Source organism: Papio anubis, unplaced genomic scaffold (genome assembly GCF_008728515.1).
Source record: "Papio anubis isolate 15944 unplaced genomic scaffold, Panubis1.0 scaffold145, whole genome shotgun sequence".
In the NCBI taxonomy this organism is placed as follows: Eukaryota; Metazoa; Chordata; class Mammalia; order Primates; family Cercopithecidae; genus Papio; species Papio anubis.
The window spans coordinates 47,076-112,655 of NW_022161414.1; the positions used below are offsets into that span (position 1 = coordinate 47,076).

Below are 65,580 nucleotides of genomic sequence, written 5' to 3' on the forward strand. Positions count from 1 at the left end.
ACGGTCTGGGGTCCTTTTCACCGTGGCCGCAAGGGGGCTCGTTCTAATCCTTGATCTACATCCGATCACCTTTGCTGTCTTCTGTACCAAGTCAGTCACAAATGCTGGCCCATTGTCCGAGCCAATTTGTAAGGGCAGTCCAAATCTAGGGATGAGATCTCCACATCTGGGCATCTCGCTGAAGTCTACTTGGAGATCTTCAAAGGGGGCTGCTCTATAAGCCTGTATGCCGGGCAGGATGGTTGGACCTTGCCTAGCATTGTGCTGCTGGGAGGTGACACACTGCTGCGCCACTGTTTTGGCAAGGGTTGACAGACATGAGATGTAGAAGTACCAGCCTAACAACTTTTCAAGTGACTCTTGGCCTTGGTGGGTGGTCTCATGCACAGCCAGTACGACTGCCGCTCCTAGTAGTCATGGCACAGCTATTCTTCCAGCTGATAACTGGATCCATCCTTCTTCTATTACCTGCCCTCCCTCTGGTTGATGAAATGCCAGGGTGAAAAGGATAGCCAGTTGGACTAAAGCACAAGTGCCACTCTAGTTATTAGGCAGAGTGTCCAGTAAAAGGTCCACCACAATACCATCACACATCCGCTCAGGGATGAACAAGAGCTGATTTATTGGTAAGCTCTTGAAAATTCTTAAGCTCACTGCATCCCTTCAGGTCTCCAAAGAACGCTGTTTCCTCCCTGACATGAGAGACACGAAGTGAACTTAGTGTTGGGAGACGGAAGCTGGATAGCCCTTGGGGGCTGACCCACAGGGTGTCGAACTTCAGGATATAGCAGAGAGAGAGCCTGGCATGACTTATTACTCCAGGCTGTAGAATCCTGGAAAAGAGCTACCATGCAGTCCACGCCTGGTCGACTGGAGGACCACCTTAGTGGAAAGGGGACAGTCTGGACCTCTGGCCTGCCATGTGCACAAGCATAACAATTGTTTTTGTTTAATCTGCAGATCAAATATTTGATTTATTCCAACCAGGCATTTGCATCTTGGTATCCTGTCTTAATTGTTGAGGTTTGTTTTAAGTCTATAACTTCTATGATCCTCTAGTAAAATGAATGTATGCTTTTAGGAAATTACAAAAACCGGTTGGGGCAGTCCATCCTTGCTCTTTAGTGGTTCACAGAACGTTGGACCAACTACAGCATAAAAACTCTATATCAGGGGAAAGACTCCTGGTTGATACTGGGGTCTTTATCAAAATCTCCTCAGATTAAATGGTCCTAATGTACTAATGCCTAGTCTGAGGAGAGTCAGGAGGGACAGAGGTACTCTTCTGAAGTAGAGAGCAGTCTTTGACTTGGCAAGTCCCCACAGGGTGTAACAAGGCAAGCATTAAATGCAATAGTTTGAGGTGAAATTGACTTGGTTATGTTAATAACTAGATGGTTAGCAATAGAGCGAGGAAAGAAGAAAGTGTAATAGATGAAACAGTTAAATTTTTCTTAGCTGTAGTTTGGTAGGGTTTTCCCCTGTGACTATGGCCCACGACTCTGGAGGGGGTGGGGCTTTCTTGACTCCAGTGTGATGAGTCCATCCCTTTTTCACTATACAAACAGGAGTCTTGGTCGTTAGCAGCACAAGGTAGAGTCCTTCCCAGGCTGGCTCGAGTTTTCCTTCTTTCCACCCTTTGATGAGAACCTGATTTTCAGGCTGGTGCTGGTTTATGGGAAATTCTAGGGGTGGTACATGTGCTAAAAGACTTTTAGTTTTGAGGGAAAGGAAAGTGGAAGATAAACCAAGTACGTAAATTTTAAGAAATTGACCTTTTGTTTTAAATGTGGGGACATCAGCAGTGGACTTTATAGTCCTTGGTGCCTTCTTACAGAGAAATTTCCTTTAGCAACTATTTTATTAGTTTTTAGACCAAAGAAAGCCAAACACCATTTTATATTTGACAATACTTTCTGTATGATTTTTATACCAGATAAGCTAAATTTCACCTTTATATTAGTGTGTTATTAATGTTAAACTTAGTTTTAATAAAACTTTGTAGACATGTTTATTCAATTTTTAATGTCTGACCATAAGGTAAGATTTTTATAGACTCTTTTTAACCTTTTATAATTTTTGTTAAAGAGTAGGTTAGTGCTTTTAGAAAAACCTATTGTGTTTTTACTTTAACGTCCGGTTCACAGAAAAACTGGATGATACCCCTTTAACTTTTGCTAATACGTTTACACACAGAATTTCCTTTATAATTAATGTTTCAAAACTTGTTTAAACCTTCAAAACAAATTTTTTTAAATCTTTCAATGTAGGCAAAAATTCACATTCTTATGCCTCCTTATAATCCTTTTACCAGAGGTATATTTTACTTTCCTTACACACCTTGCACATAAACTGTTTTTTCAATACTTTTACATTCAGGAGGCCTAATTACTTTTAAATTATGCAACATTTCTTGCATACTTTTTTTTATAACTTTTTTTTACTACTTTCACAGACAATTCTTTGACATGTTTCAACTTTCTGATTTATTATAAACATTTCTTTCTTTAAACAACCAGTTAATATATTTCAGGACAAGAATTTACCGTATAACATTCTTTTTACATAAATTCTGCTCTCCTTTTTTTCGAAGATGATAACCATTCTTTTCCAAAGTGAACTTCCTTTATGTCTGTGGACTAGACTGTCTAAGGCCACAAGATTAGAAGTTACTATAATACATGTTACACTGTTAACTTTTAGCAAACTTTACTTTTGTTGAAAACCTTGTAAGTTTGGGATTTCCATTATCCTTTGCTATTAATAAGACTTTGTTTACTCCAAATTAACTTAGAATTGGTATAGATAGCTTTTTTTTCCCCCTTCAATTACCCTGGAGGAACCATCTATCATCCTGTCCTGAAGGAAGTTCCTCCTAGGTCTGGTCGGACCTTTGTATGGTAATTAAGATTTAGATCCCCTGTTAGGAAACCTGCTGGGTTAAGGAAATTTTCAGTGATTAATGTTAAATCATTTTTTTTTTAACAGGATGGCCCTATACTTTAAGATTTTTAAATTAGTAAGCTACCTTTTTGCCTTTTTTTTCACCCTTAGGATACTTCTGAACTGGTGAGGTGTGCTCACAATGAGGTTTCCTCTAAAAGTTATTTTTCTACTTTCTTTGGTTAGCAAAGCAGTTGCTGCTACAGATTGAATGCATTTGGGACATCCATGGGTTACTGGGTTAAGGATTTTTGATAGGAAGGCTATGGGTTATCAGTGGCCTCTGTGCTTTCCTTACAAGGGCATATGCCTTTATTTACATTGACAACAAAGTGGTATTGGAGTGTTATAGGGTTATGGAGAATACCTTTAATTATCAATTATAGGTTTTAAATTTACCTTGGCTTTTAAAGGAATAGGGTAACTGTTTTTTTCTTAACTATTTGTATCTCTCTTTGTCTCTTTGACTTTCTCTCTCTCTCTCTGACTTTCCTTTTGCCCCTGTCTCTTCCTCTTTCTCTGCCTCTCTCTCTCTCTCTCTCCTTGACTCCCTCTTTATCTCTCTGTATCTTCCTCTCTCTCTTTGCCACTTTTCCTCTCTGTCTCTTTCCTCTCTCTCACTCTGCTGGTCTTTCCTTGCCTCTGCCAGCCTGTTATGCTGCTGTTCTCCCACCTCAACCACTGTGGGAGGTTGGGGGCCATCTAAAACCAGCTGTAATCAAGTATCTACGTATGGGAACTGGTCTGGGTGCCCTGGCTTACAGGTTACCTTGTGCTATACCTTTGAAACAAGGGACCTGTCCAGGCTTCCTTCTGATGGTCAACCCACTTGTAATGCTGGCCAGTCTATTTCATACAAAGTTCTAAGTTTTCCTGGTGTCACAGTAACACTGTAATCTCCCTTAAATCCTTGCTCGAAATTTTTCAACATAGTTCCTAGTGGGGTGGGCTTACTTTGTGCCTGACCCAGGCTTCCTCGAGACAAAACACCATGTTCATACCACATGCACACCACAAAATAAAGAAAGGATAAAAAGGACACACACACACTTTTACAGTTTATACCAAACCAGATCAAAACCAAAATCAGAGTATCAAGAAATCCAAGCCAGGTCAAAACCAAAACCAAAGTATAAAGCAATCCAAGTCAAGTCAAAAACAAAAACCAAAGTGCCAGTACAGGCACACTGTGGGTGATCAGGCCATGCTTCCACTCAAATGGAGTGGGCAAGTTCCAAAGACCAGTCTTACCAAGTTTCAGACATCTGGACTCCAAGTATCAGTTCCTTCCCAGGGTTCAGCCACTGTGTTGATCCTCCGTGGGGGCCTGCCACACGCTGCTCTGGCAAGGCATCCCACTGGGGCAATTGCCTACCTGGGAGCGCTCTTTGGATCCGTGTTGCTCAGGCTTGTCTGAGTACCCCACAGGGATGCTCCACAAGGTTGGGCTAAGTCGCCTAAGGGGCTGCCTCAACTGTCCACCAATCACCTTGCTTCCCAGTCAGGGAACCAAGGAATGAAGTAGGACGAGCCGCAGACAAGACTCTCAGACACTGGGTTAAAGAATGAAGGAGGTTTACTTGGCTGGGAGTGTCAGCAGACTTGCGTCTCAAAAACCAAGCTTCCTGAGTGAGCAATTCCTGTCCCATGTAATGGCTTATAACTCTAAGGGAGTCTGCGTGAGAGGGTTGTGATTGATTGAGCAAGCTGTGGGTATGTGACTGAGGGCTGCATGCACCAGCAATTAGAACAGAACAGAACAGGACAGGGATTTTCACAATGCTTTTCCATGCAATGTCTGGAATCTATAGATAACACAAGCAGTTAGGTTGGGGTTGATTTTTAACTACCAGGCCCAGGGCATGCGTTGGGCTATGTGCCTGTGGATTTCATTTCTGCCTTTTAGTTTTTACTTCTTCTTTCTTTGGAGGCAGAAATTGGGCATAAGACAAAATGAGGGGTGGTCTCCACCCTTAGAGAAACAAGAACAACTCAAACTCATGCGGTGGTGCATGCCTGTAGTCCCAGTTACTTGGGAGGCTGAGGCAGGAGGACTGTTTGAGCCCAGGAACTCGAGGCTGCAGTGAGCTATGATTTTGCCACTGTATTCCCACCTGGGTGACAGAACGAGATCCCATCTCAGAAAGAGAGAGAGAGAGAGAGAGAGAGAGAGAGAGACAGACAGACAGACAGACAGAGAGGTACTGGCATAGATATAAATGTATAGGTCAATGGAATAGAATTAAGACTCCAAAAAATAAACCCATGCATCTACAGTCAATTGATTTTTGACAAGAATGCCAAAACCATTCAATGAGGAAAAAATAGTCTCTTCAAAATATGGTGTTGAAACAACTGAATAATCACATGCAAAAGAATGAATTTGGCTCTTTACCTTACACTGTATACAAAAATTAACTCCAAATGGATCAAAGACCTAGTGTAAGGGCTAAAACCATAAAATCCTTAGAAGAAAACATAGAGGTACATTTTCATAACTTTGGATTTGGCAATGGTTTCTTAGACATGACACAAAGAAACACAGGCAACAAAAGAAAAATAAATAAATTGGACGTCATCAAAATTTTAAATTGTTATACTCCAAAAGACTCTATTAAGAAAGTAAAAAGACAACCCATAAAATGGGAGGAAATATTTGCAATTTGTATATCTGATAAGTTACTAGTATCCGGAATACATAAAGAATTTCTACAACTCAACAACAAAAAACAAACAACTCAATTTTTATTTATTTATTTATTTATTTATTTTTATTTTATATATTTTTTTGAGACAGAGTTTCACTCTTGTTGCCCAGGTTGGAGTGCAATGGAGGCGATCTCAGCTCACTGCATCCTCCACCTCCCAGGTTCAAGCAATTCGCCTGCCTCAGCCTCCCAAGTAGCTGGGATTACAGGTATGCACCACCATGCACAGCTAATTTTTGTATTTTTTAGTAGAGATGGGATTTCGTCATGTTGGCCATGCTGGTCTCAAACTCCTGACCTCAGGTGATCCACCCACCTCAGCCTCCCAAAGTGCTGGGATTACAGGTGTGAGCCACCGTGCCCGGTTTTCAATTTTTAAATGGGCAAAGGACTTGAATAGACATTTCTCCCAAGAAGATATACAAATGTACAATTAGCACATGAAAAGATGCTCTACATCATTAGCCATTAGGAAAATGCAAGCCAAAACCACAATGAGATACATCTCACACTCACTAGAATGGCTGTAATCAAAATGGGAAAATAACAAGTGTTAGTGAGGATGTGGAAAAACTGAAACCCTTATACATTGCTGAGAGGAATGTCAAAGATGCAACCATTTTAGAAAAACAGTTTGGCATTTCCTCAAATAAACATGGAACTACCATATAACCCAGCAAATCCACTGCTGGGTATATATATCCAAAATACAAAATTTGTACATGAGTGTTCACAGCAGCACTATTCACAATAGCCAAAAGGTGGAAACAACCCAAATGTACATCCATTGATGAAAGGATAAACAAAATGTGGAGTATATATACAATGGAATACTATTTAGCCACAAAAAGAAATGAAATTTTGATGTATGCTACAACATGGATGAACCTTGAAGGCATGATGCTTAGTAAAATAATCCAGACATAAAAGTACAAATATTGTGTGATACCACTTATATGAGGTATCTAGAAGAGGAAAATTCACAAGACAGAAACTAGATTAGAAATTACTGGGGCTAAGGGGAGACAGGATAGAGAGTTACTGCTTGATGTTTATAGAGCTTTTGTTTAAAATAATGAAAAAGTTTTTGGAAATAGATAGTGGTGATGATCACAAAACATTGTGAATGTAATTAATGCCATGAAACTGTACATTTCAAAATGGTTACAATGGCTAACATTATATTGATTTTACTATAGTTTTAAAAAGTTAATAATTTCATATATCAAAACCCATTGAATTGTACACTTTAAATGGATGAATTGTCTGTGTAAATGGGTGAACTATATCTCAATAAGGCCGTTTTTTAAAAAAGGAATGACATATTGATGAATTTACTACAACATGGATGAACCTTGAAAACATTATGCTAAGTGAAATAAGCAAATCACAAAAGAGCACATATTATATTATTTCATTTATATGAAATATCCAGAATAGGCAATTCTATAGAGACAGAACATATATTAATGGTTTCCTGGGGCTGGGAGGAATTGGGGAGGGGGTAAGGAAAGTCACTGCTAACAGGTGATAAAAATATTCTAAAAGTGATTTTGGCAATAGTTGCACAATTCTGTGAATATGCTAAAAACCATATAAGTGTACACTTTAAATGAATGAATTGTATGATATGTGAATTATTATTTCACTAAAGCTGTTTTGTTTTTGTTTTTGTTTTTGTTTTTCAGATGGAGTCACGCTCTGTCGCCTAGGCTGGAGTGCAGTAGCATGGTGTCGGCTCACTGCAAGCTCTGCCTCCACTATGCACTACTAAAGTCCTGCACCACTAAAATCCTCCTCTTAGATGATAAAAACAATCTGTGATCATCTTTGCACTTGTACTTTTGCTGCAAATGGACAGGGTGCCCCCAAGGTCTGCCAATCCCTGAGGGGCCCAGCCCAGCAGAGGAAAATGGGCCTGTCTCAAGCACATACATACATATTTACCTCCCCTTTTCCCACCTCCCAAGCTTCCAGTTGTCTTAATTGGCCTCCAAAAGAGAAACATTTCATTGAAGGGCCCTAATTAATCCCTAGGAATCTGGGTCCCCACATTCTCCTCTCACCCCACCCCAACTCCCCAGTTATTTGTTCCAGACAAAAAAAAAACTTTGTAGACTCCCCAAGGAAAGAGAAGTCTTAGGAGAGGGCCACATGTACGGTCTGTGCTGGGTGTTGTAATGAGGCCCCAGGAGGCCCTTCCTCACCAGGGGCCCAGCACTTGAAAGTGAATGCTGAGTGCTCTTCCCTCACACCTGCAGGAGAGTTCCAGCAGCATGCCCACAGCCACCTTTACCCCACATTACAGGCATTTCTGCTCTCACCTAGCTCCTCACAGACGTCTCTGTTCATACAGCTCTGTATGTCCTGCAGTTCTGGAGGCATGGTCTGGGTCACTGCCATGACAGAGTGTCCCTGCTGGAGACGGTTCTGCCCTCACAAGGGCCACCTCACCCACCCTGCTTATCTTTCAAGGACCAGGGCAATCGCTCCTCTTTGAAGTCTTAGCCAAGTGCCAGACAAGCTGCCTCACCCTCTCTGGGGGCATCCATGGTTTGTGGCTCCTGGCAGAGTTCTTAGCACTGCAGGCTCTGGAGCAGAACTGGCAGTGTATGTATTATACTCCCTGGCCAGATCGCAGATCCATAAGCATGGGGAAGCCAGATCTGAGGCAGAGACCTCAATGTCAGTTCTGCTGTAGTGCTGTCTTTACTCCGAAGTGGAATGTTCTGTGGTGTGCTCATAGCTGTTATTTTAAAATGGGGTCTATACTCAAATAAAATTGTGAGCCAAGACATGAAAGTTTCGTTACTACTTGTTAGTATACATTGTGAATCTCTAAGAAGGTGACGGTTCTTATGTAACAGTTCCTAGACTTTTTTTGACTATGGGATCTTTTTTATTCCTGAACATCTTACAGGATCAGTATTCTACGGAATCATTCTGGGAAACTCTGACCTAGATTACAACTCATATGTACCCAGACCAATTGGGGGAAAATTTAGAGCTTCGCCTCATACCGTACACCAGAACAAACCCAAGATGAGTTAAATAATTAAATGTAAAAATGAAACTATGAAAACTAAATGAGGAAAAGAATGAAAGGAAAATGTAAGCAGGGCCTTTGGATTCCCAAGCCTGGCACTGAGCCTTGCCACTGTGCTCGATAATTATTCATGGAATAAACACAGGGTTTATGATGTCACTGATGGACATGCTATGTAGATAACATTCATTTTTGCTTTTTTTTTTTTTTTTTGAGGTGGAGTTTCACTCTTGTTGCCCAGGCTGGAGTACAATGGCACAATCTCGGCTCACTGCAAGCTCCGCCTCCCGGGTTCAAGTGATTCTCTTGCCTTGGCCTCCCAAGTAGCTGGGATTACAGGCATGTGCCACCACACCCAGCTAATTTTTTTGTGTGTTTTTAGTAAAGACAGGGTTTCTCCATGTTGGTCAGGCTGGTCTCGAACTCCTGACCTCAGGTGATCTGCCCGCCTTGGCCTCCCAAAGTGCTGGGATTACAGGCGTGAGCCACCGCACCTGGCCAATTTTGCTTTTTAAATAGGCTGCTTTAGCTTAGATGAACAAGTTTCCATTTTGGCCAAATTCCTCCTATGAAATTGCATCTAAGAAACTAATAACCTCGTACTTGGAAAAGCTCCCTAATGGTGCGACTTAATGTGGCCACCAATTGTGCCTGCTCTTTACTACAGAGGCATGAAATAGCCTTTCATTCAAAGCAGTGATTTCAGACCTGAGTCCATGGTTCTGATGGTTGGCTGGGAGGTGGAGAGGGACCGACTCACACAGGCTCTTCCTCAGGCAGAAGCCAGTCTTTCTGACCAAGAAGTCATCCTCTTAAAAGGTCCTGTGGGCCTGGGCCTCAGAAACAACCCATGAGGTCACATGTATCCTAAGCTCCTAACTGGCCACCCTCACCTGTGGGTACCCAGGAGCCTGAATACCTCACGTCCTGTATCTGCAGTTGGCCACGAATTCCTGCCAATTCTACCTCTACAACATCCTTGCCTTCCTCTCTACCCACATCACTGCAATGATTTAGCCTCATCTACTCCCTGCTTAAGGGTCTCTATCTCCCATCTCCTGGCCTGTGAGGTATGAGAGGTCAAAGACCAAGTGTCCCTGATACCCAGCAGAGGAGCTCATGTTTCTGAATGGGTGGGTGGCTGAACCTGGCAGGGGCAATTCCTCATCAGAGACGGAAATCAGGTTGGGAACTTCAGCAAAGGCAAGCTCAAGAGAAGGAAGGAAGTTGAGCCTCTTCCTAGTGAACTGGTGCCTATACAATGCCATGAAGCTGTCAATGGCTAACATTTATAACTCTAATACTGATCTCATCAGGATGGAGACTCCCCAGCCCCAAGCCTGCATGAGCAATAACTTTCTGGGAAGAAATGCCAGCCAGTTATATATATCACCTTCTCCACGGGCAGAGGCCAGCAACCAGATGTACTACTAGGATGAAGGAGAGTCAATCTCTCTCTCTGGGCCCACAGAAGCCGAGATCAGCACTGGTTATTTTCTGAGTCCTTGGCGCATGGAAGCCTGGCAAAAGGGAAGGCTTTGGTGAGATATGGATGGATGTGGGTAGGTAGGTGGGTAGATGGGAAGGTGGATGAGTGATGAATAGCTAAAGAGGTGAATGGGGTGGCCTCAAGGTTGGGCCCAGAGCACTTCCCTATAGGAAAGCCTGCTTTCTAGCACTCTCCTAGCCACCACCCTAATCCCTCAGGTCAACTGTAGGCCATACCTTAACTCCTCTTCTCTCATCCCATCTGCTATTCACTTTGGGCTGGACTCAACTGTCAGGAGATCTCTCAAGTCCATCCTCCTGACCTCTTCCCACATTGAACTTCATTATCCTTCTCTGGCATCATGGCCCCAGCATCCTTCCTGACAACCTGTCTTCTGTGGCGCCCTCCAACCTACCTTCCTTTTTACATACCAGAGATCTTCCTAGAACACATGTGACCGTGACATTCTGTACTTGAAAACCTTCATTGCATCCTCATTTCTTGTGGGACAAAGTCTGGGCTCCTTGGTCTGGCATTCAAGGCCCTGTCTCTCCTGGCTTCAAACTACTTATCTGCAGGTGTTTACATGGCCCAAGCCACCATTATCCTATACCACAGCCAAAGAGAGGATTTATGCAAATCCCCTCATGGCAGATGGATAGTAAAAAAGCCCACTTTTCCTGGTGAATGAATTAGAAATGGTGTCCATTGAGGGCAGAGGCAGTCCGCAGACAGACAGACAGACACACACACACACACACACACACATGCACACAGAGAGGGCTTCCTGGGTGAGCAAGGGCTAAATGGTGGCCTTTGTGCACAACTGTTGCTGCCTCCCAGACGAAGCATGCACTATCCTGTAGGGAGGGACAAGGAAGCCTTCCCTTGCCTGTGGCCCTCTCCCTGGACTCTGAGCTCGTGCAGGGAAGGCTTCTATTCCTCTATCACAAGCCCTTCTCAGCACTTACTCCTCTCTGTCTCTTTGCAAATCCCCCACGCCCCACACTCCATGCCATAGAGTGGGAACATAGTGCCGGGAGGGCTCCCAGCTAAGACCTGGGGCCTTGGTTTCTGGTCTCAGGCCCAGCCCTAAGATGCTGGGGGAACTAGGCAATCCTACCCCTACCCTGGGTCTCAGTCTTCCCTTCTGCAATCTCTGAGGATTGGATTCAGTGGACCAAAAGCTCTGATAAGGGACCCTGTGCCCTGGGAAGGGGCCAGAAACCACAACATCTGATAATTGATTAGGCCTGGAGAAATGCCCTCCTGGAGGTGGGCTGTCTCTCTCATCTTCTGCATCACCTGATGCTGGGCCCAGAAGCACACCCTGCAGATAACCCTAGCCTCTCCTGAGAAGTCTCCTTCGCCTGGGCCAAATGTCTCCCAAAGAGTGGTGCTGTTCTAGGAGAAAGTGAGTCCCTGTCACTGGCGTGCCCGAAACATACTAGATAGGTACTTGGCAGGATGTTGTAGAGGTCCTCACAGCTCTGACTGTAAATGCTCACAAATGCTCGCCCTGGCTACCTTGATTCCCCACTTTCCCTATCCCACCTCAGGAAGGCTGGACATGTGGCCAGGAGGTAAAGTACAGAGACCTGGAAGCCCTAATGGGACAGAACCAGCAGGGGGTGAGGTGAGGATGGGAATGAGACTGGCAGAAACCTCTTTCCCTGCCCTGAGTCTCCTGCTGAGTATCTCACCTCCACCACTGAAGGGAGGGCTGATGGCCCCTTCTGTCCCAGCACATGGAGCATTCTCTCTATGGCTACCCTACTCCAGCCCTGTGTCCCCCACCCCATGGAGCAGGCACAAGGCAGAGCTCCAGCCCTGCTGTACACTGACTTGCTGTGTGACCACTGCTTCTCCCTGGGCCTCAGTTTCTCCATCTATACAATGTGGGGTTTTAGGAGGTCAAGGTCACCTCTGGGGCCCCTTTGGCTCAGACATTCTCTGGTTGTCAGCAGAAGGAGGGAGAACAGGCAGCATTCACACCTGATGCTCTGGGGACTCCATGGAGCAGGACCCCTATGGGGCGTGAAACTCCAGAAGCTTCTGGAAAGGCAGAACAGGAGTTTAGGCACAACACTGACCCCACCTACTGCTGTGTTCAGGGCCACAGGGCCTCCTCCTGGCCAGCTTGGGGAAGCCTCATCCTAGAGTCTGAGCTGGAGAGAGGGTGGTGAAGAGGCCAGGCTGAATGGTACAGATAGCTGGGGCACAGGAGGAGTGGGAGAAGAGACAAGATAGAGCCAGATCATGCAGGACCTTCCATGTGACACTCAGGAGCTCGGCTGACAGCTGTGTGGGGAGCACAGGAAGGACTTGATGCAGGCGAGGGGCATGGTCAGGCACATGCTTTCTGAGTCACTCTGACTGGAGTATGGAGGGGGTGGATGGAGGCTGGGAGGCCAGAGGCTACTGCACTGGTCAGGAAGAGAGAAAGGAGTACTGAGGTGAGACAGTGATCATAATTAGAACGGAATGGGGGCGAGGGAGGAATGGATTTAGGGAATACTTAAAGGGAGAAAGGAAAGGATAGAACTTGGCATTTGACTTGCTCTGGGCTTGGGGACCCTAATTACTTCATAGATCACCTATGTAAATTTTACAGATGGGGAAACTGGGACCTGGAGATGATCAAGAACTTGCCAAAGATCACAGAGCTAGATAGTGGTGAAACTGGTCCAGAACCCAGGCTTCCTGGCTGCCAGCCCCAGACACTTTCCCATAATAACACAAATACTAGAGGTAGGACTATGCAGGTTTCCCAGCCTTGAATGCCAAGCCTGGGAATTTGGACCATTTCTGTGACCAATTAGGAGTCATTGCAGGTTCTTAATATTTGGCAGCATTTCTTGTTTGTCTTCCCCCAACCAGAAGGTTTCCAGTTGCTAAAATGCACAAACTGGCTGCTCCTAGGCCAACCCAACCCCTTCAGTCTTTATGGAGAAGAGGGAGGCATCCTTTCCCCTTTACAAAGAGAAAGCACAAAGCCCTTAGAGGTAAAGAAACTCACCTAAAGCCACACAGCAAGTTAGCAGCCCAGATTTTCCCAACTCCCAGAATGGTTTTCCTCAACCCTGATAATGAAATCAAGAAGGCTAAAATTACTGGCCTAGAGAGGGGAGGGTCTGGTTCAAGGTAATCACAAGTGGGTAGCAGAGCAGGACCTAGAACCTGAGTCAGACCCCAGGGGCCAGTGCAATAGCCAGCTAGCTGTCCCCACTCCCCACCATCGCCTCCCTTCTGTGGCTGCAGTCCTGTGAGAAAGTCTGTATCCTGACTCTCTGCCTCCACAGTCATTGTGCCCTCATCTGTCTTGTCAGGGGCCAATGCTGGGACATCTCCAGGCTGCCTTCAATTATGAGCCAATAAATATGAGATGCACTGTGCAATGAGCGGCTGCTCGGGCCACCAGCTCCACCTCCACCCCCGCCAGCTTCTGTACCAGGCAAGATTGGATTTTGTGTCATTCATTTTTTATCTCTAGTCCCTGTCAGATGGGGAGATACATGACGTGGGCAGTGGATAATTTTATCCTTCCCCCATGTAGCAGATGCAGCACTGAGGTGGAGCGTGGGATGTCCTCAGGTTGCCTGCTGCCCTCACATGAGGAGGTCCCTCACCCCCAACCCACTAACCCTGCACTCCTGTTCTCCACTGGGGCAAAATGGCATGTGTAGAGGAGAATCCTAGGCAGGAAGATGAGAGACCTGGGTTCAAGCCTCAACCCTGTTGCTGACCCCTTTTGCAACCTTGAGCAAGTGTCTGAAAATATTTGATGAGGCCTTCTTTATATCAAGCCCTGTGCAGGATGGCAGGGGGCCACAAAGAAGAATCAAACCCGATCCCTGACCTCAAGGAGCTAGCAGTTGACTCAAACAGACATCCCAAGGAGGGGTGGCATTCATTGGCACTGGGTGTGACGAATGAGAATTTGCCAGGTAGGATGTGAGGGAGGGGAGGGACAGAATACATTCGGGCTTAGGCAGAGGGAACTCCTTGAATAAAGCATGGCAGAAGGGAGTGCGTGACCAATGTGTGCTCAGAGACCTGCAAGTATGGCTGGGGCATAGGGTAGATGGAATGGGGGGAGAAATCCATTTTAAGCAGGTGAGTGTCATGATCAGATTTGACACTTTAGAAAAATTTTTTCTAAATTCACTTTAGAAAAATTTTTCTGACTACTATGTGAAAAGCAGATTTGGCAGTTAACAGAGAGTGAAGACAGAGAGCCCAGTGAGGAAGCTGATGTGATGGTTCAGGAGAGGGAAGACCATATCCTAGATAAAGCAATAACAGTGGAGCCAGAAATCATCATCATCATTATTATAATGAATACTATCATTAAGTGTTGCTAGGGACAGGCAGTCTTAAGTATGCACATCATTGTTTCTAATTCTCACAATAACTCTTCAAAGTAGATTATTATCCCCATTTTGTAGATAAGGAAATTAAGACTTGAATGTATTAAGAGAGTTGCCCTTAATATACAATCACACAGCCGATAAGTGATAGAGGCAGGATTTCAACCCAGGTCTGTCTAACCCTAAAGCCTATACCTGTCCAACCAGGTCTTTCTACTGTGTTCTACTTCCTAGAAAGGAAGGTACAGTTTCTAGAGAGCCTAAAGGGGCATAGACTCTACCATGGTTTGGATATTTGTCCTCTCCAAAACTTATGTTGAAATTTGATCCCCAGTGTTGAAGGCAGAGCCTAATGGGGGGCATTTGGGTCACGGGGGTGGACCCCTCATGAATAGATGAATGCCCTCCCTTAGGGGTGAGTTCTCAGTCTATTGGTTCTCATGAGAGCTGGCTGTTAAGAAGAGCTTGGCACCTCCCCCCTCCCTCTTGAGAGCTTCCCCTCTCTCCATATGATCTCTATACACACCAACTCCCCTTCACCTTCACCCATGCGTGTAAACAGCCTGAGGCCCTCACCAGATGCAGAAGATGAATGCTGAGCTTTCCAGCCATCCAGAATTGGGAACCAAATAAACCTTTTTTCTTTATAACTTATCCAGCCTTATATGTTCCTTTATAGCAACACAAAATGGACAAAGGCAGACTCCATCTGATTTTTGTCAATCTTTGGAAATGGAAAGCAAAAGACAGAGAGTGTTTAAAAATTATGTGCAAGCTTCTGGGCAGGAAGACTGAGTGGACAGAGAGAGAGAGAGAGCACAAAAGGAGGAGCAGGCTTGGGAGAAACAGGTGAGTTTGGTTTTGGCCAGTTGAACAGGAGGGCAATTGAATATTTGGGTGTGGAGCCAGGACCTGTCTGGAAATAGAGATTTGGGAATTGCTGACAAATGAGTACTCACAGTGTGTGAGTGGTTTAGGTCATTAAAGGGAGTGTGTATGGTGAATGGAAGATAAAGTGTGGGATCTTGGAGAATTCCAGACCTTAGAGGATGAGCTTAAGAGGGCAGATGAGAAAGTAGAGTGACACAATATGAAATTGCTTCAGGAAGGTCAAGGAGTAAATGGTCCCTGATGCTGCCCAGCAGTCAGTAAGGTGAAAGCTAAAAACTTGACCTGGGTTTAGAGACCAGCAAGCAACAGTGGGGCAGAAAAGCTCCATGCAGCAGTCACTGGAAACCTTGGCAAGGTAGTCTTCATGGACACAGTGTTAACAAACAGTTGGAGGGACCTATACATACTCTACCTGTGGCCCTGAATTATCTCTGGGCTCTGGGCATGGGGAGAGTTTTGACCAGCGTTACTGGGACACTAGTAACTCCTATCCAACCTCTCCCAGAAATCCTTAGCCAAGTGAGGGAAGTACCAGTATTAGGAAGGGAAACAGGAGAGATGGGGGTATGACAACTGAGAAACCACCAAGAAGGTAAAAAGGAGATTTATTTCAATACTGTTTACAAATAATTTTAGCTACCAATAAAGAACTCACAGTCCACCATGGCCAAAATGTTAAATGGGTGAAGAAGAATAAAAACTGTGTGGACGAAGCGAAACAGAACAGTGCAGGTATTGGTCTGTTGCCTTTAAGGACACTTTAGCTGTTGTCTTTATACTTGAATGATACCTTGGCATAACATTAGAGGGCATTTGAGCAGAAAAGCAAAACTCCAGCTGCATAGAGAAGGCTCAACTGAGGTGTCATCACCAATTGAGTTATACCAAAGTATTCAGTATTTATCTTTGCTCATCTTTTAATCTTGATAAAAAATTTGTTTCAGAACTACTAGAGCTGTGACATGTCTTACAATTTACAAAGCTGATTTCAAGTTTGATTGACAGTATTTTTAGGCTATTGAAGGGAGTATTTTTTTCCTTCGGAAATGTGGCGGCACAATCTTCCTAAGCTTAGGGCAGTTTAGGTAGAGGGGGCGGGGGAGTGGATGCTGGTGTGAAGAGGGGTAAGGAAGAATAGCTAGCAAGTAGAGAAACTCAAGAAATTGGGCTATGACAGAGAGGAAGGAAAGAATAGTGACTGCAGAGTAACATGGGTTTGAGGACACTTTTGAGATGGGAAAGTTATAAACACATTGAATGCTAAGGAGCCAGGGGAGAGAGGTAGCTTAAAGAGGTGAGGGAGGGATTGATGGAAGCAGTTCCTAGAGGAAGTAGGCAGAAAATGGGCTCCCAGGCCTTGAACTGGAGTGAGGCTTTGAATCCTGGCTCCACCAGGACCATGTGAGTTTGGTCCTTCCTTAAGCTAAGGCAGAGATTTGCAAAACAGCGATCCTGATAGTGTCTATCCTATAGAGTTGTTATAAAGATTGAATAAGTTGATACAGATAAAGTGCCCAGAACAGCACCTAACACATGTTAAGTTCTTAACAAAAATTGTCTGTTAGTGGTAATAAAAATCAGCTGTTAGCTAATTCATTTTGTAAGGCCAGAAAAAAAGGGGAAAATATTGGTGTGGCCTGTGGAAACTCCATTTGGAAAGGAGAAATGATGATAGAGTTCACACCAACAGCTTTGCTCTTGAACGAAGGATTTGGAGTTAGAACTGGGTTCATATCACTTCACCATGCTCAATCTCAATTTTCTCATCTGGAAAAACTCCATCTCAAGGGAAGATTGCAAAGAGTTCTTAACATAAATGGGTAAAGCACTGAGCATGGGGACAGGTACTTAGAGGTGCTCAGTGAATGATAGCTACTTATAAAGCTCTCCTACTCCCTTCCCAGTGACACAGACCTTGGCAGGGAGTCTGCTGATGGGGAGAGCAGAGCTGAGGTTGGGAGATTTAAGTGCAAAGTTTTTTGAAGAGCAGGGTGCTGTAGAGGATTGGGGCAGGAGGATCACCCTACCCCAAGTCCAGGCTGGCCAGGGAAGGAAGGGAGGCCAAGAAAATCTGCAGGAATAAGAGGGATCCAAGGCTGGAGGCCTCTGCAAAGGTGAGGGAAAGGGGAGGGGTCGGGAGAAGGGTCTATGGTGGGAGAGGAAGATTTCTGAGTTTCATTCAATCAGAGTTTTCTGAGTCCTATAGTATGCCAGGCACTGTTGTAGCACTTTATATACATGAGGTAATCCAACTTCAACCCCTCCCTGCTGCCCATCCAGGGCCTGTCACTCCCACAAATCTATGAGGGCTTTGCAGACCATAAACCAGTCTACAAATCTCTGGCAAGGTTGGGCAGGAAGAATCAGAGGGCCAATCAGACTCCCTCTATCATGCATGTGAATTGAGCAGGATGGGGAGAAACTGCTAGTTTCTACAAAGGAGCCCAGAGGAACAAACTGTGGAGTTGAGTTGTAGCCATGAGCAGTCACATGTAAGAAAAAGTTGTGCTAGAACAGAGATTTTGAGGAAGCAGAAGCTGTGAGACAGACAGGAGAGAGGGAAAGAATACACCTATGAGTAGTGGAAGGTGAGCAGATAGCAACAGAGACCCATTGACAAAGAAATGGAGGAGAAGCTAGCCCCCAAGTGACCTGTGTTCCTTCCAATGTGCAGGTTCCAGTTCCGGTCCCCAAAGTTGGCTCCTTCCCCAACCCACTTGGTTGGGCTCAAGTGGTTTGCTGTTCTTTGCAATGGAATAAATCCAAATAAAGCCTATTCCCATTTTGCAGATGAGAAAACTAAGGCTGAGAGGGAAAATGACTTCTTCTTGGGATCCACCCCTGTCCCCCATCTCCCAGTCCCTTTTAGGTTCCTACTTGGGACTTGACATTCACGCAGGAAGTCCCCACAGTGGCTAAGGATCAGGTTTTAGGGCTTGATGAGAAAGCAGGGAAGGGATTCACAGGACCCAGGCAGGAAGGACGAGGGCCAGACCTGAGCAGAGGGGGTAAGAATGAAAGTTGTCTCTGAGTGGATCCTAGATCTAAATAGGACCCAATAATCTCCTTGGAGCCTCATGACTTCCTAGTAAAGTCAACGCCATCATCTCCATTGTACAGCTGGGAAAACTGAGGTTTGAAGAGGCTAAGTCACCTTCCTTAGGTCACATAGCCAATAAGAGACAAAGCTGAGGCTTCCCCTCTGGTCTCAGACTCCAAGTGCAGGCCCTTCCTGCTGCTGTAGCTGCCCATCTTTTCTGGAAAATCAGCTTCACTCAGAGAAGAGCTCTCAGCCTGCCTGGCTGTAGAATGGTTGTGGCCTTGGCCCAGTCCAGTTGCCTCCCTCCCTGGATCTTAGCTGAGTGGGGAGGGGGTCCACTAGATGTCTGAGGTCTGCCTGCCTGCTCTTCTAGTGGGTTCCAGTCTCTCTACAGCTGGGCACCATCCAGGCTACTCCCTATCCTACCTCCTTTCTCTAATAATTAATCTCCAGCCAACAGTCCTAGCTGCAGTGCTTTCATCATCCAATTACCAGAGTTGCGGGCACAATAAATCTTGGTCACACAAATGCAGGCAAATCTGCAGCTATTTTCATGGCCATTACAGTGCATAGGACATTGGGACTCAGGTCATTTGCCTTTCTGACATGGAATCCTGCCCCCACCTCCTATATTCCCCAACTTCTTTCATTTTTCAGTGGCAGCTGCCTCCCTCCCCTATCATTTCCCAAGCACCTGCTCCTCCCTTCCCCTCTTGGGCTGTAGGCCAAAGATCAGAAGACTGTGTGACCTCGGCCAAGTCAATTCTCTGACCTTCAATTTCTTCACCTATAAGACAGGAATCATGATTGACCTTATTATGGTTTTGTGAAAAGTAAATAACCCAAGTGCAGTATACATCTCACTGGCGGCAGGTACGGCCTACTTCAGTGGTCTTTGCTATTTTTTTTAATAGCTATGTATATAATTTAATGTATATTAGGAAAGATATATAAAACCAATGGTTTCATGAATATTATTCCTTAGGAGACCATGAATTAGGTATTTTCATAAAATATGCTAAAGAAAATTATTAAGAATCCATGGATTTAGCAAAAATCATGGAGGAGTCATATGAATGAGAGAAACTTGAGAAACGTTAACATAATGGCTGTGTGCTGCTTGCCTTCATCAATATTTGCTCTGTTCTCCACCTTCCCTCAGTTTCCGCAGAGGGGTATGTGGCACCCTACAGAAGGAGGGGACTCATTCTGTTCTGAGAGGCTAACTTGCTCTAGTACATGGCCCTTCATTCATGTGAGAACCACCTCCCTCCCCCTGGGGCCTGTCCCATGCAGGCCCTGTGCTGGGTGCTGGGAACACACAGCTCAAACAGCAGCCCTGTGTTCAGGGAACTCCCAGGAACTCTTCTCCGAATCTGGCAAGGGAGCTGTCATTACCTTTACTTGACAGGATGTAGAGCAGGACTTTCCTTGAGTTCTGGATTTGTGGAATTGCAGTGAAGGCCCAAAGCTGAGGACAAGAGGCTCTAAGACCACACTCTGTAAAGAGAGATATGAAGGAGCGTACACGTGCACACACACTCAAAGAGAGGACATAGGAGGGAAGAGGGGAGAAGTCGGGGTGGCCTTGTGAACAGTGTGGTGTTTATGCTGAGAGTCACTGCCATGATGGGGAATGGAGAGTGTGCCCAAGCCCTGCACAGAAGCTGGGCGTGCCTGCCAGAAAGGGAGCCTCACCTGGCATCTGGGCAGAAAGCTTGCTGCACCGAGAACTCACAGGCCCACCATGGGGCTGCCACTGAGCAGCACAGAGGTAAAGGAGTATCCAGTGGCAGGAAACCTGCTGAGAGGGTCTGGTCCATCCAGCAAAGCCTTAAGGGAACATGGTGAGTTCTGCAGGAAGACTGCACAGGACTCTCTCCCAGTGTTTCCTGGCTGTAGGCAGGCATGGAAGATGACAGGAGTTTCCATGGCTCCATGCAAAGAAGCACACAGATTAAAATAGGGGAAGGATTCACAGGGCTGTTCAGATGGCCTCAGACCAGGTAAGCCTGACCCCACCTAAACAAGAGGCTGAACCGTGGGCCTCTGATGGAGTCCAAGGAAAACTCAGCTGCCCATCTCTGAGTGGGGCTTGGCAACAGCAGGCACAGAGGAGAAAATGAACATTGTGCCAGGAAAGTCATGCCCACCAACTCCCAGCTAACAACAGGTCGGCAGAGTCCATCAGCCTTGGAACCAGAAGCAGATCCCATGCTCACATGCACACACACATAGAACTTCTTCACTTGTAAAGCCACCATCCCTCTCGGGCATCAATTTCCCCCTAGGGACAAAAGAGTTTCAAAACTGACAAAAGAGTTTCCAGGCAGAGACTGCTGTTCTGCCACCAACCACAGGCATTACTGCTTAAAATTCCAGGGTGCCTGTGGCCTGCAGGAAGTTGGGGGAGATTGCCACCTGGTGGTCAATTTTGGCAATGCCATGGAGCTTGTAGCAGAGCCTGGGACTAGGAGTCCTCAGGCTCGCCTGGCCTGACTATCTGTATGACCTTGAGCAAGTCACTTCCACTCTTGGAGACTGTTTTCTCAACTAAAATGGGGAATAATGATGCCAGCCTTGCAGAACCATAGTGAAGATTAAACCCACTGCACTACTGTGCCTGTCTTGAGCAGGGCCTCAGTAAAGGTTTGATTCACCTGGGTCTTGTTCCCACGGGATATAAGCAAGGGTCATGACGCTCCAGGAGACAGAGGGGGAGGTGAGCCACGCTCATGGAGATCCCCAGCTCCCCAGGTTTCTTTCACTGCCTGCCACCCAGGACCGTCTTTCTGTGTGTATGGAATTGTTCTTAACCTAAACCTGGACAGCTCTTTGGATTCCAGAAGTTCAGAACTGTGAAATGCTGATTCTAGAGTCTGGATCAGGAGAGCTCATTCCAGGCCTAGTTCTTTCACCAACTTGCTGTATAGCTTTAGTCAAGTCACCTGGTTAATATTTAAGCTTTTGTTTTCTCTTTGTACAAAGCAGGTAATGATTCCTGCCCTGCCTTTCAGCTCTGTATTGTGCTATAACTCACTTTTTTACCCTCAACTCTTGAAGGAAAGTCTGTTACATGCACATGCTTGTGCCTGGTGCTTTGGGGAATGAGGCAGCAAGGGCAGCATCAGAGTCTGGAGCAAAACAACTCAGTCACAGTCACAAGAATGCAATAGCAGCAGGAATTAAGAGTGAGAGGTGATCAGAATATAAGCTCCCAGGAATTCTCAGGATCTTGGGAAAGACTACGCTTTGCACAGAATATAGGATGATGACTTGCAAAATCTTTTTCTTTTTTTTTTTTTCTTGAGACAGAGTCTCACCGTGTCACCCAGGCTGGAGTGCAGTGGCGAGATCTCAGTTCACTGCAACCTCCGCCCTCCGAGTTCAAGCAATTCTCCTGCCTCAGCCTCCCAAGTAGCTGGGATTACAGGTACCCACCACCACGCCTGGATAATTTTTTGTATTTTTAGTAGAGAGGGGGTTTCACCATCTTAGCCAGGCTGGTCTTTAACTCCCGACCTTGTGATCCACCCACCTCAGCCTCTCAAAGTGCTGGGATTACAGGCGTGAGCCACTGCACCCGGACAGTGACTTGCAACATCTTAAGAAACTGAGGGAAATTGTGATCCCAGAAGGGTGGAGGAGCAGACAATCTGAGGACTTCCATGTTACCCAGATCTCTGACTCACTAGAGGGACTATTCTGGGACTTGCGGGACTGTTTGCTGGGAGCCTCACTCCCACATGGGAAGGACTGACTACAATATTATTATCCATACCTATCCACCTGAAGTTGTTCCCGAGCCTTGGACAGAGCTGTGTGGGGCCCATGGTCTCCTCTGACTACTCCTTACAGATACCTCAGATTTTAGACTTTTGTCTTGCTAGCCCCAGGCAGTCTTACAGATAACATGTCCTAATTTCTGAAAACAAATTCAGACCTAATCTCGTTTGGTAAAAGAGACCAAAATGATGAGTTCTCAACTCCGTACCCAGTTCAGGTGACCCTCTCAGGCTTGGGGACAAAGCTACTTGCCACTCGCCACTTACCCACAACTGCCCACCCTGTCATTTTCACTTATATACACACTCATTTAACAAATTCTGTGAGGCCCATACTCTGTGCCAGGCCCTAGGCTGGGCACTGGGAACATAGAAAGGATCAGATGTGGTCCGTGTCCTTGAGGAGCTCACAGTCTAGAAAAGGAGCCATATATAGCAACAGAACATTCCACACAGAATGGGCAGTGCAACGTTAGAGAGGGCACAGTGGAAGGCCAGAAGTGGGCCTACCTGATCTGTGGTCAGGGCAGGCTCCCCAGTGAATGGCATATTTAAGCTAGATCCTGAGAGGAAAAGGAGGAATTCTATCAAAGAAGGAGAAAGAGCATTTCAGACAAAGCAAGGTGTACACAGAGGCATAAATACTGTGACCTGTTCAGGAACATTGGGCTGTGTATGGAGGACTGTTGTGGGAGATGAGGTAGAGAGATCAGGCCCGGAACACCAAGATAAAGGCTTCATCCTCCTGGTGAAGGAGCCATTACGTGGGAGAATGGATTGGAGGGTGGCAGGGAGCTGAAGGAGCAGTGAGGACCTGCTTGAGCAGTCTTGACTAGATATGGCAGGCCCATAGCCTTCACTGCCTCCAGTCCCCCTAAGTGGGTCACTGTGGTTCCCTCAGACACAGGAGAGACCCCTTATGGCCCCAATCCCACTGACAGACTCTGCCTCCCAGGCCCACTGGCCCTGCCCAGACATGAGAGTGGTGTATTAGTCTGTTTTCATGCTACTGATGAAGACATACCCAAGACTGGGCAATTTACAAAAGAAAGAGGTTTAATCGACTTACAGTACCACATGGCTGGGGAAGCCTCACAATAATGGTGGAAGGCAAGGAGGAGCAAGTCACATCTTACATGGATAGCAGCAAGCAAAGAGAGGGCTTGTGAAGGGGAACTCTGCCTTATAAAGCCATCAGACCTCATGAGACATTCACTATCACGAGAACAGCATGGGAAAGACCTGCCCCTGTGATTCAATTACCTCCCACTGGGTCCCTCCCACAATATGTAGGGATTTAAGATGAGATTTGGGTGGGGGCACAGCCAAACCATATCATTCTGCTCCTGGCCCCTCCCAAACCTCAGGTCCTCATGTTTCAAAACCAATCGTACCTTCCCAACAGTCCCCCAAAGTCTTAACTCATTCCAGCATTAACTCAAAAGTCCACAGTCTAAAGTCTCATTCAAGACAAGGCAAGTCCTTTCCACCTATGAGCCTGTAAAATCAAAAGCAGGTTAGTTAATTCCTAGATACAGTGGGAGTACAGCCATTCCAAATGGGAGAAACTGGCCAAAACAAAGGGGTTACAGGGCCCATGCAAGTCCAAAATCCAGCAGGGAAGTCAAATCTTAATGCTCCAAAATAATCTCCTTTGACTCCCTGTCTCACATACAGGTCATGCTGATGCAAGAGGTGGGTTCCTATGTTCTTGGGCAGTTCTGCCCCTGTGGCTTTACAGGGTACAGCCTCCCTCCTGGCTGCTTTCATGAGCTGACATTGAGTGTCTGCAGCTTTTCCAGATGTACAGTGCAAGCTGTCAGTGGATTTACAATTCTGGGGTCTGGAGGACAGTGGCCCTCTTCTCATGGCTCCACTAGGCAGTGCCCCAGTAGGGATTCTGTGTGGGGGCTCCAACCCCACATTTCCCTTCTGCATTGCCCTAGCGGAGGTTCTCCATGAGAGCCCTGCCCTTGCAGCAAACTTCTGCCTGGACATCCAGGTGTTTTCGTACATCCTCTGAAATCTGGGCAGAGATTCCCAAATTCCACTTCTTGACTTCTGTGCACTGGCAGGCTCAACACCATGTGGGGCAGGAACCATCACGTACGCATTGTGCACACATTATGGGCTAATATGATTACTGTAGGAAAAAATAATAATGAGGGCAGCTCCCATGTTTTGAACACTGTGGAAACTGCCAAGGCTTGATGTTTGCACTCTCCAAAGCCATGGCCCGAGCTCTACATTGGCCCCTTTCAGTCACAGCTGGAGCAGCTGGGACGCAGGACACCAAATCCCTAGGCTGCACACAGCACGGGGACCCTGGGCCCAGCCCATGAAACCATTTTTCCCTTTATGCCTCCAGGCCGTGATGGGAGGGGCTGCCATGCAAACCTCTGACATGCCCTGGAGACATTTTCCCCATTGTCTTGGGGATCAACATCAGGCTCCTCTTTACTTATGCAAATTTCTAGAGCCACCTTGAATTTCTCCTCAGAAAATGGGATTTTCTTTTTTATCGAATTGTCAGGCTGCAAATTTTCTGAACTTTTGTGCTCCACTTCCCTCATAAAATTGAATGCCTTTAACAGCACCCAAGTCACCTCTTGAATGCTTCACTGCTTAGAAATTTCTTCTGCCAGATACCTTAAATCATCTCTCTCAAGTTCAAAGTTCTGCAAATCTCTAGGGCAGGGGCAAAATACCACCAGTCTCTTTGTTAAAACATAACAAGAGTCACCTTGGCTCTAGTTACCAACAAGTTCCTCATCTCCATCTGAGACCACCTTAGCCTGGGTTTCATTGTCCATATAATTATCAGCATTTTTGTCAAAGCCATTCAACAAGTCTCTAGGGAGTTTCAAACTTTTCCACATTTTCCTCTCTTCTTCTGAGCCCTCCAAACTGTTCCAACCTCTGCCTGTTACCAAGTTCCAAAGTAGTTTCCACATTTTTGGGTATCTTTTCAGCAATGCGTCACTCTACTGGTACCAATTTACTGTATTAGTCAGGGTTCTCTAGAGGGACAGAACTAATAGAACAGACATACAAAGGGGAGTTTATTAAGTCACATGATCACAAGGTCCATAGTAGGCCATCTGCAAGTTGGGGAGCAAGGAAAGCCAGTCTGAGTCCCAAAACTGAAGAACTTGGAGTCTGATGTTTGAGGGCAGGAAGCATTCAGCAAGGGAGAAAGATGTAGGCTGGGAGACTAGGCCAGTCTAGTCTTTTCCCATTTTTCTGCCTGCTTTATAGTCTAGCTACGCTGGCAGCTGATTTGATGGTGCCCACCCAGATTAAGGGTGGGTCTGCCTTTCCCAGCCCACTGACTCAAATGTTAATCTCCTTTGGCAACACCCTCACAGACACACCCAGGATCAATACTTTGCATCTTTCAATCCAATCAAGTTGAGTCCGTTTTAACCATCACAAGTGGGAAAAAGGCAGGGAGGGGAACAAGCTCACTTTATCTCCATCTCAAGCCCATTACACAAATGCATTCTAGATCCTCTCAATAAGCTAAGAGGTGAGAGTTGTTGTGCCCACTTTACCGAGGAAGAAAAGTAGGCTCAGAATTTAGTGAATTGCCCAAGGTCTCACTCAGCTAGTTAAAAAAGGCAGTGGGTGGGTAGGGAGAGGAAGGAAGGAGGGAGGGAAGGGAGGGCTTAAAAAAAGTGCTAAAACTTGAGTTAGAATGAAGACTTGTCACTTCTGCTCAAAGCTCCTCTTCACTGCAAGCATAACCTTAATTTTTCTCTCTTCTCTAAGACAGAAATGACATTCTCCTAAATGTCATTTAAGTGTTTTCCTCCCTACCTCCCAGTCTTGTCACAGAAAATAGATTTTACTAATTCCTATCCCAAGATCAGAGGCCCCACTATCTAGTACAGAGGTCTTTTTCAAGAGTGGTCTAGAGTGCTCTAGGCAGAGCAGGCATATCCTAGAGGCATCCCCGCATAGCCCTGAGAGAGGAGAACTCAGCCTGGCTCACAGGCCCAGGTCAACCTCTTTCAGACAGTACAAGGAGAGCCAGCCTTTGGCCCCAGTATCCCCAAAGAAGCCAGGCAAGGACTCCTCAGCCCAGCATCCTCAGGCAGCCATGATCAGCCCTACCTCAGACACCCTAAACCAGGATTTCCCAAGGTCTACCCTGTGCTAATTAGAAAAGGTGCCCCTTCTGACAGTTGCAGCCTTATAATTGCAAGGGCTGGGAGCTCAACTCTTGGCTGGATTTCAGGCCTCATTTGCCTCTTGGTCAGATACCTCTGTGTGGGGCACCAACAGTAGCAGCCCTGCTCAAACACATCCACCTATCTGAGCCCCTGAATCTGGAACCTATCTGTCCCTAGCTGGTGGGATCAGCCTCAGCACCTTAGCAAGTATAAGTGTGTCTGCAGCCCCATCAAATTCAGGAAGTCTGACAACGATCTGCCCCAACTCTGGGCCTAGTACAAGACCTATGCCCTCTCATTTGGAATGCCTGAAGCACTGGAATACTCACTGGCATTGGAAGCAGACATGGAAGCCTACCCTCCCAAGAGCTGTAAGGACATTGTAGCTTTCCTCTAAGTGAGCATCTTCATATGAGGGGTGGAGATTCTTGACTCTGGCCTCAAGATTTATCTTTCCTGTTAGGTCTTCCCTCACTGATTTCTACTGCCACCACCATGCTGGCCTTTGGGAGCCTCACTCTCCACTTTCAGGGCTCTAGGTCGGATGCGTTTACCCAACTATTCCTTACAGCCATTGACACAGCAGATGCCAGGCTAGAGTGTTCAGACCAGGCTTTAGAAAAGGTTTCTGAGCAGCAACAAAGAACATACTATGAACCTGGATAATTGGACTGGCAAAGTAGATCTTTCTCACCTCCAGTCTGGGATTCTCTCAATGGCACCTTCCTGAATCCATGGCTCACTTTAACTCGGGCTGCTGGGGATCATCCTTAGGGTCACTTCAATGCCATAAAGTCTCAAATGAAAGGAGTGTGTCAAGAAAGGCAAGAGTGTCCTATCCTGCCCAGGACCTACCTTCGAGTTTCCAATTTTGAAAGATCTCTGCTTCTCCAAGTGATTAAAAATAGAATGGCCATTAATTCTTTTTTTTTTTTTTTTTTTTTTTGAGGCGGAGTCTTCACTCTGTCGCCCAGGCTGGAGTGCAGTGGCACCATCTCGGCTCACTGCAAGCTCCGTCTCCCGGGTTCGCGCCATTCTCCTGCCTCAGCCTCCCGAGTAGCTGGGACTACAGGCGCCCGCCACCGCGCCCGGCTAATTTTTTGTATTTTAGTAGAGACGGGGTTTCACCGTGTTAGCCAGGATGGTCTCGATCTCCTGACCTCGTGATCCGCCCACCTCGGCCTCCCAAAGTGCAGGGATTACAGGCGTGAGCCACTGCGCCCGGCCAGAATGGCCATTAATTCTTTCAACAAATACTTAAGTCCCACTATGCTATGGGATGGAATAATATGGTAAACAAACAAACTTGGCACCCCCCCTCAAAACCCATACCTGCCCATAGGACTTGGCGTTGACCCAAAATACATGGCCTATAAGCATAATTCAACTTCAAAACAGAAACCTGAGCTTCCGAACCAGGCACATAGAGTAGCAGGAAAGGCACTGCAGCTTCTTGACAATTTTCCAATGCCTTGACCCCAAAGAAACCTGAATCTGGGGTCGCTGAGGGGAGGGAGCTAAGGAGAGAGGTATCAAGAAACACAGGAGGACCTCTGTCTTTGGCCACAGTGTGGCCACCAAAGGCAGAACATGAGAGTCCAGATCAGACAAAGGGTCAGGTTATTGTCTGGATGATGGGTACAATGAAGCCCCACACTTTTCACCCTTGAATCTCATATTTGACCCATAAACCCATGGAGTTCAGCAATCTCTAGCTTGGCAACTGTCCAGACATAGCTTATGCTCTGAGGTCTGACCCTTCTTCTCCCCTTTGCAAGGATAAAAAGCCCCTTCCACACAGCTGAGTCCTTGGCAGCGCAAGTAACTCGAGGTCTGTTTGTCCACAGCCTATCCAGTCCTCGGGTGAGCCCAGAGTCTTACAAACATGCTGTATGGGTGGTGAAGCATCCTGTGCCCACTTGTCCAGATCCGTGCTCATGCTATGTTACCTTTATTGGAAAGACTATCAGTAGGAATTCCAGGTAATTACGATGTCATGAGAAAGCTAAATTTCTGACCAGGAAGGATACAGCTGACTAACAGACTAGAGACACAAGTTGGACACCTGTTTGGGAAGTGAAGCTTGATTCCATAGGAACAATAGTAGTGACAGTCTGTATTCCTCCTACCTCATGAGGCTGGCAAGAGTGTGAGTAGGAGGCAGGTAAGTCAATAGATGAAAAGAAACTACCATAACATAATTCTACTCCAAGAGTGGTCTGTGCACCTGCAGCATCGGCATTATTTGGGAACTTGTTACAAATGCTAATGTTCAGATCCCATCCCAGATTTACTGAATTAAATTCTTGTGGAGGGGGAGGCTTGAGGGGCAGTGAGGCCAGGAAGCTTTTTTTTTTTTTTTTTTTTTTAAACTTCTACAGGTGATTCATATGCACACATAAATTTGAAGGTATTGCTAACACGTCTTAGTTCAGGCTACTATAACAAAAACACATTATACTAGGCAATTTTTAAACAGACACTTATTGCTCAGAGTTCTGGAGGCTGAAAAGTATAAGATTAAGCTACCAGCAGATTTGGTGCCCAGTGATGGCTTGCTTTCGGTCTCACAGATGGCACCTTGTTGCTGTATCCTCACATGACTAAAGGGCAAAGGGGCTAACAAGCCCCCTTGGGTCTTTTATAAGGTCACCAATCCCATTGATGAGGACTCTGCCCTCGTGACCTCATCACCTCCCAAAGACCCCACCTCTTAAGACCATCATCTTGGGTGTTAGGTTTCAACATATGAATTTGCGGAGGACACATATATCCAGACCATCACATACACATTGTGCACACATTATGGGCTAGTATGATTACTATAAGAAAAAATAATAATCAGGGCAGCTCCCATGTTTTGAACACCTTCTATGTGCCAAAGGTTTAAACTTTTATCTAAAAAAGTTTTATCTATCTCCAAGTTGTGACTCAGAGATAAAAGGTATTTTTATTATTCTTTTTTTCTTTTTTAGAGGCAGGGTCTCACTCTGTTGCCCAGGCTGGAATGCAATGGCACAATCACAGCTCACAGCAGCCTCAACCTCCTGGGCTCTGGTGATCCTCCCACCTCAGCCTCTCGAGTAGCTGGGACTACAAGTGTGTGCCCCCACACCTGGCTAAATTTTGTATTTTTTTTGTTGTTGAGACAGGGTTTCACCATGTTGCCCAGGCTGGTCTTGAACGCCTCACCTACCTTAGCCTCCCAAAGTGCTGGGATTACAGGCGTGAGCCACCATGCTCAGCCTATTCTAGTTTTTACAGATGAAAAACTTATAAAGATATTTTCCCAAGTGACTCAATCTTTCCAAGGCTCAGTTTCCTGATTTGCAGGCTGGGGACAATGTTTTGCTTCTTTGGTTGTTGTGAGGATTAGGGATGACATGTGAAGGACCATCCACATTGCAATGGTGGGCTGAGACCTGGCCACTGGGTACAGCTTCAGAGACTGCCCCATAGTGGGGAAAGGCAGAGACAGGGTTACTGGCTGTAGTCCCAAACAGAATCTATCTCCAACTTGTGACTCAGAGATCTGCCTCGTGTCACTTGGCACTAAGTCAGCTTCATCTGCTATCAAGTTCTGTTTACCCCTTAAGATAATCCAGGTTCTCGTTTCTGATTCTATTCCTAGTTGGTGACAACAGAAACTATGTTTAGGATGACTCTGAGTCTTGGAAGCCATCTGATCTGAAGGTTGGGGGCACTGGAAAATAATCTCCAGCTAGGTCTGGGCTTCTGAGGAGAGAAACGAATGCATTTCTCTTGGATAAAATGGAAGGGGAAAACCTTTGGTTTGAGAGGCGACTCTAGTGCACGCTAAGACACATTATTACAGTTGCCTCTTCAGCTGCCTCTTACCAGCTGCTGAATGTCCACCATGTTCCAAGGACTTAACAGGCACTATCTCTGCCTCATATCAACCTGCAAGGTAAGCACTGCCCCTCAGTTCTGCCTCTTCTTTGCTGTATGACAAAAACAGAGGTTTTTGTCACACTTACTGGTTGTGTGACATTGGAACATATTGTGTAACCTTGCTGAATCTCAGCTTTTCTAGCTCTAAACAGGCTTGTTGAATTAAGTGAGAGAATGTATAACCCAAAGCACATAGTAGGCAGTTTACAAATGTTATTCCCCTTGAACTCTTCTTCCTATACTGTAATATGCCTGGCCTTGTGGTAGGCACAGAGGACAGAGACCACTTAGACCAAGTCCCTTCCCAACTACTTGGGGCTGAGATTTCCCTCTTCCATACCCAGGCTGGGTTGTTCCTCATAGCAGGGGAGCAAAAGGTCTGGGGCACAGTCAGAAGGTTGGTGAAAATCATCAGGCCTGCAGTTGCTAAGGATGGACTGAGGCAAGGCATGATGGCCATCTACCTTGGAGTGCCCTCCTCAGTGGGCCCTGCCTTCCTCCCCACTTTCTGCATCACTCTCATTTTTAGCATCCAACTGTCAAACCTTGCCAGTGCTGAAGGATAATGGAGATCAAAGGGAGGACGGCAATTTATCTTCTTCCTATTGACACAACACTTCACTGTTTGCTTAACCCTTCTGAGGATTCACTAGCTCATCAGATCTACACCACTCTCTGGTGAAGGGGCTGGGCAAGGGTTGTGCTCATGATAGAGCCGAATCAACTGGTTCCCAGGAGGGCCAGTGACTTGCACAAAGTCATCCATCAGGTTACTGACAAGCTCTAGGACAAGGACCTTGAACTCCTGGCCCCTCCTAGTCCAGTTCTCTCTCTGTTCTAGCCCAGTGTCTCTCCTGGTAATGTACTGGTAGGTAATAGTGTTCATTAAACTTTAGTATTTAAAGTAATTTCTTGGACAATCTTCATGCGACATCACCAACAGGCTAACAAAGCCTTTAAAGCTCATAGTGATCGGAACCTGCAAACGTGCCACTAGAACTTAGCGAAGTTGATCAACCTGTGATTGTGTTGCCTACCACTTAAGATGTGTATGCTGCCTGTTGCATGGCTCTTGCTTCAATTCCAAGAGCAAACTTTCACTTTGGGAGGTACTGTGTCAGTTACTATCACAATGTTCATTGCTACTTTTGATCAACTTTATACCCTCGTTCCAGAGCTTAAAGAATTCACTACTCCAGACAGATCAATCATGGGAAAAGAGGGTCAAAATGCTCCATGGTTCATGGCTGACTGGAACAAAATGAGCAACTTCAACACAAGTGCAAAGTCGCTAAAGCTGTCTTCTGATATATTACATTGTGTGCAAGCTGAGTGGCAATCCAAAGCAACAAATCACCAAAAGGTTTAATGCTCTACTATCTGCTGTCAGGTCTGGAGGTGTCTCTGTCAGTTGATCTAGATCCTGCGCTTGACTTTAAAGAGGCTGCATCATGGTTAGCATGCAAAGGCCTTGACATCAAAATCACATACTTTTGTTTTAAACTTGATGCTGACCCAAGCCTAGGGATGACCCTGTGTGCCTTTATAAGCCAATTTAAACTCATTGCCACATTTTCTGAAATGACACCATATGTGATAATGCATAGGTTCACTGAGGAAGGTTTCAACCATGCAGCTTTGTTGCCTGGAGTAGGTCGTGACATCATGAGGTTCCTGAGGGTTGGAAGACGCCTGACTGAGGAACATGGTGAGGAACTGTTTCCTTTCCTCAAAGTATTTAGGCTACGAGGATGTGAGGAATTATCACCCACTAAGTCCCCAAACCTCTGCATGGCTGTAAATGCATGCAGATGGAAACTGGACACGTCATTCAGGGACTATCAATCAACCAAGGAATCTTTGTCAACACTGCCAGGTCATGATATTGATAAAGCAGTCTCAAAGCCACACCTCAAAAAGGCACTTATAAGCAAAGTGGATGAAGATGGATTACAAACTACATACAACGTAACCAGAGAGGAGATCAAGGTAGCTGTAACACCCAAGCCAGGCAATGAGCAAGTGGGGATTCTATCAAGGCTTCTTGAGGCGACAGAAGGAAGAGAGTGCATGCAAACTAAGGGAAAAAAAAAAAGTTAACTCCTCATGGCTTACATTTCAGTTCCAGGTAGTGACTAACAGGTTTAGGTACCAATTAATCAAGTTTTCTGTGAGGATGGGTACTTAAATTCTTTTGGTTGAAAGCTATATATATATATATATAAATAAAATTCAAGCTAGCTTAAGAAATAAACGCTGGTAGGTCACTGGTTCCCACAACAGTGAAGGACCCTACTGGCTATCATCAGGACTCTTGCTGCCTCTCAACCCTTATCAGTTTCTGCCTGGCTCCCTTCTTTCAGTTTTCTACTGACACAGGCATTCTCCACCAGCCAAAGATGTTTTTCTGTGATTCAGTGTTCCAAAAGTGCTGGGATTGCAGGTATGAACCACCATGCCCAGCCTGAAAGCTTTCCAACAGTGAAATTAAGAGAGCAGACTGACCTACTAACAGAGCTTATGCTGAAACATTTGGCCAAATTCAGTAGTGCCTTAAACATCTCAATGGAACAAAGTCAAGTAAAAATTAGCAGTTAAGTTAAAGCTATCATTCCACTTGATTTGGCTAGTAATAAATATTTGTGGCCCCTTCAGCTACAAGTTGGGAACAATCTCAAGGTGTTTTGAAAAAAGGTTAAGTGACGCAGTGGCAAGCACCAGTATTGGTGTCAGTGGTGACTCTGTACCTCTGGCTCCTCCTCTTAAAAGCTAGTGTATGAGATTGTGCTCCGTAACTAGGCATTGTAATCCCTGTTCTGCTTCCCTTAATAGGTAATTATGTTCAAATAACAATGTGTAAAAGTCCAAAGGATTATCATTAGTAAAGTTTCTGAGAGTAAAAGTTCTTATGAGAAACCAAGAAATTGCCTCAAACTAGATATTAGTATAATAATCATCTTACAGTTTAAGAAAAAAAAAACCAATAGTCACCAGAATTAAGTTCTTTATTCCTCTTTGTTGTTTCAAAGAATGATGGTAGTTTTCATAGTACAGAGTATTTCTGGCGCTCAGTATCACAAAGCCAAGACATAGTCAGAACACATCGAGCCTCAGCAACTCCCTTAGAAGCCTGGAAAAGTTGTAACTACAGAAAATTCAACTGGGGACAAAGGGAAAATACCAGTGAAGTGAGAACCCCAAATCAAGGCTTGGCTTGATTAGGCTGCCCACTCTTCTCGAATAGGCCATAAATTTTCCCCACTGCACCTTTTGGGCTGTGATCCTTGGGAAAGCCAGGGACAACCAAGCTTAAGCCAGAGAAAGGCCCATCCCAGGAAGTGTATAACTGACCTGGAAGCAGGCCAGAACAGAGAATACACATTGAGGGTGAGTGTTCAGCAGGTTTTGAATGCTACACAATCTACAAAGGGATGCAACATCCTTCTCCCTAAAGCAGAACTGCCCCTGGCCTTCTCAATTAGCTCCAGAGGCCAAGGATCGTTGACTCATTCATTCATTCAGTGTATCTTTACTGCTGGCTACTCTGTTTCAGGCTCTATGCTGGGTGCAGAGGACAAAGAGAGGAATCAGACATAGTCCTTACCTTCAGAGAATTCAGAATACGATAGAAAAAAAGCTTATACTTTTAGATAAGCCACTGTGATTCAAGGTAAAAAGGACACAGTGAGGAGTCAGTTAAGGAGTTCACAGCCTAGCAGAGGCCTAGAGGGCACAACATAGACAATAATACATGGCAGCCTATGGTAAGGACCAAAGGGAGGCCCAGACTGTGAATTCTGGCACCGCAGAGACGGATGCGTGGCCTACTGAAGAGGTGGATTATGGTCTACTCGAGAAGAGTGAGAAGCCTAATCTGGCGAAAGTGAGATATCAATTTCTACTGCCCTGGGGAGGAGGCTGTGCAGCCTCAGGTTGACCTTTGTGGGTCCTTTGGGCTACCCAACAGGCAGAGTGAAAAACCTCTTACCCATGGCTGAAGCTACTTGACGTCCTGTGAATATCTGAGGGGAGACTGGTGACCAGGGGAAACAAGTCCAAATTAAGTACCCAGACAATGGCCTAAGGTGAATAGTGAGAACATGAACACAGCCAGTAGGCTGTGTCGGCAGGAGGCTGGCCTGGGTATATATCAGCAGCAGGGGGCCCCTACCCATGCTTCCTGCACTCTCAGTGTTGGGCCATGTGTGCTGGAAGGATCCATTCTAAGAGTCCAAGGGACAGGAAGGGGGCTCCTGAGGGCAAAGGACCGAGGCCTATGTAGTCCTCTCTACATGCCTGTAGACAGGCTACCTGTCTGTTTTCCTCTTTTCTTCACAGCTGCTACCACCTGCCCTGTCTTTTCTACCCTGTCAATCTGAGTGGCTGAAATGGGTTCACTTAGGGTACCAGTATCATGGAATAGCTCCCAGGTTGGGTAATGGGCACAGAGTTGGAGTGTCTATAGCTGTCTTTGTTGGTCATCTGGAACTTGGACAAGTTAAGCCAGCTTAAAGTTGCAGTGTTGGGTTAGGACCTTCTCCACAAGCTAAGTGCCAGCCTGTGCAGGTCTCTCTTCCTTTCCACAGGTTTCAGGGAACAGCTCCAGCCTGTTGTCATTTCTTCTTCACAGCAGCTACCACCTACATCATCTCTCCAGCCTAGGCCTCGTGTCTGTGACACTTTTTCTTCCTAAGGTGCCAGGACTCTTCTGATCTGTTCTTTTTCTTCACAGCTGCCATCACCCACTCTGCTCCTCTCTCAAGTCCTTATTCTGGATTTCCCCTGTTTCCAATTCCCTTTTCTTACTATTCCTGAGATAAACACATAGGCCTCCCCCAATTAAAGAGTTTCGATGCTAGTCATTAAAGAGAAAAAACATGAGGTAAGGGGAATAAGTAAGAGGAGGGCAATTTAGAGATGGACCTCTTATGAGTACTGGTATTAGACATCTCTGGGTCACAATGGCACAGGACCAAGGTCCCTGCCTTGATTCCCTTCTTGAGTAGTACTAAAGAAGTTGATATTCTCATTCTTTTCATCCTTTAGCCCTGGTTGTAGGACTTGGCCATCCTCCCTATTCCTATCCACTTGCAGTACAGTGCTCAGGAAAGCTTTGCTTAACAAGGAGTTTCTACCACTTAGGAGGGGGCTGCCCTTTTAATCCTCTCCCCTTCCCCAATTCCTCCCTGCACCAACCCTGCCCATCCCTATACCACCACCACCCTCCACCTGTCAACTTGACAGAGGTTTTCCCTGACACTGGGCCTCATATAAGGAAGTAAAGTGTGCATTATTTCACTCAACAGCTGGAAGGTCCTACATGTCAGGCTAAATGTAAACATCTTTACATTATAATAGGCAACAGGGAACCACAAATGATTTAGAGCCAAGGAATGGCAGTAGAAAGTACCTTGTATTAGGCACTCAAGAAATATTTAGATAAATGTATGCATGAGTGAATAAATAATTGTGTATTGGGAAGATTACCTTGGCAAAGGTAGGAGAGGCTAGGGGGATTTTTAAAAGCCACTCTAAGCCATGGCTTAAGCAATCTGCTAAAGTAGGTAAAGTTAATCTCAACTTTCATCCTGTAGGACTCTCTCTACCCAACTAGTGCAACAGTAACCCCTAGCCTCCTAGGCTATATTTCATGACTAAGACTTGTTCTCTGTGGTCATTATACAACACCAAATATATTTAGTTGATACCAGTTTAAGCATTAGCCTCCTAAAATAGGTACAAAAAATAAACCTCTCATGATAGAATTTCTGTTGCAAGAACAGGCTATGGGGGAAACAATCTAAGATAGGAACAACCAATGTGGTATCATCTAAGAGACTCAGCACGGACTAAGTTCAGCATGAAAATCATTAGACAAAAAGGCATCCCTACTTCACAAGTAGTGATTTCCATGGGCCTATACAAATAGGCCTGATTCTTAGATTTGGGGGTCCAGAGATCTTCCTAATGGTGAAGATCTTCTCACAGGTAAAGGAGTAGCTGGGCCAGGACAATATCCTGAGAAAAAACAAAACAAAACAAAAACAAACCCAGAAGCCTGGACAAGCCTTGGACAGACGATTCCAGGCACATTGAAGATGCAACTAAGAAAATTATATCAGGAGCTACCATCACCCCAACATATAGCACAACATCTACAAACTCTCCCACCAGCTACATTTATTTTCTTGAATTTTCTCCCTCTTCTAGCCCCATAAACTGGTGAACTCCTTGAGGGCAGAGACTGTGGGAAATTCTGTCCAGTGTTTTAAAGTCCTAATCCATGTCCTTTTCCCATCGGGAACATCCTAATAAATGAACTTAAGCCCATCCTTCATCAGGGTAATGCCACCAGAAGCAATACACACTATTATCCAGTACTACTGGCACTGAGATTCTCATTGTCCTCCCTAGAAAATGATGTTTCTGGATGAGGAAGAGAAGGTAAGCAGAACTACAAAGCTGTAGAAGGTAGGAGACTTCATGATTCTTCTGTTTTGCTTAATTCCTCTAGGATAGAGTGCCTACAGAGCTCTGACCATTATTAGAAGGGTGTGGATATTTTTGTTATTAAAAATGGAACAAATCATATAGATCTGGTCTTCCTTCCTGCCATGACACCTGCCTGTAACCTCACACTTGGAAAAGGGGTAAGTCATGTGAAAAGATAAGTCCTCTGATTTCCATTTTGACATCAGAGTCTTCTATACAGCCAGGACTTACTGACCATGAAGGATGCAGGCACTATGCTTCTCCTAAGGATGAGAAGATAAGAAATCTTAGAACCAATACTCTCATTTTACAGATGGAAACCTGAGGTCCAGAGAGTTCAGGTGACACATCCAAGGTCCAAAAGCAAGCCAGTGGCAGAGCCAGAACCACGTCCTGGTCTTTGAACTCCTAGTTCAGTGCTCTTTCCACTGCAGTAGCTAAGGCAAAATTTTCATTTTGCTCTTTGGAGGGGGAGAAGTGAAAAAAGGTAGGGAACAGAATATTAAGTTTTTTGATTCTCTGTAGACTTCAGTAGCTTCTGTTAACCTGGCTGTAATTGCCATTTGCATCTATGGAAATTGGGTCCTAAGCCAATTAATTGCTTTTGAATTGGCTCGGGTTCCTACCAGGGCTGGTGCAGTGCCCCTGCAGGTGGCTCAGGATCTCCCGGTCTGTAAACAGGCGGAAGGCAATCTGCTCACACTCTCGCTTGGTCCCACATTCAAACAAACACCCAAACAAGCCCTCCTCCTCCAGAGCAGCCAGATCAGAGTAGCCACAGGGCCCACAGTGCAAGATCCAGGGGCGGGACCAGCAGGCAGCCTCCAAGGGGGTCTGGTTGAGATAGATACCTAGGTCAACCCTCCGTTTCCTACTGGTTGGGTGTGAGTACAAGAGCCATGATTCTGACGGTGTTCCAGCTTCCTCCTCCAGCCTCAGTGAACTGCCTGGAGAGCTCTGCTGAATGGTAGGTACATCTTTGCTATTAGAGTCCTGGCACCTATGCGGGATCTCCAGGGGCCGGAAACTTACCACACTCCCTTGGCAACCATGTGGGGGCTCACAGAGCTGTTGACTCAGGGCCAGCCTCTGAAAGCCTTCACCATGGTCAGTGCTGAGAGCCTCTGCCCGGCACCTGTTTGGTGTCCGGGCACTGCAATATAGCACAGGGTGGCCAGCCCTCCCAGTCACCTCTGCCACTTCGCATTCTACTGTAACCATAGGCCTAATAAGTCTCCCATGGTGCCATGTGACCCCTAGGTCATCACTATAGATCATCAGAGAATGAGGCCTGGTTTTACATGGTAGCTGGAAGCAAAAGAACCAGGAAGGGATGTAGTAGGTATATGCAGGGATGACGAGTCTCCCTGACTGCAGCTGGATGCCATGACCTGGGCCCACAGCAAATGTGGCCCAGTGCTTCAGCTCTGAGCCAATGACCTCCTCAGTCAAGTCCCTCACCTCACTCCATGAACATCCAGCATCCTGACTGCAGATGAAGCAAAGGCGGGCAGCATTCCTGCCTGATACAATCTGTTGACGCTCTGTGACATGGCCCCGCACACAGATGAAGAACAGGAACACACAACCACTCTTCCGTTCCCATACAGGACAGGGGTTCATGGTCCGATGCCCAGGTAGTGTGGCTTCCATCAGTGGCTTCAGGGGCCCCCACTAGACAAGGAGAAGGGAGAAAGTAGGAGTGAGATACTAATAGGAAAATGTGAAGCTCATTAAAAGTATTAGTATTTTTCATAAATAAGAAATGATATTGAAATCTATAAAATCATGAAGGCCTAACTACTCACTAAATTCTCAAATATTACAGGATAACTTACAAAGCTGGAAAGAGACAATGCTAAATGTTGTACAAGCTGTCTCCTCTGTCTGGAATGCTCTTCCTCATTTTATCTAGATTTCCAAATCATCCTCCATACCCAACTCAAAAGTCACCTCCTTTATAAAGCCTTCCATGAAACTCACTCTCCTCCCCTAATAAATTTATTGTATAACATTGTAACTTTTTGTGACTGTCTTCCTTTTCTAGACTATGAGCTTTTTGAGGGCTTATACTATTAGTTACTAATATTGATTCTCCAGCACCTGGTACATAATAGGAGCTAAATATTTTTACAACGAAAGAAAGAAAAAAAAGAAAAGGAAAGGAAAGAAAGAAAAGGAAGAGAAGAAAAGCAAGGCAGACAAATAGGGAAATTTTAGGCAAATAAAGGGAAATTTAAGACAAATTTTTTTCCTTCCTGTACTACACTGGGAAGGCAATTCATAACTTTTGTTGAAAGCTCAAGCATAGATTCAGAGACACCTAGTTCAAACCATGCTTTCATCACTTATTTTGTGACTATGGGCAAGTTGCTTAATCTTACTTTACCTCAATTTCTTCATCAGTTAAGTGGAAAGTTTAATAACATCCTCACAAAGGAGTTATTATAAGGATACAATGAGATAATGCCTAATCAGACATATTGCAAATAAAGAAAGATCTAATCTCCCTAACATATTTTCAAAACAATAGTAGAAATTGGTAAGACAATTTCCAGGAACCCAACAGAAATGGGCAAAGAGCAAGATCAGACAACTTACAAAAAGAGAAAAAAAGTTCAGCTTCACTTATAAGAGAGAAATGCAAATTAAGACTAAACTGACAATGGCCAGGCACAGTGGCTCATGCTGTAATCCCAGCACGTTAGGATAGCTTGAGCCCAGGAGTTCGAGACCAGTCTGGGCAACATGGCAAAATCCCATCTCTAAAAATAAAAATAAAACAAAATAACTAAATTGATATAACTTTTACATCTGTCAAATTAGCAAAATCATAAAGCTTGACAGTACTGTGTTGGCAAATGTCAAGAAACTGGCACTTTCATATATGGATTGAAGTGCAAATAGTTCAACCTGTATGTAGGACATATATCAAAATTACAAACAACATTTATCCTTTCCCATCATGCCCAATTCTGGGAATTCATCCTAAGATATATCTGCTCATCAAATTAAGTATGTATAAGATTATTCAAATGCAGCATTACTTGAAGTAGCAAAATACTACAAACAACTCAAATATTCATCAATAGAGGATGGGTGAAATAAACATGCAATACATGGGGTAAAACCTTTTTTCCATGTATAGTGATATGGAAAGATTTCCATAATTTTTTTTTTTTTTTTTTGAGATGGAGTCTCTCTTTCTGTCAACCAGGCTGCAGTGCAGTGGTGCAATCTCAGCTCACTGCAATCTCTGCCTCCCAGGTTCAAGCGGTTCTCATGCCTCAACCTCCTGAGTATCTGGGATTACAGGCTTGCACCATCACGTCCAGCTAATTTTTCTATTTTTAGTAGAGACGGGGTTTTGACATGTTGGCCAGGCTGGTTTGAAATTCCTGACCTCAGGTGATCCACCTGCCTTGGCCTCCCAAAATGCTGGGATTACAGGTGTGAGCCACCGCGCCCTGCCTGATTTTCATAATATATTCTTAAACAAAGAAAGCAAAACACACAATAGTGTATGTAGTATGCTACTTTTTGCATCAGAAATGTGGAGGAAAGGGACTTCTGGTTACAGCAAACTAAATAATTGGACCAATCCTTCCACTGAGAACTTGAAAAAATAGATAAAACATTTAAACAAAAACAAAATATATGAAAGCACCAGAGAGCAGAGAGCAAACATAAGAATGAAGAATTACACACTAAGTTCATTCAGAGAGGTTGGCTGGTCCCTTTTCCCCTTAGGGCATCCTACTAATTCTCAAAGAAGTAACTGAAAGGCTGAGAAGCTGAGCAAGTCATTTGACAACCTTATCGAGTAGGAGGACAAAACTTGAAGGCCTGGTAAACTGTCATGTAATTTGAGATGGAACCTTAAAGGGCCAAATCCAAGGAATAAGGATGGAACTGAGGCAGAACAGCCCTTAAAACCATCACTTGAGAAAATTGGTTGACATTATCTACTGAGGTAGAACGTACACATACCACATGAACCAGTAATTCCACTCCTAGCTACATACCCAACAAAATGTATGCCTGCAGTACCAAAAACATGTATAAGAATATTCATAGCAGTATAGTCTATACTTATAATAACTAACCCAAGTATCCAACAACAGTAAAATGGATCACTTAATTGTGGTATGTTCATATGACAGAATACTATGTAACAATGAAAAACAAATTAGGGTTACACACAACAATTTGGATAAATCTCAAGAATACTGAACAAAAAAAGCCAGACCAAAAGACTACATAGATTAAAAAAAGCAAAACTAAACTCTAGGGCTATAAATCAACTTAATATAATTAACTTCTCCTTTGGGAAGAAGGGCGGGGCCATAAGAGAAACTTCTCAGATGCTGACAACATTCTATTTCTTGGAATATTAGTTCTATATATGATGAGTCCAGAAGTGTTGGCTTTGTCATAACTCACTGAGCTGACACTTAGGTTTTGTGCATTTCACATTTATGTTTTATGTTTTCTGCATATGTTATCACTTCACATTTTTAAAAGTTTTTAAATGGGCAATTAAGAGTACACACTTGTTTTGCTTTGCTTCTGTATGAAGTAGCACCGAAAAGATAACAAGAAATAATAGTGATTGCCTATAAGAGATACGGGAATGGAAATGAGAAATATATCTTTTTATACTATTTTTATTTTTCAGCTATATGAAATGTATTAACTACCTAAAACAAAAAATAAATTTAAAAAATTAATTTCTTTTTTCTTTTTTTTGAGACGGAGTCTCGCTCTGTTGCCCAGGCTGGAGTGCAGTGGCCAGATCTCAGCTCACTGCAAGCTCCACCTCCCGAGTATACGCGATTCTCCTGCCTCAGCCTCCCGAGTAGCTGGGACTACAGACGCCCGCCACCTCGCCCAGCTAGTTTTTTGTATTTTTTTTAGTATAGACAGGGTTTCACCGTGTTAGACAGGATGGTCTCGATCTCCTGACCTCGTGATCCACCCGTCTCGGCCTCCCAAAGTGCTGGGATTACAGGCTTGAGCCACCGCGCCCGGCCTAAAAAATTAATTTATGTATAAATAGACAAAACAGATTAAGCAGGCTCAGATCATAGACTCTCAGAGCCATTTGCCTGAGGCCAGGAGTTTGAGATCAACTTGGGCAACATAGTGGGTCCTTATCTCTACAAAGCATTTTTATTTTTATTTTTTACATTATCTGGGCCTGGTGGTAAGTACCTGAAGTCCTATCTACTTGGGAGGCTGAGGCAGGAGAATCAATTAAGCCCAGGAGTTTGAGGCAGCAGTGAGCTATGGTCAATCACTACACTCCCCTCTAGGTGACAGAGCAAGACCCTGTTTCAAAAACAAAAAAGAAAACTAAGCCATAATGGACCATAAGGGTTATCTAGTGCTAACTCCCATTCCACAGAAGAGACCCCTTGCAGTCTTCTGGATAAAAAACCATTCTGTCCTTGAACTACGCTAGTTCAAAAGGGAATTCAAGATCTCTGGGACAGCCCATTCTATACCAGAGTACCCTAAGCACACTAAACATGCCAGAGGTAAGTGATCAAGTCAGCTTACTTATTAAGCAGTCTAGTTTTTGGGAAGTCAGAAGTTTAGTCATCCTTAGTGGTTGAGAGGAGAAAATAATTTGAGCCAGATATATCTAACATATAGTTGACATGAAGGTGGAAGAAAGAGTAAACAAAGCATGAAAGCCTTGGAATCTAAGATGATCTCAACTAGCTGGAGCAATGGGACATATAAATCAAGCTGAGGCTTGACAGAGGTAAAACACGTTGTGGCTTAAAAATGTGCATGGGGAAAACTGATTAAAGAACAAATGTAGGCCAGGTGCTGTGGCTTATGCCTATAATCCCAATACTTTGGGAGGCCGAGGTGGGTGGATCACTTGAGGTCAAGAGTTCGAGACCAGCCTGGTCAACATGGTGAAACCCTGTCTCTACTAAAAATACACACAAAAAAATGAGCCAGGCATGGTGGCACACGCTTGTAGTCCCAGCTACTTGGGAGGCTGTGGCAGGAGAATAGCTTTAACCCAGGAGGCAGAGGTTGCAGTGAGCCGAGATCGCGCCACTGCACTCCAGCCTGGGTGATGGAGTAAGACTCCATCTCAAAAAAAAAAAAAAAAAAAAAAAAAGAAAGAAAGAAAATGTAAAACAAGAACAAATGTAATCAACAAGCATATGAAAACATGTTCAGCATCACTAATTAATGCAACTAAATGCAACTAAAAACCACAATGAGGTATCCCGTATCCCCCTCACAACTATTTGGACAGCTACCACACACACACACCAGAAAATAACAAATGTTGGTGAGGATGTGGAAAACTAGAACCATTGTGTACTGTTGGTAGGAATATAAAATGGTATAGCCACTATGGAAAATGGCATGACAGTTTCTCATTACATATAAAATTACCAAATGATCCAGCAATTCCACTTCTGTGTTTACGTCCAAAAGATTTAAAAGCAAAGTCCCAAAGAGATATTTTCACACCCTTATTCATAGCAATGTTATTCACAATACCCAACAGGGAAAAGCAACCAAAGCATCCATCAAGAGATGAAGGGAGCCCGGGCAACATACAGAAACCCCGATTTCTACAAAAATAAGATAAAATAAATTAGCTGCGTATGGTGGCATACACTTGAAGTCCCAGCTACTCAGGAGGCTGAGGATTGCTTGAGCCCAGGAGTTCGAGGTTGCAGAGCCATGAGCACGCCACTGCACTCCAGCCTGGGCAACAAAGTGAGACCCCGCCTCAAAAAAAAAAAAAAAATGAATAAACAAAATGTGGTATATACATACAATGATATATTATTCAGCCTTAAATAGGAAGGAAATTCTGATACATGCTACAACATGGATGAAACTTGAGGACATTATATAAGTGAAATAAGCCATCACAAAAAGACAAACACTATACAATTCCACTTATATGAGATATCCAGAGTAGTCAAAATTATAGAAACAGAAAGTAGATTAGTGGTTGCCAGGGACTGAGGAGGGAGAAATGGGGAGCTGTTTAATGGGTGGAGACTTTCAGTTTTGAAAAATCAAAAGTTCTGAAGATTGGCTGCACAATTTGAATATACCTGGCACTAATGAATTATACATTTAAAAATGGTTAGGATGGTAAAATTTATGTTAGATATATTTTACTACAATTAATTTTTTTTTTTTTTAAAAAGAGAACAACAAATGTGAAAAAGACTTGGAGGTTTTGGCTGACCATCTACTCTACATAGTCTACATAGTCTACACAATCTATATAGTCAATTGTGCTATGTAGCTACCAAGAAAGTGCTATTTTACCTTCAATTGCATTAAAGGGAATACAAGATAGGATAGCTCACCTCATTGCTGAGCTGGTTGGTCTACCCTTGGAGTCCCAAGTTCAGTTCCGAGTATTCTACTTTAAAAAAGGACACTGCCATCTCAGACCGGATCCCAAGGACAGTAATCACACTTTTCAAGGGACCAGAAACCAAATCAGGACTGTGCCCTAAGAAGTTACAGAAAGAACTGAAGTTGCTTAGCCCAGAAAACAGAATACTCAGAGGGCATGGATGCAGCTTTCAGGTACTTCAGAGAGTAGTTCTCTGAAAAAGACATTGTATCTACATTTTGTATAGATTGACTGCCCCAGAAGGCAGAATAAACCAATGGGTAGTTATAGAGAAGTAGAGATCATCTCATTCACAGACAAAAAACAGCTGCCACAGCAATCAGGTGCTCATTTGAAGAGCTGTGCAAGGAGACCCTTAATGGAAAATGACAAATGTTTAGTTCTTACTATGTGGTATCTATTATTAACTATATGTTGCAGATGATGAAACAGAGAAGAGTCAAGTATCCAAGGTCACAAAGCCAATAAATGATAGGTCTTGACTGACTCCAAAGCCATGCTCTTAACCACTAAGATTTTAGTAACTACCAATAGAATACAGATTTCTATATTGGGAAAGAAGTTGGGCTTATGATTCTTCTAACTTCAAGATTCTACAATTAAATAAATCAGAGAATGAAATAAAGAAAGAATGAATTAAAGTGGACATGTTTGTGAATGTGTATGACTACTGAGTAGTGAAGTTATACAACAGTTGTGGTCTGATAAAAAATGCTTGCTTGGCTCAGTGGCACCTGCCTGTAGTTGCGGCTACTCAGGAGGCTTAGGCGAGAAGATTGCTTGAGGCCAGGAGTTTGAGGCTGTAGTATGCAACGATCACATCTGTGAATAGCCACTGCACTCCCACCTGGGCAACACAGAGAGGGCTTATCTCTAGACAGACAGACAGACAGACAAACAGATAGTTAAAACTTAAAAGGCTGGGCACAGTGGTGTACACCTGTAGTCCTAGCTACTCAGGAGGCTGAGACAGGAAAATTGTTTGAGCCAGGAGTTCAAGACCAGCCTAGGCAATATAGAAGTTGTATCTAAAAAAATAGTATTTTTAAAAAATGCTTAACAGCCTACTGTCTTGATCAAAAACAGTGCAACATGACCGATGACCACAGGCAATGCTTGTCCTAGAAGAAAGGAAAGAGCTAGAATCCCAAGTTCTACTGGGCTGTAGGGCTGGGCCTCTGTGGAGGCTAGTTATACATGCAGAAGTCTGGTCCTGGGAGGCCATGAGAAAAACTCATATCAAGATAAGGTGAAAGAGCAGGAACCCAAAATCACACAAAATAAAAAACTTCACCAAGAGAAATGTGAGCCAATGTCATCAAAAGCAAAGATAGGGATTGATAGCAAGGCCCATGTTCAAGCAGAATAGCATTTGCACTGTGCAGTTTAACAGCAGAAGGTTATCTGCTATGGATATGAAGATTTAATGGTCAGATTTGAGGCATCTGTAGGTAAAAAAGCAGGGTAGGTTAGGAGTATTAAAGTGCCTACTATATAGATATAGAGAGATGACACAGCTATATATATTTTTACAAAAGACTCTCAAAACCATTGTCTCATTTGTCTCACTTAAGCTAGCCCTGGGAGAGAGGAAAGCAACAATAAGAAATACAGGTATATGTGATTTATTGCACTTTGCCCTACTGCATTTCTCAGATATTGTCTTTATAAACTGAAGGTTTGTGGCAACCCTGAAGTGAGCATGTGCTCACTTCATGTCTTTGTCATGTTTCAGTTAATTCTCACAATATCTCAAACATTGTCGTTATTATTATATCTGTTACGGTGATCTTTCATCAGTGATCTTTAATGTTATTACTGTAATTGTTTTGGAGTATGACAACTGTGCCCATATTACATGGTGAACTTGATAAATGCTATATGTGTCCTGACTGCTCCACCAACCGTTCCCTCATCTCTCTCCCTCTCCTTCAGCCTATTCCCTGAAACACAACAATATTGAAATTAGGCCAATTAGTAACCCTACAATGGCCTCTAAGTGTTCAAGTGAAAGGAAGAGTCCCCCATCTTTCACTTTAAATCAAAGCTAGAAATGATTAAACTTAGGAGGAAGGCATGTTGAAAGCCAAGACAGGCCGAAAGCTACGCCTCTTGTGCCAAACAGCCAAGTTGTAAATGCAAAGAAAAAATTCTTTTTTTTTTTTTTTTGAAACAGAGTCTCCCTCTGTTGCCCAGGCTGGATTGCAGTGGCTTGATCTCTGCTCACCACAACCTCCGCCTCCTGGGTTCAAGCTATTCTCCTGCCTCAGCCTCCTGACTAGCTGGGATTATAGGCATGCACCACCACGCCTGGCTAATTTTTTTTTTTTTTTTGTATTTTTAGTAAAGACGGGGTTTCAGCATGTTGGTCAAGCTGGTCTCAAACTCCTGACCTAGTGATCTGCCTACCTTGGCCTCCCAAAGTGCTGGGATTACAGGCGTGAGATATCGCACCAGGCTGAAAAGTTCTTGAAGGAAATTAAAAGTGCTACTCCAGTGAATACAGGAATGATAAGAAAGCAAAACAGCCGTATTGCTGATAGGGAGAAAGTTTTAGAGGTCTGGATAAAAGATCAGACCAGCCACAGCACTCCCTTAAGACAAAGCCTAATCCAGGGCAAAGCCCTAACTCTCTTCAATTCTAAGAAGGCTGAGAGAGGTATGGAAGCTGCACAAGAAAAGCTGGAAGGTAGCAGAGGATGGTTCATGAGGTTTAAGGCAAGAAGCTGTCTCCATAACATAAAAGGGCAAGGTGAAGCAGCAAGTGCTGATGGGAGAAGCTACAGAAAGTTATCCAGAAGATCTAGCTAAGGTAACTGACAAAGGTGGCTACACCAAACAACAGATTTCCCTGTAGATAAAACAGCCTTCTACTGAAAGATGCCATCTAGGATTTTCATGGCTAGAGAGAAGTCAATGTCTGGCTTCAAACCTTCAAAAGACAGGCTGGTCACTTTAAATTGAGGTCAATGCTCATTTGTCACTCAGAAAATCCTAGGGCTCTTAAGAGTTATCCTAAATCTACTCTGCCAGTGCTCTACAATAAAAAAAGCCTGGATGAAGCACTTCTGTTTACAGGCCCCTGTTGAGACCTGCTCCTCAGGTAAAAAGATTCCTTTCAAAATATTACTGGTCATTGACAATGTACCTTGTCATCCAAGAGCTCTGATGGAGATGTATGAGATTAATGTTGTTTTCACAGCCACTAATACAACATCCATTCTGTAGCCCACAGATCAAGGAGTCATTTCAACTTCCAAGTTTCATTATTTAAGAAATACATTTCACAAGACTATAGTTGCCATAGATAGTGATTGTTCTGATGAATCTGGTCAAAGTAAACTGAAAACCTTCTGGAAAAATTTCACTAGTCTAGATGCCATTCAGAACATTCATGATTCATGGGAGGTCATAATATCAACATTAAGAGACATTGAGAAGTTGATTCCCACAACTCATGGATGACTTTGAGGGGTTCAAGACTTCAGTAGAGGAAGTAACTGCAGATATGGTGGAAATAGCAAGAGAATTAGAAGTGGAGCCTGAAGATGTGACTAAATTGCTGCAATCTCATGATAAAACTTGAACAAATGACTTGCTTCTTACAGATGAGCAAAGAAAGTAGTTTTTTGAGATAGGATCTACTTCTGGTGAAGATGCTGTAAACACTGTCAAAATGACAACAAAGGATTTAAAATATTACATCAACTTAGTTGATAAAGCAGCAGCAGGGTTTGAGAGGATTCATTTATGAGTTCTACTATGGGAAAAATGCTATCAAATTCTGTAGCATTGCATGCTACAGAAAAATCTTTTGTGAAAGGAAGAGTCAACTGTTTCAGCAAACTTCACTGTTGTCTTATTTCTTGTTGGGGGTAGACAGGGTATTGCTCTGTCCCCCAGTGGCACAATCGCAGCTTACTGGAGCCCTGAACTTCTGGGCTCAAGCAATCCTCCCCCTCAGCCTCCCAAGTAGCTGTGGACTACAGGTGTGTGCCACTACACCCACCTAATGTTTTTTATTTTTATTAGAGACAAGGTCTTGCTATGTTGCCCAGGCCAGTCTTAAACTCCTGAGCTCAAGCAATCCTCCCACTTTGGCCTCCCAAAGTTCTGGGATTATAGGTATGAGCCACTGTGCCCAGCCCATTGTCTTATTTTAAGAAATTATCTATATAAGTAAGAAATGCTTCAATAATAATAATAATAATAATAATAATAATAATAATACTACACTGAGTCTTCAGCAACCACCACCCTGATAAGTCAGCAGCCACCAACATCAGGGCAAGACCTACTCCAGCAAAAAGACTGACTAGCCAAAGGTTCAAATAATCATTAGCACTTTTCAGTAATATTTTAAGGTGTGTACTTTTTTTTAGACATAATGCTACTACACACTTAATAGATTACAGTATAGTGTAAACATAACTTTTATATGCACCGGGAAACGAAAAAATTTATGTGTCTTGTTTTATTGTGACAGTCACTTTATTGTGGTGGTCTGGAACCAAATCCACAACATCTCTGACGTATGCCTATCTGGGGTCTGAAATAACCCCGTAGCTTCCAGGTCAAAGAATAGCAACCTCTCTTTCCTCACTAAAAATACAGCCAAAATGTTCTACTGAAGAGGAAGGGCTCCAACTCCAGTTCTCCCACTTATTAGATGTGTGACCAAAGCAAATGAGCTTAATTCTCAGGCCTGGTTACCTCCTGCAAAGTGGAGATAATAAAATGTACCTCACATACAGCATTTAGTAGTAGAAGTGTGGTTATTACTGGTATCCCCCCGTCATCTGCTAAATGTGGTCCTGAGCAAATTACTTACCTCTTGGAGCACCAGGATCCACCATCAGCAAAATTGGACTACCAATGCTTACTTCCCTGGGTGATTTATGAGGATTAAATGGAATATAAATGAAAGGCACATCACACGTTAGCTGAATCTAAATAACTGTGGCGGTCTCTGGAGTCAGCAACTGAGTTTGAAGCCAGCTTCTACTGCTTTATTATAGCTGTATAACCTTGAGCAAATGGCAACCTCTCTGACTCTCAGTTTCCTTGTCTGTAAAATATGACTGAAAACAGTACCTACGAAACAGAGTGGCTGTGAGGACCCAGTGTGCCCCTGGAACACAATAAGCACTCAGTGAGAGCCACTGTTTTTGCTGTTTTTTCTGCCTCTGCTCCCCACATGGCTTTCCTGTACTGATGAGAAAAGGCACAGATCCTGAAGAGCTCTGAGCTTTGTGAAGAGAAACTGAGGCCCAGACTCAGATCTGGGATGAAGAGTCACCTGTACCAAGTGCCCAATCCTCAACCCTCGCCTCAGCACCAGGTGGAGAGCATCCTCATCCCTGCTCGTGGAACGCTTCTCTGCAAAGGCCAGGAAGGTGTGGGTGGGGGGTATGTAGAGCAGGGCTGGGATCCGGTAGGTAATCCCTCTGTCATCTTCCTGCCGGAACAGAGGGCTGTTGAAGGAGCATGTTGTCACTTCTTCCATGACCTCTGCAAGGATAGAAGGCAGCTCAATGTGTGTCCATACCCAAATGCTGGCCTGCATATAAATTCTGCTTCATCATTTCACTTCTGGAGAGCAAAGGGGAGGCACAGATACATATTCAAATGTTTATTTATACAAGAGTAACATATGCTCTCAATAGTACAAAGCAAGCAATATACATTCTTATTTAACAAATGAGAATTTCATTAACTCCAGACCCTGTGGGAATTCTGTGTGGCCTGTGTCAAGTATGTATCTTGGAGCAGAGCGGTTTTGCATTTCTTTTTGCCAAGCATCCAGGGGTATTACCAGCCTCAGGTGGTTTTTAATGTCAATTCTTGACTTGGAGTTTCTAGGCCATTTGGGTATCTGTACGAGTGAATGGCTGTGGTTAAGAATTTTCTGGGAAAACTTTTTTTCTGTACAAAAGCCTAGGATAAAAGGCAATCTTCTTTGTCTTCTCTCTGTGTCAGTAGGGAGAATTTTTTTTTTTTCCTAGTAGATCTGGTATGATATATGTCCCCTCCAAAACTCATGTTGAAACTTAATCCCCGATATGGCAGTGTTGAGAGGTGGGGCCTCTAAGAGGTGACTGGGTTATAAGGGCTCTGTCCTCATGAATGAATGAATGGATGAATGCGTTATCAAGGGAGTTGCATTAGGGGCTTTATAAGAGGAAAACCAGAGATCTGAGCTAGCATAGTCAGCTCCCTTGCCATGTGATGCCCTGTGCTGCCTTCAGACTCTGCAGAGTCCCCACTAGCAAGAAAGCCCTCACCAGATGTGGCCTCTGGACCTTGGATTTCTCAGACTCCATAACTGTAAGAAATTTCTTTTCTTTATAAGTTATCCAGTTTCAGGTATTCTGTTATAAGCAACAGAAAATGAATTAAGATACTAGTCCACCCTATCAGAAGGTATACACCCTACACAGGGTGCAGATTTTCAAGGGACCTAGTTTCATGTGAAGATTTCACATGCCATCCTCTGTCAAAAACTAGAGTCTAACCAGGCTGGGCACGGTGGCTCACGCCTGTAATCCCAGTACTCTGGGAGGCCGAGGTGGGCAGATCACGAGGTCGGGAGATGGAGACCATCCTGGCTAACATGGTGAAACCCTGTCTCTACTGAAAATACAAAAAAATTAGCTGGGCATAGTGGCGGGTGCCTGTAGTCCCAGCTACTCAGGAGGCTGAGGCAGGAGAATGGTGTGAATCCAGGAGGCGGAGCTTGCAGTGAGCCGAGACTGCATCACTGCACTCCAGCCTGGGCGACAAAGCAAGATTCCGTCTCAAAAACAAAACAAAACAACAACAAAAACCCACTAGAGTCTAACCCATGCGGACCTATAGCTTCATTTGATACAAAAACAGGCCTATTAAAGTCCAAGTTTCTAGGTGAGACATCCAGTACAGCTGAGGGCAGATTAAGGAGCTAATCACTCTGGTTTTCAGTTCACGCTTGGTTTCTTAGTCCCTGGAGATTTCTCTTACTTTCTCACAAATTCAGCTATAAAGGGCTTTGTTATTTTTTTTTTTCTTTTGAGATGGAGTTTTGCTCTTGTTGCCCAAGCTTGAGTGCAATGGCGTGAGCTCGGCTCACTGCAACCTCCACCTCCTGGGTTCAAACAATTCTCCTGCCTCAGCCTCCCGAGTAGCTGGGACTGCAAGCGCCTGCCACCACGCCCAGCTAATTTTTTGTATTTTTAGCAGAGATGGGTTTCACCACGTTGGCCAGAATGGTCTCAAATTCCTGACCTCAGGTGGTCCACCCACCTCGGCCTCCCAAAGCGCTGGTACTACAGGTGTGAGCCACCATGCCCGGCTGCCTTTGTTATATTTTACCCCCCATTTTACAGTTTGGCTACCCCGCCATAATGCTCACAATGGAGTCTCCAAGTATTCTTCTTAAAGAAAACCAGGTGTTCCACTTCTCAGAGGCCCAAAAGGGGAATCAAGCCAGACAGACAAAAGGCAGCCTTAGAATTACTTTTTCCTCTAACCAACTGTCATCCAAACCCAACTTTACAAATCATTTGTAAATATTATCAGGCTGTAAGAACGATTTATTCAATAAATATTTCTAGGTGTCTCCTCCATGTCAGGCTCTAAAATAGGTGCTGAGAAGATAGAGAAGGATCAGAGGTTCCTGCTCTCAAGAAACCCAATCAAGTGAGGGAAACAGACATATACATGGACAATTATAACACGATGTAATAAGTGCTACTTTAGAGGTAAACACAATAGCAAGTAGAAAAACATAAAAGTGGCATCTGTCCAGATCAAGGCACCAGAGAAGGATTTTTGGAGAGAATTATTGAGCCAAAAGAGCTCCTGCCTCATATAGTCACAGGCTCTGCCTGGAACACTCGTTTCAGATAGTCACATAACACTCTCTCAACTTCTTCAGCTCTGCTCAAACATCATCCAATCAGTAGGGTTTCTCTGTCAACTCCTTTGCCCCAGCCTATCTTCTTTCCTTGTTCTATTCTCCACACCACTTATCACACTTTGATGTCTCCTATGTTACATTTGTTTAATACATACCACAAAATGGAAGCTCCAGAAAGGGCAAGGGTATGTCTGTTTCTTATTGCTCCACCTTGACACGTAGAACTATGCCTAGTACATAATAGGCACTCAACAAATTTTTGTTGAATGACTGAATGAATGAGTGAGCCAGATCTTAAAGAATGAATAGTGGGTTAGCCAACTGAGGATGAAAAGAAGGGTAGAGGACGAGGATGTGAAAAGCGTATAGGTGACAGAAAACAACCTATAGGTTAGCCAACTGAGGGTGAAAAGGAGAAGGGCAGAGGACGAGGATGTGAAAAGCCTATAGGTGACAGAAAACACAGAGAATTGTAGGGCCTCTCAGTAGTTTAGTATGACTACAGTAAGATGGAGTGCAAGGGATGGGGCAGAGGTGGGACTGAAGGGGTCAGTACAGTCCAGATCCTGGGAGGCTTAGATACTTTATTAAGGTGTTTATTCCACAGATGGGAGACCACTCAAGAGTTCTTGACAGAGGAATGGCATGATGATTTTAGACCAATCTTCCAGGAAGCTTTCAGGACAATGAACTATAGGGCAAAGTTGCACTGCTTTTGGTTACAGCCTCCTAGTGTCAATCAAGACAAACTTTTATCAATAGCATATGAATACTTAGTCACTTGTTCCTAACTTAAAGAAGGGAAAAGAACTATGGCTCAGTATCATGAGGGGAACTGCGGGAGTGGCCTTGCTGAGTCCAGAAGAAAAGCCTCCCTTCATTTCAATCTCAGGCTCTCAACAGCAGAATCAAAAGATAAGCAAGGGGAGACCATCTTCTCACCCAATACTAGAGCACACTTCTCTCCCCTCAATTCAGGCTCTCCTCCCTGGGAGGGTCAGGCTTTGTTCTAAGCAAATAATCTGTCTCTGAGCCAGGCTGGGGTAATGGTTAAGAACATAGGATTTGGACCAGGCCAGGACTATGTGACCTTGGGCATGTTACTCAACTTCTCTATGCTTCAGGATCCTCCCCTATACAATTCAGTAGAGTAGGTGATAGAAATAAAATGCTTAACTACAGTGGCTATTACAAGGCCTGTGACATAGTATGAGTGCAATATACAACAGTTATTTTTAAACTACCAACTAATGTATATTCTAGTTTTATTCCTTGAATCCTGTGGATAACAATGACAATAATAACAATTACAACTCTTTCTTAAAAACATTTAAATCCCTCTTTATTGCTGAAAGAGAACATACTTTAAACTCTTACCACTTTAATTAGAAGTTAAACCAACACTACTATCATCAGACAACATGTGACTATTAGTTAAATTTAAACAGGAATTCTCCAGGTGATAAGAAGAATGGAGCACAGGATAGGCATGGAGTAGGATAGGGCTCAGAACAGGAAAGGAAGAGGCTGGGTGCGGTGGCTCATGCCTGTAATCCCAGCACTTTGGGAGGCTGAGGTGGGCAGATCACTTGAGGTCAGGAGTTCGAGACCACCCTGGCCAATATGGTAACACCTCGTCTCTACTAAAAATACAAAAAAAAATTGGCTGGGCATGGTGGCATCCACCTGTAATCCCAGCTATTCAGGAGGCTGAGGTGGGAGAATCACTTGAAACCAGGAGGTGAAGGTTGCAGTGAGCTGAGGTTGCACCACTGCACTTCAGCTTGGGTGACACAGCAAGACTCTGTCTCAAAAAAAAAAAAAAAAAAAAAAGGAAAGGGAGAGGAAATAGGGAAATCACCAAAGGAGAAGTACAACTTGTCAGATGGGCTGGATTCATGTCTCAGCTCCATTTCTTGCTGCATGACGTTTTGATGGTTACTCAACCTCTAGATCTTGGATTCCTTGCTTGTACACTATGGATAATAATACCTACCTAAGCAGATCAATATGAAGAACCACTCAAAAGTGCTTTATAAATTTTAAAGTCCTGTTTCAATAGGTGTGTTTAATTATAAATTTTGATGTCTTCACAGTTTCACTTATGCTTTATTATCACTATAACAATTACAGCCATTAATTTTTGTAATTATATTGATCGTGTTGATGACAGAAGTAACATAGATGGTGATTCTGGCATTGCCACCCAAACTATTTCACACAAATCAGGTGCTGGAAACTGGGGAGAGAAAAGAATCAGATATGGTCCTGCTCTGGGGTTCATTTAGGCAGAGAATTCAAATGATTAATTGCTGCTTGATATAATCACTTTCCCATCAAGTCCTCCCTGCTTTCTTACTGGGAGAGAGTATAGCCTAGCATGGACTCTGAAGTCTGACTTATCTTTGACACTTACTAGCAAGTCACTTTACTTCTGAGCTTCAGTTTCCTCACTTATAAAATGGAGATAATACCGCCTACTTCTCAGGCTATAATAATGTAATTCCACAGCCTCCAACTAACCCAGTGAGCCTCCAGTGAATCCCAGAAGGAGGCCTCCCTATCTCATCTATTCACTCCTAACAAGTAATATTTAAGGAGCACCTATCACGTGCCAGACCTTTGAAGATCTGTAGTCTAAACCACCTCATGGTATAGATGGGAAAACTCAGGCACAGGATGGGGGCAAAGCTTACTGAATGCCACTCCACAGTAAAATCTGGACCAAGACCCAGGTCTCCTAAGTTGAAACTGAAGCTCAGGGATCTTTCTGCCGACCAGAGACCTCTGGTAAGAAGGGGTTTTCCAGTCTCAGTCCCCTTTCATCTCTGTAGTGATAATTCTGAGGTTTAAGTTAGGCTTCAGTGAGAACAAATAAAAATAGGACTAGCCAAGAATACTCCGGCCAGGTCAGATTCTAGCGGACAGGGTGGCTCTGTCTCAATGATCCAAGGCTGGATTTCCCAAGCGCAGATGGTCTTGCTCAAACTGTCCCCACAGTTGAGTCCTCCTCGGGAGCTCTCCTGTCTCCCAACCCCGCTCACCTGCACTGGACCCCGGCTCCTCCGTCTCTGTCGGGGCAGAGCTGGACGCCGGGGGTTCTTCCATGGGGCGCGGGGGCAAGTCCCCAGGTCTCATTCGCCGAAGCCTGGGAGAGGCACCGGCCCCAAGGCTGCGGAGACGGAGACAGAGGAGGATAGAGAGGGAGAAACAGCAGAGACGGAGGACACGGAGACAAACCCCGAGAAGCAAAGAGCAGGTCGACTGCCGGAAAGAGGTAATGGCAACGAAAGAGGAGGACGCAGGCTGTAGTCAGTGGCGGCTGGGGCCAACCGTTGGCCTCCTCCGCGAGCCCGCCCCGTCCCGCCCCCTCGGCGCTGCCCCTCCCTCCAGCCCACAGCCCGGTCCCCACCACCGCACGGGACCAGCACCACCTCTACCCTCGCCAGCTCAGCTTAAGCCCTGGGCCCACCTCAGTTCCCAACGGTCGCTTCCTCTCTTCAGTCCCACAGCCCCAAACTCTTACATTGGTCTGCAGCTCGGTATCACCGCCTAAAATTTCCCCGGACAGCCTGAGAGTTGAGCAAAGGTTCCGGGCCTCAGAGGGTACCCTACAAAAAGGACCAGAGGTCCAGAGCATTGGCTATCCTTTTTGCAAAATATGAAAATGAAAATGTATTCATATGTATAATTTATGTGTGTATATACACACATTTACATACACAGATTTGTCACATAGCACTGAGTCCATTCTTCTGTTTCACAGTACCTGAATTTAAGCCCTCCTCTCCCCAACCAAGGAGGAAATGGCTGATCTAAGGTCATTTTTTATCTGGGACTAAGTATAACATAAAGGAAATAGGCTGGGCCTGGTGGCTCATGCCTGCAATCTCAGCGCTTTGGAAGGCCTACGTGGGAGGATGCCTTGAGCCCAGGAGTTGGAGGCTGTGGTGAGCTGTGATTGCACCACTGCACGCCAGGCTGGGTGACAGAGTGAGACCCTGTCTCTAAAATATAAAAATTTTAAAAAGAAGAAATTTTACAAACACCAATAAAAGGAAAGACAGACTGCTAACTTAGAGGACATAAAAATGTAAAGCTTCCATAAATTTGAATTCGTGATATTTTTTCTCATTAAAAAAAAAAAAAAAAAAAATCCTGTGCTGAGGCAGGGAACATACAAGATGAGTCTGGAACGTCGTGGTGCCATAAAGAAAGAACTCACAAAATGATGAGGGTTCTTTGAAAGAACACAGGAGCCAACCTCAATACAACCTGCTGTATTTTTCAAAAAAAAAAAAAAAAAAAAAAAAGGCCTAGAACCAGAGGCCAACTCAATCGTAATAAGCCCAAATAATGGGTCTTAAACTACTATTTTGTCCCCAAAGGAACCAGGGTTCCATGGAAAAAATGGCTGATTTTAGGTGCAGGAAAGAAAATTTATAAGATTAGCCTAGAACATCTTGTCTTAACAGAAAGCAAGAAAGCCATAAAAGACTATTTCAGGTCATGTCAAAAGAAGATAAGAGTCAATTTGAAGGTAATTCCACTGGCCAAATATGGAAAAATTAGAACATCAAAAAGAACAAGGACTGCAAAGAAAGTTCATATTGACATATGAAGAAAAAAGTCACTTTGGTCACCTCAGAGTTTGCTAAGGAAAGCAGCTTTTTATTCTGCCTTTCCTGTACAAACCATATTTCTGGGTAACTAAATAGTTGATGGGGAAAAGTTCTCCTTCATGAAATAATTAACTGACCAATGCCAAGTGAATGATAGAATTTTGTCATTTTTTCCTTTAATGACAAAATGAATTTAATGAATCTAGACAGCAATTATCAATAGCTACTAAAAGCTACACCCTTATTGCTCACCTTTTCTTCCCTTCCTACTTTCCCACCTCATTATGGCACTCCCTGCATCTCTCACATATACTACTGCCCTCAGATCCTGGTCTCAGAACTTGACTCTGGGAGAACTCAAATAAAGACCCTATACCAGGAGATAAGAACAACAAAACAGTAATGAGTTAAGGATCTAACTTAAGAATGTAGAAAAGGAAGAATAGAATAAATCCCAAAAAGGTAGAAAAGGAAATGATGAAAATAAAAACAGAATAAATGAAACAAGAAGCAAAGTACAATAGAGGGGACTGACAAAAGCAAATATTAGTTATCTAATATATCTAATAAAATGGACAAACCCTCTGGCAAGACTCATTTTTAAAAGTTATAAATGATATTAATGAAAAGGAGACTATAAGCAGGGATACAACAGAGATCAGAAAAATAATATTATACAAACTTTATTCATTAAGTTTGAAAATCTAGATAAAGTTAATATGGTTTTAGAAAAAGTCACCAAACTAAGATATAGAAAATGTGAAGTCTTACAACTAGTTAAAAATCTCAATCAGTATTTAAAAATCTGTTCACAAAGATAACACAACTATCCCAATTATTCCAATCTTGTATTTCCTTCATTAATAGAAGGAATGTAAATTGGTACAGTCACTTTAGAGGAAAATTTAGCAATACCTAGAAAAGTAAAAATGTATATCCTCTCCCACCAAAGAATCCCACTACCTGTATTAGATGTATCCATACAAGAATGTTCATAGCAGCAAATGTTTAATAGTGAAAAATTATTAAAGACCTAAATGTCCATTAATAGGGTAAATAAACTGTCATGTTTAACAGTTTACAGCAGTGAAATAGAATGAATTGTAGCTACAGGTATCAATCTAAATTACCTTCACAAACACAATATTGAACAAAAAAGCAAGTTGCACAATACAGAGAGAATGGTACTTGTGCAGATCTAACAGTGCTATCCTTAGAAAGGCCTGCTTGCAATTGGTGTTTTTTGACTGGTGTCTGGAAACCTGGCTCTCAAAGTGTTCCCAGTTACCAGTCAAGTGAAAACAGTAGTTGACTATGCAGACTGTTTGAATGCAGTATGATTTATGCTGGAAACCTGCTTGCTTTCTAGGGGTCTTTATTATGTGCTAGGCAGATGGTGCCCATATGACCAAACCTCAATAATCTGTGGGTACTCTCTAATGGGCTCCCTGGACAGAAACATTGCACACGTGTTGCTGCATTTTTGTTGCTGGGGCAATGTGGGCTCTTTGTAATCCCTCATGGGAGGAAGAGCACAAGGAACCTGTAAATGGATTCCTCCAGACTCTGCCAGTGTCCTTTTCCCTTATGATCCAGATATATGTCCTTATTACATCGAGGAATAAATCTTAGTCATATATGCTGAGTCCCATGGGTCCTTCTAGCAAATATCTGAACACAGGGGTGGTTTGGGAGACTCTCAATCAAAAACCACATATAAAGTTTAAAAACAGGTAAAACAATAACCATATATATCATATAAGAGCTCCCAAGGAGGTAAAAATAAAATTAAAAAATCACCGTATGTCTCTACATATCTGTATATATCCATATATATAATGGACACATAGGTATGAAGAAAATGCTTAGGAATAATAAATACCAAATTCCAGGTAGTAGTTACTTCTGAAGGTGCAGGAAGTAAGATGTGATTAAGGATACCCAGAGGACTTCAATTCTATTGGTAATATATGTATTTCTAATGCAGTAGGTTCACAAGTATTCATCTTACTATTCTTTAAGACTTATTTGTCTGAAACACTTCCTTTATAAAAACTGGGTCACTCAAGTCCTGGGGTTCTTTTTTTTTTTTTTTTTTTTTTTTTTTGAGACAGAGTCTTATTCTGTCGCCCAGGCCGGAGTGCAGTGGCTCAATCTTCTCTCACTGCAAGCTCTGCCTCCTGGGTTCACGCCATTCTCCTGCCTTAGCCTCCCGAGTAGCTGGGACTACTGGTGCCCACCACCACGCCCAGCTAATTTTTTTGTATTTTTTTAGTAGAGACGGGGTTTCACTGTATTAGCCAGGATGGTCACGATCTCCTGACCTTGTGATCCGCCCGCCTCGGCCTCCCAAAGTGCTGGGATTACAGGCGTGAGCCACCGCGCCCGGCCATCGTGGGGTTCTTTATCAGACTTCTTCAAGTTCACAATCACCAACTCTGTGGATCTCAAATTTTATAGACCCAAAGCTAATACCAAATCTTTCTAAATTCTTTGAGGTAAATTCAGATGGTCTCATCTTATGCCTGAGACAGTGAAGTTAAGGAGCAATTTCTGTATTTGGAGGTAGAGAATCCTGGCTCCAATCCTCTCTTCCCACTTCCTAGCTGAGTGATCTTGGCAACTTATTAAACTTCTGTGCCTCAGATTCCTCATCTGTAAAATGGCCCAAGTCCTCATTCATGGCTCAGTTTTCACTTCCTGTATGAAGACCTCCCAGACCTCCATACTAGAACAAATACTCCTCTTCAAGCCCCCATAGCACTTTGCACCTCCTTCTATTGTGTTGAGATTGTCTAAGTGTCTGACACTCTCAGCAGACTGTGAGCAACTAAAGTGAGGGGATCAGGCCTGGCGCAGGTGTTAGCACAGCAGAATTATGTAAAAGTTTGAAGGAAGAGGGATGCAGAAGGGTACTGAGAAGTAATGCGATCAAGTAAGACGGCACAGGAGTATCGGGGGAACTTCCTGTTACAGAAGTTAGGGAGCTTCCAAGATATGGGACAGGCAGAAGTAGGAGTGGGGCTGTCAAGAATTGTGAAGGGTCTGAGATTTTTATCTTACCTGCAAGCTAATAAGGTAGCCTGTTACTACCTGTAATAAGGATAGTTTGTTACTTACAGCAATAGTGGTAGCCAGAGTACCAGCATTTGTGCCAGTTCTGAGCTCCGGTTCCCATATGACGACGCAGAGAGCCAGATGATACCTGCACATGCAATGGAGTGCATTAAAGGAGAGGAACTTTGAGCGTAGGGAACCTGAATCTTCAATAATGGGCAGTGGGCATGGACACCTTTTGCTCTGATATCTCCTAAGGTTGTTTGCTATATAAACATTCCTGGACAAATAGTCTGGAACAAAGATAGTCAGTGTCTCTCTTTGCAAAATATGCAGAAATGCTAGAGACCCATGAAAAATTGTCTCCCAACAAGATGTACCTTTCATTTCTGTGCCATCTCGGCTTTTGATGAATTCTCCCATGAGTATGCCACTCCACCTGTCACTCTGATTAAACTGACAGAAACTGGAACCAGGTCCATTCAAAGTCTTTTATAACATTTAATTAAAGATACTATCAACAGAACTCCATGTAACAGGATAAGACCAATCAGTATTGACTTCAGTCATATCCAAGGGCCTGTATCCAAGAAGGTGGGAAAAAAAATCAACAAGCCATCAGGATCTACGTTAGAAAGTCAAGTGGCATTCTCGAGTTTCTGTATTGACCATGTACTTGGTCTGAGACATTAATCCAGTCACAGTGGGATGTATTAGTGATTGCACTGACTCCACTTTGGCCCACAGAGAGGAAGAGCAATTCTGTCACCCATAACCACACTGGCCAATGAGTTGAGGCTGATTTAAGTGCCATCCAGAGCTGAGGTGGTGTCACTGATGACTGCAACTAAAGTCAAGAACAAATTCCTTATCAACATTTCCAATAGGATGACTCTCAAGATAGTGATACTGTTGGGAGAGGCAATCTGCCACGAGCCCTGAGTGTTCCTGCATGTATGTTCTTCCTTCATATGAATTTAAGGCTGTGACGATTCTTCTTGGGCTGTACCTCAGTGTTCTGTTGGCAGTAAGCTACCTTGAAATGAGCAGGTTTACCTATTGCTCACTAAGTTTTGAGGACCCCACCCCCACCACCAAGCTTGGGGTCTGCATTTGTAGGCATTCATCTAGGCCTACCTTGTGGCACTTTTGGGGGTGTAGGCCATAAGGAGAACAGCTTTGTGTCAGTCAGCAAGGCCATGTATTTACTTTCAGTTCAAGTGGCTACCTACTTGGACTCAACAAACAGCTAAAGTTTTTAGTTCAAAGTTCTATATCCTTATTGCTGCCATCATTTATTTCATCTTTGGGAAATCATTCATCAGCCTTGGCCATACTGCCTTTCAGCTGGAGCCATGAGCTTGCTGCCTCATTGTCAAAACATCCTCCTGCCTCCTGCCCAGAGACTGAGCAATAACCTAAGTACAATTTGGGCAGCATGTTTCAATCCTACCTCTTGCTCCTTAGCCTCAAAATATTCTCAGGTAGGAGTCTTTCTTCAGGTGGGACTTTGCTCAGGACTCTTTCCTCCTCCCTCACTTGGGAATATCTGATTTGCTACCAGATCCCAGGGAATTTCTTTTATTTCTAATCCAGCCCATGAAAGGCCTTTGTCCTTTCTCTTCTAGAAAACCTGGTCAGGATCCAATTTTCATTACTAAAACTTTCACATCTGTGAATTTTATCCTACTTGTAAGCTAACAAGTTAGCCTGCTATGCTTTCATGGATGTTGCCAGAAGACATGAGATTCCTGGGTCAGAGACAAATAACTTTATTACTTATGGTATAGCTAGCAACATGAGCATGATGTTTGCACCAGCTGCCCATGGCCTACACCCCAAAAAGTGCCACAGGGTAGACCTAGATGGATGCCTACATATGCAGACCCCAAGCTTGTGAGGGGAGCGGTGCTCAAAACTTTCATAGTAAGCAACAGGCAAATCTGCTCATTTCAAGGTAGCTTACTGCTAACAGAACACTGAGGTACAGCCCAAGAAGAATGGTCAGTCTTACATTCACGAGGCAAGAATATACATGCAGGAACACTCAGGGCTCATGGCAGATTGTTTCTCCCAAGTTTCTCTTTCTCCAGTGGGTCACCTTTGACAGTATTAATCAACCAACTCTGGGGCACTAAGAGCCTGACAACTACTCAATCCTCATCAATTGCTTCTCAGAACAGTTTGTCACAGGGAAATCCCTCTGAAAGGGCTATTGCTCCTTTATAGCAGCCAAGAAAAACCTGAGACCTTTCCTGTTGTGTTGGCATGGGTCTAAGCCTGGAATGACAAACTGTAGAAGGGGGTTGGCTCTAAGATAGCCCAACAGTTTCCATTCTTCCTTAACAAGTATTATGTACCCTGAATCCCTCTATGCCCAAGTGAATAAACCAAAGTTCTAACAATTCACCTAGTTTCTGTCCACAGGAGTAGGGAATTTCCCTTCTTTCAAGCTCTTGTAAGGATGTGTCTCTGTGACTGTTATCTGAGAGGAGGAAGAACCCGCTGCCTATACAGGAAGAATGTTAGTAGCAGCAGTTAAAATGGGGCAGACCTGAGGCTGAATGCCAGATTAGTGATGAAGTACCTCTTTCTAGAAGACAGTAAGCAACAACCAGGACATAGTTTCAGCAACCATCTTTGAATCTGTTCCAGGAATTCTGGAACCACCTCCCTAGTTCCTTATTAACAGACAATGATGTGTGTATGTATTTAAAACATTATTCTTAGAAGGTGACCATAGGGTGGGTTGTTAGGAATACTCTAATTTAATAACAAAAAAGGCTGTCAGTAGGGACAGGATATATTCTAAAAGTCTAAATTAACGTGCTATTAACAGTTTTCTCTGATGACTTCCACCACGGAGAAAAGGTTTGGGGTGTGGATAGGGCTAGCCAGGAGTGGATAAAGTAGAGTTAGTGAGAGATCGGGCTCTAAGCTGAGGAGGAACTTGGGTCCAGAGAATAACACAACTTGTGTGTATGCAAAGGGACTTTGCATCTTCTTCCATTCCCCGAAATTGTTCTGAAGTAAAACTTGTTTCTACACATACATAAAAGCATGACAAACATTAAATACACATTAGCAGCTGAAATTTGCAAATAATGAAAAAACATTAGGATCTTTTTCCACTGTCCTCAGTGGCCCTCTATGTTCTCAAAAGAAGTCCGTCTGAGGTTAAGTGTGAGGAACTGAGAACTTCACTCATGATGATGTGATGGGTGTCAGGGTTTCCTGGTAGCAAGGGTGTTGCAGACCTACTAGAGGGTACAGAGCAGCCCAGCAGCATTCTGGACTGGGCTGAAGTGGCCACTCAGTAGATGCATGTGTCAGAAGCTGGTCAGAGGCGCTCCGCAGCTCTACAAAGTGTGCCCTTGCTTAGGCTTGAGCTTGCAAAGGGTACTTTTTGTTCATGTGATGAGACACTTCTAAAATGCCACAAGTGAAAAGACAGGGGACCAATTGCAACATGTAGCTGGGCTGATAACTCACTTCTTCAGCAAACCTAAACTGCTTCAACTGGTTTCTGGAGTCAGGGAAAAACCTTAAAAGAGATCCATGTAGTCCAAGAAGTCTCAAGTGGGGCTTATAGGCACCTTTTGGGGATATGGCACCCAACATTTTTTTGTAATCATTAAGAGATGTTTTATATTTCCCAGGGGGTAAGGAGTCTTCATAATCTCAAAAGAATACATTCTCTCAAACTTTTTTTTAACAAGAGACTTCACCCTAGAAAAGGAATAGGATGTATTCAAGGTCACAAATTAGAAAACAGTTGCCAACAACCCAGGTTTCTCGTTTCTCATTTGAGGACCCATTTGCTTCCCCTCTCTTCAATCCACACTCCTTCCTGGAATAGTGAAAAAAACTGGGGAAAAATTATGATCAATAGGGAATTAAAGTAAAAACACTTATACTATGAATATTATGTAGCTATTAAAAATGAGACTGACCTGGCCGGCCGTGGTGGCTAACGCCTGTAACCCCAGGACTTTGGGAGGCCGAGGCGGGCAGATCACGAGGTCAGGAGATCGAGACCATCCTGGCTAACACGGTGAAACCCCGACTCTACTAAAAAATACAACAAAATTAGCTGGGCTTGGTGGCACACGCCTGTAGTCCCAGCTACTCAGGAGGCTGAGCCAAGAGAATGGCATGAACCCGGGAGGCAGAGCTTGCAGTGAGCCGAGATTGCGCCACTACACTCCAGCCTGGGTGACGGAGCAAGACTCTGTCTCAAAAAAAAAAAAAAAGAAACTGACCTATGTGTATATATATATATACACACACACACACACACAGGGGTTATCACCCCAGCTACTTGTTGCAATTGGTCCCCTGCCTTTGCACTTGTGGCATTTTAGGACAGTTTCTTTTATATATGTATGTCAGACTTTTTTTTTTTTTTTTTTTTTTGAGACAGAGTTTTGCTCTTGTTGCCCGGGATGGAGTGCAGGGATGAAACCTCAGCTCACCGCAACCTCCACCTCCTGGTTCAAGCCATTCTCCTGCCTCAGCCTCCCAAGTAGCTGGGATTACAGGCATCTACCACCATGCCCAGCTAATGTTTTGTATTTTTAGTAGAGATGTGGTTTCACCACGTTGGCCAGGGTGGTCTTGAACTCCTGACCTCAGGTGTGACTTACCTGTCTTGGCCTGCCAAAGTGCTGGGATTAAAGGCATGAGCCACCATGCCTGGCCTCAGACTCATTTTTAATAGCTGCATTATACACACACACAGGGAAAATGCCTAAGACATATTAAGTTTAAAACACAAATTACAGGACATATATCAATATAATTCAATTTTTGTTAAAAAAAAAAAGTGTATGTGGAGATACATATTTGCATGTACATGTAAAGAAAAAAGCATATTGGGGGAACTCTAAGGGATCATCATGGAGAGGGTTATTCACTGTCTCTATCTGCAAGCCTTGAGACCCCTGTGTCTAACAGTACAGTTGGCCCTCTATATCTACAGATTTAACCAACCATGGATTAAAAATATATTTTAAAAAATAACAAAAAATATAAATAAAACACCAATACAGTATAACTAGTTACATACCATTTACATTGTATTAGGTATTATAAGTAATCCAGAGGTGATTAAAAGTATATGGGAGGATGTGTATGGGTTATATGCAAATACACTACACATTTTATATAAGGGACTTGAGCATCCTTGGATTTTGGTATGCTTGGGGCTCCTGGAACCAATCTCCCACAAATACCAAGATGACTGTAACTCCTCCATTGTAAAAATACACTTATCTGGTTACATGCTTTCAAAAACTTTAAGAAGCTCACGGATTAGGATTATCACCTTGTGGGAGGGAAAGGAAGCAGAAACCGGACGCTCAGAGAGAATTCTGCAACTTACCCAAGGTTTATAGGAATGAAGAGTACAGAATCTAAGGCTTTAACTTTCTGTCCAGTGTTGTTCACAATTCCCTACTATGTGGTGTGAGATAGGACAACCTTCCCAAGACAAACAGGAAGTGCGATAATGGTAATTTCTTACAAACTAAATATAGTGTTGGGGACTAGGCTCAGCAGGAACTGATGTTTTGTAAATCTGCAGGGAAATATTCCTAAAGGTCAAAGGATCTTGGCAAGCACCCAGGTCTTCTCTGACCATACTGGGAAAACACTGGAAAAACTGCTGTTTTGTCTCTGCAGGACCACAAACTCTGAAGCCAGACTCCCCAGGTTTGAATCCCAGTTCTATCACTA

General features: G+C 44.0%; 1 protein-coding gene and 3 long non-coding RNA genes across 4 annotated transcripts; 2 read left to right on the forward strand and 2 right to left on the reverse strand.

Annotated features, from left to right (window-relative positions):
- Positions 1-9,964: 9,964 nt before the first annotated feature.
- Positions 9,965-19,850, reverse strand: LOC103877736. Its single transcript, XR_001894996.2, has 2 exons — positions 13,206-19,850; positions 9,965-12,607 (listed from the first exon to the last, which is right to left on the reverse strand). It is a non-coding gene; the product is annotated as an uncharacterized LOC103877736 (long non-coding RNA).
- Positions 14,061-21,840, forward strand: LOC116272644. The gene is made up of 3 exons (XR_004181278.1): positions 14,061-14,133; positions 15,236-15,405; positions 21,803-21,840. It is a non-coding gene; the product is annotated as an uncharacterized LOC116272644 (long non-coding RNA).
- A 5,765-nt stretch (positions 21,841-27,605) lies between these two features.
- Positions 27,606-36,950, forward strand: LOC116272649. The gene is made up of 4 exons (XR_004181280.1): positions 27,606-27,739; positions 28,295-28,429; positions 30,079-30,375; positions 36,874-36,950. It is a non-coding gene; the product is annotated as an uncharacterized LOC116272649 (long non-coding RNA).
- On the reverse strand, positions 33,347-56,111 carry LOC116272648 (sialidase-3-like). Its single transcript, XM_031661402.1, is given in 5 exon segments — positions 33,347-38,525; positions 49,568-49,779; positions 55,210-55,458; positions 55,461-55,523; positions 55,526-56,111. Coding segments are annotated over 5 exon segments (1,884 nt in total). The 5' UTR covers positions 55,806-56,111; the 3' UTR covers positions 33,347-37,445.
- Between the last annotated feature and the right edge of the window lie 9,469 nt (positions 56,112-65,580).